Source organism: Primulina tabacum, chromosome 15 (genome assembly GCF_025594145.1).
Source record: "Primulina tabacum isolate GXHZ01 chromosome 15, ASM2559414v2, whole genome shotgun sequence".
Classification (NCBI taxonomy): Eukaryota; Viridiplantae; Streptophyta; class Magnoliopsida; order Lamiales; family Gesneriaceae; genus Primulina; species Primulina tabacum.
The window spans coordinates 8,246,924-8,319,012 of NC_134564.1; the positions used below are offsets into that span (position 1 = coordinate 8,246,924).

The following is a 72,089-nucleotide window of genomic DNA, read 5'->3' on the forward strand; positions in this document are numbered from 1 at the left end:
ATGATAATTAAAAAAAAGAAAAAATTTATCATGAAAATTATTACTTATCTCTACTATTTTACAAAGTTTCTGCAGAAACATATTTGGTCCGACTTGAGTATACCAATAATCATCAACATCAAATTACATATATAACCAAAAAAAAGTAGCTTTTCCATCCTATCGTTCTTGGGCGAAATGGTCAAAAACTACGTATATGTGCATGCAATCACGTTTCTGCTTCATCTAACGTCTTCCCTCCAACACAAAAGTTCTTTGTATTCCGATTTCGGGATGAGTAGCTAGGAAAGTAACACTTTTTCGTGTAATCTTTGTCTTTTCATTTCAATAATGTTATTCTTCCAATTATGTTCCGAATGACTTTTTTAAAATTACCGACATTTGTCACTCTATTTTACATCCTCACGATGTTGTGTTATGTCTAAAGGTAACATCATGTTTACTTGCTTATTTTATTCAGATGTTAGATTGTTAGGTGCAGCTAATAAAAAAATTTGATTACATAAGGCAATCGTAGTGTTAGATTTGATGTTTGGTGACTTGGAAAATGTTTGTTTCATCAAGTTTGTAATTTGAGTTTTGTTAAAATTTGATATTCAATAGAGTTTGATTCTCACTAAAAATTTAGTATTTTTTTAATGTATTATTGTTATTCCTTGAAAAAATTTATACTCATTCCGTAATTGGGTGTATGTGACGTGTGCGATTGACAAAAAAAAGGACGTGCGTCGATTAAAAATATAATAATAAATATTTCGAGAACAATCCTCCGACCATGTGGTTAAAATGAAAAAGAATAAGAGTGTCGAAATCAGACACGATCTACCATCTCGACATAGTTTAATACGAAAAAAATCAGATTTGGGTTTAGGTTTTTCGGGTTCGGGTCAGATCGAGTTGGACCCGATAGCTGACCCGAAAAAAATGATCGGGTTGGGGTTGACCCGAGTTGATCCGAAAATTTTAATTTTTTTTATAAAAAATATAATTAATAAATGTTGCCTACATTTTTATATATTTTATATCTGAAAACATATTTATTATATATTTATATCATAAATTTTCATAATTTAATATTTATTTTGAACAAATTTATTTTTTAAACAATATTTTATTTGATTTAGTAAATTTATTTTATTTTTTACAATTGTACTTTCAAATTTAAATCATATATGCGTGAAAGATTTTGTTATTATGTGTTTGAATTAAAATATTATTAAATTTTTTTTGAATTTTATTTAATTTTCTTAAAAAAAATTAGAATCGAGTTCATCGAGTTGATCAGGTTGATTCGAATTTAGGTTCGAGTTTAGAATTTTTGGATTATCTTGGATTCGGATTGAGTTCGAATTGAATAATTTTTAAATAATAATATTGTTCCACCCACCCAATCCAACCAAATTGACGGGCTTAAAAAGACGAGAAAAGCGAAGGGTAATACGGTCTCAAGAAACACCTGGTTTTCCCCGCCACTCGTAACGATACGAAGCTTAGATCAATCGCAGCGAGACCATCCGCCTGACTTCCACCTCAGTCTCGCGCAAAATGGCGTTGATACATGTTCAATCTACGTTTTCTTCTTGATATTCAAAAACCCATTACAGGAACTCGTTCATACTGAGCTCCCAATCGAGTTTTCTTAGTAATCACTGGCCGTGGGAAGCCAACGCCTTGAGGTGTTCAGGAAGGAGGAGAATCGGAAAAATGGTGAAAGCGTGCGTCACATTGGAAGAGAAGAATTTTCCGGAAACGGGGAGCGAATGGGGGAAGGTTTCGGCTGTGCTGTTTGATATGGACGGAGTGCTATGCAATAGTGAAGAGCTATCCAGATTGGCTTCGGTTGACGTTTTCGCAGAAATGGGAGTTCAAGTCACGGTTCAAGATTTCGTGCCTTTCATCGGCACAGGTAGATTTATCTTTTGACGCCAATGATTATTCTTAGTGTGCAATTTTGGTCAACATTGTCCTTAGCTTGACAGAATTTAGCTTCCCGTATTCTAAATTTTGGTTATGGTTCTTGCTACATTGTGGTGTTAGAATTTTTTCTTAAAATCATGTTTCTTTCACATATCTAAACATGATAATCAATATACGGAAATAAATCGAGTATTACCTCCGACCATTGAAAAATTTTGATTTCTCTACTTTTCTTTCCGGTTGAAGTCTTCGCACTTCATGCTCTCTGTAGATGGTGTATATTTCTTATGAGGTCTGTGCTTAAGGATGTCAATCGTCTCTATTTATAGGCGTCTCATACCATCGATGAGTTATTGCGGGAGCACGAGATTCAAAAGAAAAATTGTTTACGCATCTCAATTTTTCTAAAGTTGAGGTTGCGTACTCAAAATTTGTCAAAAGATGTGTACAATAGTCGTTGCCATTGTTGACACACGTTTTTTTTATTTTCCTTTTGAATGATATGAGTCATTTTTCTTACATTCTCCCACTTGACCCATATATCTCATTTACCATATGAGAAAACAAAACACATGAATCATGGCGATATGTCCTCTAAAACGAGTATTATCTTCCATGTATTACAATGCATTATGTATCTCAATCTGTATAACTTAATGAATAAACCTTATGTTTATTCGAGATCCAACTTTATTGATATATCTCAAATCAATGAATGTGTGCACAATAAATATGAGAAAATATCACATCATAGTTTCATTAACTTTGTTCTTACAACAAAATTACATAAAGGAACCAAGTCCCATTCTTTCTGTATTATTCCTAAATTTCAATGGTGGCATGCCTTTAGTCAAAGGATCCGCAATCATCAATTCAGTGTTAATGTGCTCGATAAGGAACTTCTTATCTTTAACACGTTCCCGTATGGCTAAATACTTAATGTCGATGTGCTTGCTTCGACTACCACTTTTGTTATTTTTAGCCATAAAAACAGCAGCTGAATTGTCACAATATATTCTTAATGGCCTAGATATCCATGATTCTAAGCCTCGAAATGAAACTCTTCAACCATACACCATGTGAGGTTGCCTCAAAACAGGATACGAACTCAGCTTCCATAGTGGAAGTAGCAGTCAATGTCTGCTTTGCACTTCTCCAAGATACAGCTCCACCAGCTAGCATGAAAATATATCATGAAGTGGATTTTCTTGAATCAATGCAGCCAACGTAGTCTGAATCAGAGTAGCCAATTACTTCCAAATTCTCAGTTCGTCTGAATATAAGCATATAATCTTTGGTCCCTTGAAGGTATCTCATTACTTTCTTTGCAGCTTTCCAATGGTCTAAACCTGGATTACTCTGATATCTTCCCAACATCCCAACAACAAATGCAAAGGTTTAGTGCAAACCTGAGCATACATTAAGCTTCCGACAGCAGAAGCATAAAGAATGTTTTTCATTTGTTCCCGCTCTAGATCATTCTTTGGGCATTGGCTCAAATTGAATTTATCACCTTTCACAACTGGAGCTATACTTGGTGAACAATCTTTCATCCGATATCTCTTTAAAACTTTGTTGATATAGGTTTCTTGAGACAGACCTAAAATACCTTTAATTCAATCTCTATGTATCTTAATGCCAATGACATAAGATGCATCGCCCATATCCTTCATATCAAAGTTTTTAGAGAGAAATTGTTTCACCTCATATAACAAACCCTTGTCGTTGGTTGCAAGTAATATATCATCCACATATAGAATAAGGAAACAAATCTTACTCCCACCGACCTTCTGGTATATACATTGATCCATGGGTTCTCAACAAATCCGAATGAAGAGATAACATCATGAAATTTTAAATACCATTGACGGGAAGCTTGTTTCAATCCATATATAGATTTCTTAAGCTTACAAACCAATTGCTCACCATTACTAGAGAAGAATCCTTCAGGTTATTTCATATAAACCTTTTCCTCTAGTTCTCCATTGAGAAAAGCTGTTTTCACATCCATTTGTTGCAAATCTAAGTCAAAATGTGCAACCAATGCTAGAATTATACGAAGAGAATCTTTTTTGAATACAGGAGAAAAATCTCCTTATAATCGATTCCTTCCTGCTGAGTGAATCCTTTAGCAACGAGTCTTGCTTTATACCTTTCAATGTTGCCTAATGAGTCTTTCTTTGTTTTGAATACCCATTTACTTCCAATGACTTTTACACCATCAGGCAAATGAACAAGATCCCAGACGTCATTAACTGCCATAGAATTCATCTCTTCTTTCATAGCATTAAACCATAATTTTGACTCATTACAACTCATGGCTTGTGAAAACGTTTCAGGATCATTTTCGACTCCGATGTTAAAATCCGATTCTTGTAAATACACAACATAATCACTAGATATTGCTGATCTTCTTATTCTAGTAGATCTTCTGTGGTTGCTTGGTTGATCAACAATTTCTTGTTGTTCTTCATTAACAACTTGATCTACTGGATTTTCACCAGCGATTTGTGGAACTTCAGTAACTGGTTTTCTAACACCCATTTGATCTTGAGGGGTGTGAATAACGACCAATCTGTCATTTGAATAAGAGGGTTGTGCATTAATATGATCATTCTCAAAAACTATGTCATGATCACTCCCACTAATCAAGTCATTTTCAAGAAATTTTGCATTTCTTGATTCCACAATTCTAGTGTTGTGAGATGCACTATAGAATCTGCGCCCTTTGGATTTTTCGGCATACCCAATGAAATATCCACTTATGGTTCTTGGGTCCAGTTTCTTTTCATGTGGGTTGTAAACTCTTATTTCTGAAGGACAACTCCAAACGCGTATATGTTGCAAACTCGGTTTCCAACCTTTTAATAACTCAAATGGCGTCTTTGGGACAGCCTTAGTTGGAACTCGGTTTAATATATACACAACTGTCTTAAGAGCTTCAGTCCACAAGGATTTAGGAAGTTTAGAGCTACTAAACATGCTCCTCACCATGTCCAATAATGTTCAGTTTCTCCTCTCAGCTACGCCATTTTGGTCCGGAGAACCAGGCATAGTATATTGGGCAACAATCCCATGTTCCTGGAGAAACTTCGCAAATGGACCAGGTGCTTGTCCATTCTCAGTGTATCTACCGTAATATTCTCCACCTCTATCTGTTCTCACAATCTTATTATGTTTTCCATATTGCTTCTCCACTTTAGCCTTAAAAACCTTAAAGGCTTCAAGTGCTTCGTTTTTGTTATGAAGTATGTAGATATACATGTATCGTGAATAATCATCAATGAAAGAGATGAAGTATTTCGGACTTTGCATGTCCATATCTGGACAACAAATATCTGAATGTATGATTTCTAATATTTCTGTACTCCTCTTGGCACCCTTTTTAGACTTATTGGTCTGCTTTCCCTTAATACAGTCCACACAAGTCTCAAAATCAGTAAAATCTAAAGTACTGAGTACTCCATCATTTACTAATCTTTTAATTCTCTCTATGGAGATGTGTCTCAATCTCATGTGCCACAATATAGAGGAATCTTCATTTATAACACATCTTTTAATACCTCCTTGAACATGCATAGTGGTGTTATTATTTTGCTAAAGAAATAGAGAAAAGACCATCAACCATTGTACCATTTCCAATAAGATTTGATTTATAAAACAAATTTATTGATTTATCCAAAAACTGAAATGAATAACCAAGGGGTACAAGTTTTGAAACTGAAATTAAATTCCTAGAAAAACTAGGAACATAAAAGGTCTTTTCCAATTTTAAAATATAACCACTATTCAACACTAGGCAGCAAGTCCCAATAGCCTCCACATGCGAAGACATCTTGTTTCCTGAATAGATGCTCCGTTCATTTTCTATTGACTTCCTTAGGTTTTGCATACCCTGCAAGGTATTTGCAACATGGATTGTAGAACCAGAATTAATCCATCATGTGTTATAAATCATATTAACCATATTATATTCATAACAGACAAATGAAGTAGGAATACCTTTCTTTTCAAGCCATTTCCTTAAATTTATTACAATCCTTCTTTATGTGTCCCGTCTTTTTACAGAAGAAACACTTGAATTCTTTCTTGATGTCAGGTTGGGGAGGGATTATTCTTTTCCCTTTTCCCTTGACTTTGGCTTGCTTCTTATACTTTCCTTGTGTAGTCATAAATACATTATCACTCGTTTCCATTAACAACCTTCCTTCCTCTTGAACACACATGGTCATTAATTCATTAATTGACCATTTATCCTTATGTGTGTTGTAGGAAATTTTGAACGGTCCATATTGCTGTGGAAGAGTGCATAAAATGTAGTGCACAAGAAAAGTCTCAGACATTCCCACTTCAAGTGTCTTGAGCCGAGCCGGTATGTCCCGCATTTTCATTATGTGCTCTCGCACACCTCTCACACTGGTGAGCCTTAATGAAGAGAATTCCATAATTAGGGTGCTTGCAAGTGCCTTATCTGAAGATTGAAACTGTTCATCAATAGCTTTAAGTAATTCTTTGACATTATTATGCTGGTCGACAGAACCACGCATACTAGCAGAGATTTTGGTCTTTATGAACATTACGCAGAGTCGATTAGATCGCTCCCATTTTTCATAAAGATCAGCATCATCCGGAATGCTGATTTCAGTAATAGCAGATGGTTCGTCTTTCCGTATAGCATAATCAATATCCATCCACCCTAATTGAAGAAGAATTCTTTCTTTCCATATTTTATAATTATCGCCCTTCAGTTCGGGAATGTCATATTTCATATCAGAAAAACTCGCAGGTTGCATAACTGCACAAAATATCATATGCTTAAAATTTTTGAGAAAATATCATGTTTTACCAATGTAATTCATGTTTTAAAAAATCTAGTGATATAAAATTTGCATGTGGGCTAAAATTTTAATTCAATAAGATTTTTCTGTAACTTTATGATAAAACTATCATAATGTATTTTCCTTAACTCCTGTGGGTAAATTAAGAAAATATAATTTGATATTTAACCTAATTAGTTATATAAATATAATAAAAATCCCCGTGGGGTAAAATTTATTATGTTTATATAATTAATTACAATTGATGTCCATTATGTGATCCAAATCCACTTAATGCATAAATTTTCATAATTAAGGATGCTGTGACTATTCCTCAATTATTTAAAATTATACGGTTCACTGGACAAAATTTTGGCTTTACTTTAATACTTTATATAATAATTATTTAGTAACATATTCAACATTTTCCAAGAGTGCTCCCAGGAAAGATAGGTAGTGCTAAGGCCCTTTAAATACCTAACTCCTAGTCAGAGCAACATTCCTCAAGGAGACCGGTGGCAAGTCAAGGCAGTTTAAACGGATCTATGAAAAACTCCCTCAGATCATGTTTTCTTACGTCACCTTATAATTATTATTTAACTTAATTATCCACATTTATGTGAATCTTTGTAAACCAAAATTTTTCATTAAATAACTTTATATTCACATTTTTACTTAATATGAACAAATATGTTCCCCATCAGTTTTTCTCTTCAATCAGAGTAGTGATAAAGTGAGGATCACATTTACGTGAAAATGTGGACTCCTTATCAGTTTTTCTCTTCTATCAGAGTAGTGATAAAGTGATGATTATTTGTTCATTTGTGAACATCTGAAATATTTTATTTTATAATACTATATTCACATTTTACTTGATACGTACATTTTAAATTATAAACAATTCAATATAATTTAATATGAACATAATGTGAATATTTACCAAAATATTTTTCAATATCATTTGCATTTAAATTTCAAGTAAATGCAAACATAATATTAAATTTGCATATGCACATCAAACATTTATCCATAATATTTGACATTATATCTAACATGCAAAAATAATTTCTAAACATGTATTAAAAACTACGTCGAACTTGGAATTATTTTAATGTGTACAAATTATTTAACCAAATGCTATATGTATACCGAATTATACATATAACTTAATAACACATTAATAATTATTTATTTATTTATTATTATTATTATTAAAATAATAATAATAAAATTTAATTGTTATCGTGGGTCCCGCATTAATTAATTAATTTTTTTTAAAAAAATAAATAAAATTAATGCATTACCGACACAATACATTATTGGTAGCAAATGAAAACAATTCATTCATTGTTTTAAATGTGTGGATGCATGTCAGTCAACGTGGGAGCCCATCCTCTTATTAATTTATCACAATGCATATACATGATTGTTTCAGAAAGGTTATCATGTTCTTCAAGCTTTCTTCTTCGGATAATTTTCTTTCAATTGCTCATTTCATTTCTCCTCAGAAAATTTATTTAAATTTCAAGACTTCAAAGTAGAACTTCAAGCATAACCGACAACAAAATTCTCCGAAGAAATTTTTCTGGTAAATTTATTATGTTTGAACTTCAAATTCAAATTTCTTACGTAAAACTTCCAAAAAATTATTGATATGAAAACAAATATTTTCAAGGCAGAGGTATCACTGCTCTGATACCAAATGTTAGAATTTTTTCTTAAAATCATGTTTCTTTACGTATATAAACATGATAATCAATATGCAGAAATAAATCGATTATTACCTCCGGCCATTGAAAAATTTTGATTTCTTTACTTTTCTTTCCGGTTGAAGTCTTCTAAGCACTTCACGCTCTCTGTAGATGGTGTATATTTCTTATGAGGTGTGTGCTTAGGGACCTCAATCGTCTTTATTTATAGGAGTCTCATACAATCGATGAGTTATTGCGGGAGCACGAGATTCAAAAGAAAAATTGTTTACGCATCTCAATTTTTCTAAAGTTGAGGTTGCGTACTCAAAATTTGTCAAAAGATGTGTGCAATAGCCGTCGCCATTGTTGACACACGTTTTTTTAATTTTCCTTTTGAATGATATGGGTCATTTTTCTTACATTTGACACTATCACTTTACACACGATAGAATATAGTTATAAATCTTAAGATGTTACGATTTGAATCGCAGAGGATATTGTTTGTTTCCTAATTTTTGTTAAGGAGGGTTGGTTTGGCAGGTTTTAATGTTGATGTTTTTTCAGAACGTATGAATGGGATATGAGATTGAATTTCTGGTTAACTTTACTGATTGAGCTTCCTTTTCTCTGTCGTTCATTGTCTCCTGCATTGACTTTGGGGGTGAACTTAGTTTGAGGGTGAACAGGGGGACCAGTTATGTGACTGGGGAATGGTGATGATTTAATTTGTATTTTCAGATTAAAACTATCAATTTTCAAATAATTACAAGCTAAAAATTGAAAATTGTATGATTTGAGTATCACTCGTGACTCGACTGCCACGCCCATGGGAGCTATAGCAATTTTGAGGCCGTAGTTCAAACTGTGTCAGGTTCTACCTGATCTGAATCTTCCATGAAATAATCAGAATTGATTATTGGGGGGTTATTGGTCTACCTTTACCTTTCCCTTTTTTTTTCTTACTTTTATTTTTCATCCTCTCACATATTCTTTATTTCTCTACTCCCCCTTCCTTGTATATTTCTGCATATATGATTGCATTATTTCTCAAATAACACTCAGGTGAAGCCAACTTCTTAGGAGGTGTTGCTTCTGTGAAGAGTGTGAAGGGATTTAATCCTGAGATGGCAAAGAAGAGATTTTTTTAGATATACCTGGATAAGGTATCAACCAATAACTTTGCATTATTCCTATTTATGTTTTTTGTAAAATCCAATATAGTTCATAATGTTGTTCTCTTTTTTACAGTATGCAAAGCCAAATTCTGGCATAGGTTTTCCGGCCGCCTATGAACTTCTAATACAGGTATTATGATCAACAAATACGTTGGTTGCTGTTTTCTTTGAATTTCTAAGTAATTGTATGATGAACAACAGTGTAAAGACCGTGGACTTAAAGTTGCTGTGGCATCTATTGCTGATCGTATAAAGGTCTATGCTAATTTAGCAGCTGCTGATTTGCAGTTGTCCATGTAAGTTTATTTGTATCCATCTCACCGTTATTATTAAGTCTTAGTTTTCAGTATGTCATCTATTTTTTTGAGGTTTCATTACTTGTTATGATTAGATACGCATATGTGCCCATATATTTTGTGAAACTGTATCATATAATTTAAAAGCATTCTCCAGCTTCTTTACTGCTTAGCAGACCTTGTGATGCTATGTGTAGTGATTATAATGAACAACTCACACAAGAAATCACAGGATAACACAATAACCTACATCCACTTTGACCATTAGATGGTTGCACTATCACCGATCCGAAGAGAAACTTATAGGTTGTTTTTCCCAAACCACCACACACACTCAAGAGTAAAAGATACAAGATTACACTGGAGATGTTCTACTCAATAATAGCTTCTAGACTGCTACTCTCACACAAGAAGGAATACACGAAGGATCAAAACTAATCTTCTTATCACCTGCCAACTATATATACTTATATGTGTGTAGGTGAATATGTCATTCATCCAAGTCTTCAGGTTCAAACCCATACTTCTGTTATGACTGGTAACTTGCGGTTGTTGAGTCTCGATCTCCTACACCAATCTATTTCCCTTGTACATTTATCTGATTGCGTTTAACCAACCTTGACTCTGTGGGCAGGTGTGAGCATAGTTAATCCACTAGGTACGTCTAATCCTAATTGTGATCACCTAGTGCATGGTTCCACCATTTTTGAAATGTCTTGAAAAAAAATGGGTACACGAAGGGTCAATCGGATCACACCTTATTCATTAGACACCTAGGAGAAGGAAAGATCTCAGTCCTCATTGTTTATGTTGATGATATTGTCCTTACGGGAAATTGCATTGAAGATGGCGCATATAAAGGCCTTACTCTCAAAGGAATTTGCAATGAAGGATCTTGGACTTCTTAAATACTTCTTGGGAATGGAAGTGGGAAGGTCATCTCTTGGGATTTCAATCTTTCAAAGGAAATACGTGCTAGACCTGTTAAAAAAAAACAGAAATGTTGGGAAGCAAACCGGTAGAAACACCGATGGATGCAGTATACCGAGTTCTAAGATATCTCAAAGGAAATCTAGGCAAAGGGTTGTTTTTCAAAAAGTCCGCAGTTCGAGACATCAAAATGTATAGTGATGCTGATTGGGCTAAATCCCACACAGATAGACACTCTACTTCAGGGTATTGTAAATTTTGTTGAGAAATCTAGTAACATGGAGAAGCAAGAAGCAATTTGTATATCAAGCTCTAGCTCATGGGATATGTGAAGGTATGTGGTTGAATTCGATTTCTCACGTAATTAAAGTTTGAATATGGACTAGCCGTGGAAGTAAGGTGTGACAATCAAGCAGTGATAAGCATAGCCAAAACTCCTATCCACTATGACCGAACAAAACATGTTGAAGTGGATCGACATTTTATAAGGGAGAAGATTGAGAATAAAGTCATTGAGCTCAGTATGTTCCTACTCAGATAGAAACAACAGACATATTGACTAAGGCACTTCACAAGCCTAGTGTTGAATAGTTGAGTTCCAAGCTGCAAATCATCAATATATACAACCCATCTTGAGGGAGACTGTTGAATATTGGATGAGATTTTTAACTAGTTGGAAAAGATAGATTAATATTTGTATTTTAAAGTTTGTTAGGTTAGATATTAGTAGGAGATAAAACACCTTCAACTAGGAAGACTGGACTCTATGAATGAGTGTTTTGTATCTTTTATTTCTTAACACCAACGAAATCAGTTTTTCAGCCTATATGTTTCCTTTCTTTAACTTTAAATAGAAAAACTTGCAATTTTCCAAAACCAACGGGGCGATTCCGATCCTTTTATGTTTTTTTTAATCCAACAGACAAGTTTATACAAGCAATTTAAACTTGTGCCATAACTATGTGCAAGTAAATCGGCTTCCCTGATTTTAGGTAATTGTAACAGTCGTAAGCATTTGATCTATTCCTCTGAATACCAATGATCATCTCCCTTGTAAAGGATACACTATGTAAAGACATTCAGGCTTATGAATGGATGTGTGCAAACGTACTTGGGTGATGGGCTACTTTCACTTACCATGGATTTACAACTCATATTATTAATTAGGATTGAAATTCACTACTATACAAAATTCTGTCAAACAATGGCATTGTATCGTGTAGTTTTTGTCTTTAGCCTTCTTTGAACTTTGATGATTGTACTATTTTTTCAGTTGTAAGCAGGATCCAATTCTTCAAAATCATTCTGTAATTTTAATAATTGCTATTTTTAATTTCTTTACCTTTTGGGAACTTCCATTATTTTTTTGAGACAGTTCTTGAAGCACTTCGTTTGCACAACCTTCTGGTATCTCGTTGGCACCGAGTATGCTGAATTAAAGAAGTTGAATATAATTTCTTACTTATCTTGTACAATGGAATTATTTCCTATTTATATGTTATATTTTTATGTTTACTTGAATAGATTTAAAGGAAGCATACATTGTTGATAGTGAGAGTAGCTCCATTCGAGCACTTGATCTACGAACAGGAGGATCAAGATTACTAGCTGGTGGTGATCCAATGTTCTCAGACAATTTATTCAAGGTACTTCTCTCATAAGGAACTTTTGCATCCTTTGAGCTCCTAGTAAATCCAACCTAGTTCTTAACATGAGTGTTGTGCATTTCCAGTTCGGGGACCATGATGGAGTACGATCCGAAGTACTTCTTCAACATCCGCTCGGTGTTTTTTGTGGAAATGGTCAAATTTATATAGCAGACTCTTACGACTCTTACAATCATAAGGTATTTCATAGTCCATACTGATAAGTCCAAGCTTGCCAACAAGAAATCCTTGAGTTTGTGTTGACAAACCTTTTGTGAGTAGGTCAGCTAGTTGATTGGATTTGGGTATACATTCAATGCTGATAATCTGTTCATCCAGCTTTCCTTCGAAATTGCCCATACTTCAACATACTTCGTTGTATCATGATGAATGGGATTGTGAGTTCAATTGACAGTTGATTTGTTGTCACAATATAGCTGCATAGGATCACTGCATTTTATTTTTAGTTCTTTCAACATTATCCTAATCCAGATAAGCTCACAAAATTCATGTGCCATGGCTCTATACTCACTTCCGCTTCTTGCGACAAAGGTTATTTCTTGTTGCTCCGAGCCACTAGATTCCCCCACACTACGATGCAGTACCCTTATGTTGACTTTCTATCAGTAACAGAACTAGCCCAATCTGGATATGTAAAAGTACTTGCTCTTGGATCATCAGTTTTTGGTGAAAAATAAACCTGTCCGAGTTGTTTGTTTCAAACATCTCAAGATCCAAATAGACTACATATAGATTACACATGGTGATTATATTGAATTACCAGGCTAGCTGGAAATGCAATGTGAGGTAGATGAGTTTCCAAAATTGATATCTTCTGCATCCATCGGTTTCCCTTCAAACATTTTCTTTTATTCCCCAACTCAATCAGTGTCTTACTTGACTTACACCCAAGTTTAGCAACAGGAATGAAGGTTTCAATGTAGTCAATACTTTGAGTGAATCCCTTGGCAATCAAACATGCTTTTTGCGCTTCAATTGAGTCATCTGCCCTGTACTTGACTGTAAATATCCATTTGCACCCCCGTTATGTTTTTCCCTCTTGATATTTCCACCAAGCTCCATGATTATTTTATTTCAAGGCACACTTTTTCTTGAGTACCACAACTCTCTGTTAAAGAACATCGATATCTTCTTGAATTGACCTGGGAATAGTTACACTATACAGTTTTGAGGTAAAGGCACAAAACGAAGAGGAAAGATTTGAAGGAGATGAAGGTTGCCAGTTGCCACCATAAATATTTGATACCTACCACTAAATTTTTCGTTTGAGATGGATATCAAATTTATTCTCATTCGTGTCTCGTATTCACTGTAGGACTACATATGCATAAGATAGCAGTAGCAGAGATGCGTATGTTAAGATGGATGAGTGACAAAATGCGAAAAGAGAATTAGGAATGGAGGATTATGAGCTATTTAGATACGGCCCCCATAGAAGACGTCTACATGGTTTGGTCATGTGAAGAGGAGACCAAACATGATCATAATCCTACATATCTTAGATTGGCAGGTTAATGGAAGGAGTAGAAGGAGATGTTAATGGAAGGAGTAGAAGGAGAGGTATGCCATTGAAAACTTGGATAAATGTGGTTAAAGATGATATCTTAGATCTTGGTTTAACAGATGACATGTGGAAAATCGCGTAGTTTGGAGAATTAATATCCATGTAACCGACTCCGCAACTAGCGAGGATGTGCTATGATGATTATGATGATTGTGTCTCATATTCACTCTTCCAAGGGTTTCTTGCTTTGTATTGAAAAATTTGAAGAGAATGTGTTCAAATCAAATGCAGTTAAATTTAGACATTTTTAAAATTATGAGATTGTAAACCATCTATGTTCAAAAAGCTTTGTATCGTTATTTTTAATGAACAGTGGTGGGTAACTCAAATTAGTGATTTATCGCTCTCATTCTTTTCTGGTCATGTTTTAAATTTGTATTGTCTTGGAATTAAGTTTTGTTGTACTTGTATTAGAATTGATTAATGTATTTGGATGGCAATATGCTCGGCCAAAATGGTGTTCCTTTTGGATATTTTGTCATCATGCAAGTGATTGTTCTTCATCTGCCACACATTTTTTTGGTTTTATAGTTATAATTGTAAATAGTTTCTGATTACGTTCATCATCTGCCGTTATTTTTTGTATCAGATTAAGAAGCTTGATTCAGCAAGCAGAAGAGTGAGTACATTAGCAGGTACAGGAAAGGCTGGGTTCAAGGATGGATCCGCCTTGGTGGCTCAGGTAGAAAATCATCCTTTCAATTTTCTCTCTTGGGCTGGTTCCATCTAGTTCCGTGACAATAAGTAGATAAAACGTGAATAGAAACTATTTACTCCATGATCATAGTTAGCATGGAAAATAACCAATTATAGTTATATGCGGTGGTGGTTCACATCATTGCTAACCAAAACCTTTTTTTATGTGAATTGATTATATACAACAAACGAGATAAAAACTTGATCTAGGAGTCCTGTTATGATAGTGTAGTGAAGTTTAAAACAGTAGAAAAGTTAGTGAAGAGAGCGGAATAGTAGAAAATATGATACCTCGGGGAGAAACCAGAACTTTGAGTGGCTAAGTTTTATGTTAAAAAACTTATTGATAAAAATTCAAGGGACGAGATATCCTTCTATGCTATATTATAGTCTCTTGGTGTTTGTGTTTTTTATTTCTTAAATACCAATCTCACTAATAATAATTCAAAAAACTAAAATTGATTATATGTTATCTAACAGAGAGCGATATATTATATTTTAGTATTTAGATTTTGTTTTAGAAACATTTGTATAAAAGATTAATTGAATAAATAAATTATTTTTCACTTTTTAAATAGGTTGAAAAGTTAGCTTGTTTATAATAGTTTCACAAGTGTGGTGTAATTATTTGAAATTTAATTTATGCCAATGTCACTATATGTTATCAAAAATAAATAATTGATTCATTACTCGGATCCTAAAGATTGAGATTTCATAACCCATATTAACATAGAACAGATAACTTAAATACATAACTCAACAAGGAAGTGGGCTAGCCTTGGCTGGCCCACTACTGTGGTCCATCTCTGTAGCTCATTGTGCATAGTTTGTTCGTGTGGACTGGGCCGAGGCATGACCCTATGCATGCTTCTACTGTTCATAAATCATTTATAACAAATAACACCCACCTTAATCATCCATGTTTTCCAGTGCTTTCTTTGCAGCAACTTTGAATCATTAATATTAGTTCCCACTAAATTACAGCTTCCTGAGCCTTCAGGACTTGTTGAAGCTGGATATGGTAGATTCTGTCACCATCCTTTAAACTTATTGTATTTATTGAATTGTTGCCTAATATATCATCAAAAGCTTATGTATGGACCACACATCAAATAAATCCATTTGTAGATGTTTATATTCAACAAGGACAAACTTCGACAAACTTTTAAGAAATTTAAATACTCTTTGAGTCGGATCTGCCCTAAAATTAAAAAATATCGAGATAACAACCTCTTTGACACGAATATTTAAGAGCTCTGATTTTAAATGTTAGAAACAAAATGTACGGCCCATGGTCGCTACCACTTTTGAGCCTGCAATCAGATCCCTTGTAACGTACCGTATTTTTAAAATACTTAAAATCTGCGAAAAATAAAATTTTTCTTAAATAAATAATAAACTTTCAAATTGCGATAAAAATAATTTTGCTCGTCTAAAATATTTGAAATAAAACTACAATCAAAGTTTGCAAAAGCACTAGTTTAAACATCGTAAAGTAATTCCGTGAAAATCAGAGTATTTGATACGTGCATAAAAATTTTTTAAAACGTAAGCGGTCCTCGGGTTTAGCCTCCGCGCAGTTCGAGCCAACTCACTGATCCCCACCTCTCGTCTCCTCGTACTCGTCCTCACCTGCATCGATCAAGTCTACTGAGTCTAAAGATTCAACATGTATAAACTGAGAATAACAAATAATACATAATAAAACCACGTGCATTTTAAAGTAGACAATACATACTTAAACTTGAACGTACATACATAAACATAGACGTGCCATCGTTTCATAAAATTTTTCATAAACATACTTGGATCATACATACTTGAGCATACATAAACATCATCATTTTGCGTAGAGATATGTTTCAAAGCAAGTGACTCATACATAAATGTGCCTGATCAGACTAAACCACAGTACTGGGCTGGCAGGGATGTCCACTACCAATTACATGAGATCCCCGGTCATGCTTTAATGGGTGGATTGGTCCCTGGTCATGCTTTACCACTTTCCAATCCTGATCTAAACCCGGTCATGCTTTACCGGGGTGAAGAGGTCCCCGGCCACGTTCACCGGCTTCCAAACCTGTTCATAAGTGGTCACAAGACATTTCGCATACCTAAAAAACGTAAACATTTTTTTTTGCATGTCGAACATACTTACATGGCGTTGAGGGATTCGTTGGATCTCACCTGGGGCCACTGCTGCACATACTAACACAATTTCAATCACTTAATTTCCATAACTTAGATGTAATAGCCGTGCTCACCACTGAATTAAACAATTGACTTATGACGTTCTAAATCACTCGGAACTTGACCTCGTTTAATCATCATACTAAATCATGTCATCGAACCCCGAACAATCTATATATGAAGTGTGAACATTTCCCCGAACATGGAAGACATGGACCTAGAATAGTGGGTTAAAAATCATGGACAAGCGCAAGGCACTAGCAGGGCCGCAGCTCTAGCTCTACGGCGCCACAATGCGTCTAGGCACTAGCAGGGCCGCAGCTCTAGCGCTACGGCGCCACAAGGGCAGTGCCGCGGCACTAGGCTTGCGAAAGCCGGGCGCTGCAGTGCTCCTATAGAGCGCTCAAAGAACAAAATTTGATTCTAACACTATGCCATGCCCAATCGACTCGAACCAACACCTCGAGACCCATCCTAGGACGTTATGACAATGATTCAAACTCACACAAATGCCACAAAAAAACAATGCACAACATGCTTTGCAACACAACCTATAAACACGAATTTCTGACGCAAAATGCTTCCTATGACTTCTAATGCAACCAAGTGCTTAACGACACGAAACGAAAAACCAAAATATATCTGAACAACATACACAATATACCTAAACACAGCAGTGATCACCCGACGGTTTCCAACGAAGCCTGCAACAAAGAATTCTCAAGGACACGTGAAGAACATATTTTAAAAACGTCACAGTTTGAGCAGTCCCACGAAAATGATCATAACTCACTCGTTTCTTGTCCAAAAATTACGAATTTACTGTCAAATTGAAGGTAACGAAAAGTACTACATTTTATACGTAGAAAACTTTTCCAGAAAATCGACCAAAAAGTACAGTACACGAAATGACAGCAACATCCGGTTTTGAGATCTAAAGACTTTCAAAAATTGTTTCCAAGGTTTTTGCTCAAACTTTTGCATAACAAACATGAATTTTACACGCAATAAACATCAAAACATATACTATGACAAGATCGATGCAAAAACGAAAGAATATACGTGCCTTTGATCTTTAAAACTCACGATAAGGCGTATAACAAAGCGACGCGCTATGGGAAGCGATCCAGGCGACTTGAGGCATGATTTTGCTGCTAAAATCAACGTGTGGATGCTGAAATAATTTGAAGAGGAAGGTGGCCGCTGGAAAAAGAACTAAAAACCCAAACAAATTCTCTCCAAAAAGAAATGAAAGGGTGCAAGAGATGTGTGTGTGTATAACCTGTGTGTGTGTGCAAAAGTGTGCGTGCGTGTTTTTTAGTTAATTAGGGGATTAAAATTTGCTTAATTAATAATTAACAAGCTATTTAAATGTTACTCCACAATAATTTACCAAAAATCCCCTAATTAAAATAAAATACACAATTGATAAACTTTAAAAGTTTAAATCTTAAAATCACTTAATAAATTAAATTAATATTTTTTAAAAAATATGCTAGAAACTTAATAAATCATTTAAAATGCTAGAAACTTAATAAATCATTTATGATTAAATATGCTACGATAGCACAACACACCTAATCTATCGTTACTCATGTATCAAGCGTTCATGACAATTACGGATAACTGAATTCATGGATAACAGTAAAAAATCCTATATTGAATTAAATTGTCAGATTAATCGATATACAATATTCATGTAATTAAATCATAAATCGACAAATACTTGGACGAACAAAAATATTAAATCTAAGCACAAATACCTCACAATGATAAATTAAACAGTAAAAACAACCCTTAAATTAGACTAGAAAATTAGCCAAGCATGGCTCGATTTACAATCTCCATAAAAAATAAATAAAGATAGGGAAAGTACTAGAATCTTGGAGAAAAATTGAGAAAAAATCATGCGCCCCTTTCTTTTCCTTCTCTCTGCATGAATTGTTGGAGAGGTTGGAGAAAATCTGATTCTGCTCCTCCCCTTGTTACGTGAATGGAGTAGGAAAAAAAAAAGAAATAATTTTTGGGTCCAAAAATATAAAAGCCCAATAAAATAAAATAAAACCTAATCACTTAAATCTAAAAGATATTAAGAAATATCCACTTAGAATATAGAGTTTTTTTATGGAAAAAACTCTATCTTCTATTTATTCCTTGATATGAAAATTCATCAACTCTCATTAGGCAGCCGATGAGTAATCACAAGGCATGATCACGTCTTGTCCAAAAACCACTTCTGAATTTTTCTGCTTCAAGTCTTCCACTAAGATCAAATCGGCAACTTTAATCGTGATATAAAATCACTCTTTTAGCCCAGATTTATCGCAAGAGCAGAAAACTTCTTGCCTACAATAAAATCACCAAAAAATGTGTCAATTAAGCACGTTAAGAGTGGTAACAACGAGAGATATGACAACAAAAATGCAAATTATTATGAGCCTATCAAATCTCCCACACCTAAACCATGCTTGTCTTCAAGCATAAAAGAGCTCAATTCATATCTCAACTCATTATCATCTTTCTGCTTCATTTACTTGTCCGTAAAATATTTTTTAATGCACCAAAGCAATTTAATTGTTAAGCATCTAACATATCAACATTGTGAACAACTGCTACTATCCGAATGTGTAGAAATAAAAATGCATAGGGTCCAAACACTCCTCACAGGATTCGCTCATTTCATCACTCGTAAGTGTCTAGGTATGTATCAAGGAGCTCTCATGTCAAAACACTGAAATTTTTTTACGGAATTGAAGAAATCATACGCATTTTTCACAAAGACAATTGCATCCGAATAATATCATCTTCAATCTCATTATAACATTCAAGAGCATTTTTTTTTCTTCGTTCCTTTTATTTTCCATCTCATTCCGCCTTTTCATTTTCTCTTAGTGATTTTTTTCTCTCTTTTTTTTATCTTTTTTTTTTCTATTTATTTTTTTATTTCTTTTGCATAAGAAGTTTTTTTTGAGACAAAGACTTCGAGCATTAATCACTCGATCACAACAATTTGCACTTTCTTGCCTCAAAGCGATGCTAAATGCGGAAAGTTTGTATGATTCTCCAATTCAGGGTTCAAATAGAGGAATAACCAACAAAAGGGATTTATCATGGCTTGTAATGTGGCTATTTTCCAAAGAATAGGCTCAGGCTCGAACTTGGCTCACTAAAGGGTAAATGAATCAGGGTAGGCTCAAAAGAATGACGCTGATAATGCGAAAGAAAACGGTTTGAACATAATCTCCTTTACTTTTGTTTGTGCACCTACTCCATCAAAAGGTGTCAACAAAGACATATATAACAATGCAAGTTCTAGAAAAATCAACAATGCATGACCAACACACAATCAAATAAAATGGAGCATGATATAATGTTTGCTCATAGGCTCAAAGCTCACCAAAGAAAACGGTATGTGTGCTAGACCCCATACACTTTTCATTTCAACACATCATCAAGAGCAACTTCCCATAAATGCAGCAGTAAAAATGCAAAATCAGTTGCACACAAAGAAAACATCAGTTTTTTTTATTTTTCATAGACTCGCATCAGAGGCATTCAAGATTCAAATGAGAGAGATAACGAATAAACACTAAATGTTTTATGGATCAAACAACTTCACTCTGCCGTACTCTCTCTTCCTCTTTTTATTTTCTTTTTTTTCCGAATAAACTAGCAAAAAAATGGAAGTCGAAACTAGAAATAAGGCTATATACCCCCTCCCACACCTTGACGTGGCAATGTCCTCAATGACACAAAAAGTAGATGCACAACGCAGACAGAAAAAACGCAAGTGAAATTAGAGGACTCCCCTGAAATTGTTGGGCATCGTAGAACAAGGCGTCCTATTGCTGTGGCGGGGGGAATTGTGCGTCGAATCCCATGTGTTTGTAAAACACCAACTGATTTTGTTCCATACGGTTTAAACGCTGCGTGATTTCATCAAGCTCCATGTCAAAACGTCGGCGAGGGGTTGTGGACGAAAAGGGTGGAGGCTCACGTGAATCCAAAGGCTCGGGCAAGTCATCCGATTCATAGTGGGCATGGTTGGAATGTGCCACTGCAGTACCTGGTGGACAAAAAGAGAAGACTCCATGGAATTGTTCTATTAGTCACATATTTTCTAAACAACGCAAATCCAAAGGCTCCATAGAACAAGCGACGTGAAGATCATTATTACAGAGATCAATCAAATTCAAGTTAACAGCAAGTGCAGTGATCAAAGAACCAAGAATCAGATGACGTTTATGCGCGACCAAACCAACGAATTGGGAAACTAACCAATAGCCAAGATTCACTTTAATTCGGTTTTGCATACACCACAGGAAAACAAATTAAGCTTTCTTCAACACATCCGCACAATACTTACGACCCGAAAAAGTGAAAGCAAAGAACCTGTGAATATATTTCCATGCTGGTTTATGTAGATGATAATCTTTGGATTTACTTGGGTCGTAGTCGTTTTGTGTGGAACAAGTGCGATAGAAAGCAATGGAATTAAATTGATCATGAAAATCACATGCACTAGTCAAATACTCGTCAGTGTGTGCAAAGTCCTCGGTGGTAAAACCAAAAGCAATATTAAGTTCAATGATCGAAAATTTGAAAGTGTTACCCATTAACCTAAATTGGACTACCCCTGGGCTGGAGAGCGTGAAGTTGTCAGGTTATATGAATAATCCGAACGTTGCATAAAACTCACGCATAAGTTCAATATAGGCAGGGCAAGTGATTGAAAAGTAAGGAGCACACCCAATATTGTTGATTAACTCAAACACCTCTGTTTGAATATTTAAAACCTCCAACGTCGGGTGATGAATATATTTGCTGGGGATAATTTGTTTTTGACATAATGATTTATACCTATCCTTTTCAGTTTTCCTATTGAAGGTTAAATGTCCGTGCAAATCCGAATCGGCAGGTGGTAGGACGTTCATCCTCTTTCCCATTCTAGCCCTTTTTTCACCCCGATGAAGGTGTGTTGGAATGATCGTGAGCTGATCACGACGAAGAACTTGGGGTGCCGACTTTCTTATGCGATTCTTGAGAACCCCGATCCATTCTATCAACAAATTATACTACTCCACACGATTATCCCACAACCAACAACAGATATGAGTCACAAACACAAATACAGCAAGTAATAATAGGCGCACACAACGATATCCAATTGCTAGTGGAAAGAATAATTGAACAAGGCACTGTATAAACACCAATAATCGAAATAGGAGAGGGGTAGGAAGGATATCACCTAGAGTGGTGTGGCGGCTGTGCGAGATGCGGCGGTGGGATGTTACTAGTGATTGAGCGAGAGGATGGCCGTTCAAAGGTGGGAGATGCGGTCGGTGTTCCGTGCAGTGTTGTGGAACGGAGCTGCGAGATGGTGTGGTGAAGAGATGGTGCTGTGCGAAGTGGGCTGGTGCGAAGATGAAAGTGTTGCGCCGTGTCCTGGTGTGCAGAACCGAGAGATGGAGGTTGATGGAGGAGAAGAGACCGCCCGCGAGAAATTGAGAAGGGGGAACAATAATAGGGTAAGGAAAGTGTCAACTCTCGTTCAATCACTAGTAACATCCCACCGCCGCATCTCGCACAGCCGCCACACCACTCTAGGTGATATCCTTCCTACCCCTCTCCTATTTCGATTATTGGTGTTTATACAGTGCCTTGTTCAATTATTCTTTCCACTAGCAATTGGATATCGTTGTGTGCGCCTATTATTACTTGCTGTATTTGTGTTTGTGACTCATATCTGTTGTTGGTTGTGGGATAATCGTGTGGAGTAGTATAATTTGTTGATAGAATGGATCGGGGTTCTCAAGAATCGCATAAGAAAGTCGGCACCCCAAGTTCTTCGTCGTGATCAGCTCACGATCATTCCAACACACCTTCATCGGGGTGAAAAAGGGCTAGAATGGGAAAGAGGATGAACGTCCTACCACCTGCCGATTCGGATTTGCACGGACATTTAACCTTCAATAGGAAAACTGAAAAGGATAGGTATAAATCACTATGTCAAAAACAAATTATCCCCAGCAAATATATTCATCACCCGACGTTGGAGGTTTTAAATATTCAAACAGAGGTGTTTGAGTTAATCAACAATATTGGGTGTGCTCCTTACTTTTCAATCACTTGCCCTGCCTATATTGAACTTATGCGTGAGTTTTATGCAACGTTCGGATTATTCATATAACCTGACAACTTCACGCTCTCCAGCCCAGGGGTAGTCCGATTTAGGTTAATGGGTAACAGTTTCAAATTCTCGATCACTGAACTTAATATTGCTTTTGGTTTTATCACCGAGGACTTTGCACACACTGACGAGTATTTGACTAGTGCATGTGATTTTCATGATCAATTTAATTCCATTGCTTTCTATCACGCTTGTTCCACACAAAACGACTACGACCCAAGTAAATCCAAAGATTATCATCTACATAATCCAGCATGGAAATATATTCACAGGTTCTTTGCTTTCACTTTTTCGGGTCGTAAGTATTGTGCGGGTGTGTTGACGAAAGCTTAATTTGTTTTCCTGTGGTGTATGCAAAACCGAATTAAAGTGAATCTTGGCTATTGGTTAGTTTCCCAATTCGTTGGTTTGGTCGCGCATAAACGTCATCTGATTCTTGGTTCTTTGATCACTGTACTTGCTGTTAACTTGAATTTGATTGATCTCTGTAATAATGATCTTCATGTCGCTTGTTCTATGGAGCCTTTGGATTTGCGTTGTTTAGAAAATATGGGACTAATAGAACAATTCCATGGAGTCTTCTCTTTTTGTCCACCAGGTACTGCAGTGGCACGTTCCAACCATACCCACTATGAATCGGATGACTCGCCCGAGCCTTTGGATTCACGTGAGCCTCCACCCTTTTCGTCCACAACCCCTCGCCGACGTTTTGACATGGAGCTTGATGAAATCACGCAGCGTTTAAACCGTATGGAACAAAATCAGTTGGCGTTTTACAAACACATGGGATTCGACCCACCATTCCCCCCGCACAGCAATAGGACGCCTTGCTCTACGATGCCCAACAATTTCAAGGGAGTCCTCTAATTTCACTTGCGTTTTTCTGTCTGCGTTGTGCATCAAATTTTTGTGTCATTGAGGACATTGCCACGTCTAGGTGTGGGAGGGGGTATATAGCCTTATTTCTAGTTTCGACTTCAGTTTTTTCCTTTTTTTGCATGTCTATTCGAAAAAAAAGAGGAAGAGAGAGTACGGCAGAATGAAGTTGTTTGATCCATAAAGCATTTAGCGTTTATTCGTTATCTCTCTCATTTGAATCTTAAATGCTTCTGATGCGAGTCTATGAAAAAAACTGATGTTTTCTTTGTGTGCAACTGATTTTGCATTCTTACTGCTACATTTATGGGAAGTTGCTCTTGATGATGTGTTGAAATGAAAAGTGTATGAGGTCTAGCAGACATACCGTTTTCTTTGGTGAGCTTTGAACCTATGAGCAAACATTATATCATGCTCCATTTTATTTGATTGTGTGTTGGTCATGCATTGTTGATTTTTCTAAAACTTGCATTCTTATACATGTCTTTGTTGACACCTTTTGATGGAGTAGGTGCACAAACAAAAATAAAGGGGATTAGGTTCAAACCGTTTTCTTTCGCATTATCAGCGCCGTTGTTTTGAGCCTACTCTGATTCATTTACCCTTTAGTGAGCCAAGTTCGAGTCTAAGCCTATTCTTTGGAAAATAGCCACATTACAAGCCATGATAAATCCCTTTTGTTGGTTATTCCTCTATTTGAACCCTGAATTGGAGAATCATACAAACTTTCCGCATTTAGCATCGCTTTGAGCCAAGAAAGTGCAAATTGTTGTGATCAAGTGATTAATTCTCGAAGTCGTCGTCTCAAAAAGAAACTTATTATGCAAAAGAATAAAAAAATAAATAGAAAAAAAAGATATAAAAAAAAGAGAGAAAAAAAATCACTAAGAGAATGAAAAGGCGGAATGAGAAGGAAAATAAGAGCAATGAAGAAAAAAATGCTCTTGAATGTTGTAATGAGATTGAAGATGTTATTATTCGGATGCAATTTTCTATGTGAAAAGTGCGTATGATTTCTTCAATTCCGTAAACCCATTGTGCCTTCTTTCCTACCTGACCTCTAGCCACGGTACAACCCATTTACAGCCCTTGTTTGTACATTTTAATTCATTCATTTGGTGGAGGATGTGATATATTTGCAAGCTTATGGGAAAAAAATTTCAGTGTTTTGACATGAGAGCTCCTTGATACATACCTAGACACTTACGAGTGATGAAATGAGCGAATCGTGTGAGGAGTGTTTGGACCCTATGCATTTTTATTTCTACACATTCGGATAGAAGCAGTTGTTCATAATGTTGATATGTTAGATGCTTAACAATTAAATTGCTTTAGTGCATTAAAAAATATTTTACGGACAAGTAAATGAGGCAGAAAGATGATAATGAGTTGAGATAATGAATTGAGCTCTTTTATGCTTGAAGACAAGCATGGTTTAGGTGTTGGAGATTTGATAGTCTCAAATAGTTTGCATTTTTGTTGTCATATCTACTCCCTATCTTTATTTATTTTTTATGGAGATTGTAAACCGAGCCATGCTTTGCTAATTTTCCTGATTTAAGGGTTGTTTTTACTGTTTAATTTATCATTGTGAGGTATTTGTGCTTAGATTTAATATTCTTGTTCGTTCAAGTATTTGTCGATTTATGATTTAATTACATGAATATTGTATATCGATTAATCTGACAATTTAATTCGATATAGGAATTTTCTACTGTTATCCATGAATTGAGTGATCCGTAATTGTCATGAACGGTTGGTACATGAGTAGCGATAGATTAGGTGTGTTGTGTTATCATAGCATACTTAATCTAAATAATTCAACAAAACTCGATCTATCAATTGCAGCTATCTCGGTTGTAAGATTTTATGATTAACTGTTTTCACAAAACCAAAATACTATTTTTAATTAATATGGAACGCTATTGTGCCAAGTTAGTTATTGATAAGTTTTGACGAGATGCTGGGTTCGGTCAATTAATTTAGGAAAACACAAGAATTTTAGCGGCTATCCCTATAATTCTAAGGTTAATACCTTCAATTGATTATACCCAGATCGTAGATCTATCTTAGAGGACACTGTAGCTCCCTGCAACTGATCGAACAAGTCCTCGATCCTTGGTAGTGGGTATTTGTTTTTGATTGTTACCTTGTTCAATTCTCGGTAATCGATACACAACCTCATGCTCTCATCTTTCTTCTTTACGAAGAGCACTGGTGCGCCCCATGGTGAGAAACTAGGGTGGATGAATTCTTTGTCTAGGAGTTCCTGGATTTGCTGCTTGAGCTCTAACATCTCTATTGGCCCTCGGTGCCTTAGAGATTGGCACAGTGCCTGGCACAAGGTCAATGACAAACTTCACCTCTCTCTCTGGTGTAAGGCCTGTGACGTTATCAGGGAAAACGTCAGGAAAATATCTGACTACTGGTACATCAGATATTGACGGAGTGGGTATGTTAGGTACGGAAATAATACTGGCCAAGAAAGCCTGACACCCCTTGTGAATTAGTCTTTGTGCCTGCATGCAAGAGATCATGTGAGGGAAACTTCTCCATCTGTCTGGCTAAAAAAAAAAACTGCTCCATGCCCAACGGTCTTACCAACACTGACCTTTTCTGAAAGTCAATCAGAACTCTGTTATTTGTCAGCTAGTCCATTCCCAAGATGATATCAAACTCTGGCATCGGCAACACAATCAAATGGGCATACACTAGGTGACCCTGCAGTTCAAAGTCAATGTCTCTTACCACGCTAGTAGCTGATAACTCTTCCCCTGATGGGAGTGTCACTGAATAGTTCACGTCGAGTCCAATGGACTTGACATCTAGATGATTAGCGAATGTCTCCGAGATAAAAGAGTGAGTGGCCCCGGAATCTATCAAGGCCTTCGTGGCGACTCTCTTTATGAAGATATTTTCTGAGAGGCATTAGCACAACACACAAAAACTTATATCCCAAATACAAATCTTAACCTCATGCATAATTGGAAATTTCTATCCCAAGTCACCAAAAATACAATACAACACACTAATAATCCCAAAACAAATTCGAAACATGCATAGCAAAAAAATAATACGGTGCTGAATTAAATAGGTTACCAGTCAGAAGAATCGTGTCTGGGTTCGCCTCCTCAGCCTGCGTGGTGAACACTCTCCCCTGGGTCGGCTGCCTCCACTGCGGGCAGTCCTTAACATATGATCACTGGCTCCACACTTGACGCATTTGCCCGATCTCCATAAACACGGTCCCGCATGCTGGCGGTTGCACATCGGACACACCGGGTACTCACCAGGCCTTTGAGGAGCCTTCTTCTGCGGAATAGGACTTTTGCCTTTTGGCGGTCCTTGAAACGGCCTCTTCCCCTGCTGCCCCTGGAAAGGGCTCTTAAACTGCTGCTGCTGAGGTGCCTAATAGGTCCTCTTGCCCTGGCTGTCATCTCAATGTCTTTCTGATCCTGCTCTACTGCCAAGGCTCTCGACACGGCGATAGCATAGGTGGTAGGACCAGCAACTCTCACATCACGGCGCAAGATCGATCACAAACCATCAATAAAATGCCTCAGCTTCTCCCGAGCATCATTACGAAGTGACACCTCCTCCCAAACTTCTTGACAAATTCTGCCACGCTGATGTCTCCCTGTCGCAACGTCATGAACTCCCTGGTCAGGCGGGAGCGTACTTCCTCAGTGAAGTACTTGGAGTAGATGACCTCCTTAAAACTATCCCAAGTCAGTGTTCGCAAATTCACTGACACAGATACGCTCTCCCACCACAGTCTGGCGTCTCCTGTCAGCAGGAAAGTGGAACACCTGACCCTGTCTGCATCCTGCAGCTCCATGAAAGAAAAAATTACCTCGATGGACTTAATCCATCCCTCAGCTATAATCGGGTCAGTAGTTCCCGAGAACTCCTTCGGGTCCATCGTCCTGAACCTCTCATACACAGCCTTTGGCCTGGGCCTAGCCCCTGCATCAACTGCAACATTGTTCCCCGCAAACTGTGCGAAGAACTGAGTCATTCCTGCAAGCATCTGGGCTTGCATATCTGGGGGTGGACGAGGAGGAGTGGCCCTTTCCCCATCCCGAGCCTCTCTATCCTCATCCCCTGCTCCACGCACAATCCTACGTCTAGGAGGCATACTATTCCAAAATTTACTCATGCGTAAACCAACATGCAATAACATAATATCAATATCATAATATGCACGTAATTTGAACTTAAAACATGTACATGCGGAAATCATGACTTGATGCTTACTACATGAAAGAATGTAAAACTTTAAAACTTACAGACTTGAGGTGTGACTTCGTGAGCTTCTCGCAACCGGCAGTAGGCATAACCCTTTACGAGAACACCGTTCTGATACCAACTGTAACGTACCGTACTTTTAAAGCTACTTAAAATTTGCGGAAAATAAAAATTTTTCTTAAATAAATAATAAACTTTCAAATTGCGATAAAAATAATCTGCTCGTCTAAAATATTTGAAATGAAACAACTACAACCAAAGTTTGCAAAAACGCTTGTTTAAACATCGTAAAGTAATCCCATGAAAATCAGAGTATTTGATACGTGCATAAAAATTTCTTAAAACGTAAGCGGTCCTCGGGTTTATCCTCCGCGCAGTCCGAGCCAACTCACTGATCCCCACCTCTCCTCTCCTCGTACTCATCCTCACCTGCATCGATCAAGTCTAGTGAGTCTAAAGACTCAACATGTATAAACTGAGAATAACAAGTAATACATAATAAAACCACATGCATTTTAAAGTAGACCATACATATTTAAACTTGAACGTACATACATATTCATAGACGTGCCATCGTTTCATAAAACTTTCATAAACATACTTGCATCATACATACTTGAACATACATAAATATCATCATTTTGCGTAGAGATATGTTTCAAAGCAAGTGACCCATACATAAATGCGCCTGATCAGACTAATCCACAGTACTGGGCTGGCAGAGATGTCCACTACCACATACATGAGATCCCCGGTCATGCTTTACCGGGTGGATTGGTCCCTGGTCATGCTTTACCGCTTTCCAATCCTGATCTAAACCCAGTCATGCTTTACCGGGGTGGAGAGGTTCCCGGCCACGTTCACCGGCTTCCAAACCCGTTCATAATTGGTCACAAGACATTTCGCATACCTCAAAAACGTAAACATTTTCTTTTTGCACGTCGAACATACTTACATGGCGTTGAGGGATTCGTTGGATCTCACCTGGGGCCACTGCTGCACATACTAACACAATTTCAATCACTTAATTTCCATAACTTAGATGTAATAGCCGTGCTCACCACCGAATTAAACAATTGACTTATGACGTTCTAAATCACTCGGAACTTGACCTCGTTTAATCATCATACTAAATCATGTCATCGAACCCCGAACAATCTATATATGAAGTGTGAACATTTCCCCGAACATGGAAGACATGGACCTAGAATAGTGGGTTAAAAATCATGGACAAGCGCCTAGGCGCTGGACATTGCTGCGCTGTGGCGCTGCCTAGCGCCGGCAGCGCTGCAGCTCTAGGCTTGCGAAAGCCGGGCGCTACGGCGCTCCCATAGAGCACTGCGGCGCTAACTCTGCGCAAACTCGGCCTCAAAGAACAAAATTTGATGCAAACACTATGCCATGCCCAATCGACTCGAGCCAACACCTCGAGAGCCATCCTAGGAGGCTATGGCAATGATTCAAACTCACACAAATGCCCCAAAACAACGACGCACAACATGCAATGCAACACAACCCATAAACACGAATTTCTGACGCAAAATGCTTCCTACGACTTCTAATACAACCAAATGCTTAACGAAACGAAACGAAAAACCAAAATATATCTGAACAACATACACAATATATCTAAACACAGCATTGATCACCCGGCGGTTCCCAACGAAGCCTGCAACAAAGAATTCTCAAGGACACGTGAAGAACATATTTTAAAAACGTCACAATTTGAGCAGTCCCACGAAAATGATCATAACTCACTCGTTTCTTGTCCAAAAATTACGAATTTACTGTCAAATCGAAGGAATCGAAAAGTACTACGTTTTATATGTTGAAAACTTTTCCAGAAAATCGACCAAAAAGTACAGTACACGAAATGACAGCAACATCCGGTTTTGAGATCTAAAGACTTTCAAGAATCGTTTCAAACGTTTTTGCTCAAACTTTTGTATAACAAACATGAATTTTTACGCACAATAAATCAAAACATATACTATGACAAGATCGATGCAAAAACGAAAGAATATACATGTCTTTGATCTTTAAACCTCACGATACGGCGAATAACGAAGCGACGCGGTGCGGGAAGCGATCCGGGCGACTTGAGGCACGATTTTGCTGCTAAAATCAACGTGTGGATGCTGAAATAGTTTGAAGGGGAGGGTGGCTGCTGGAAAAAGAACTAAGAACCCTAACAAATTCTCTCCAATTACTTAGAGTAACATTTGTTTAATTTTTGGTAAATTAGTGTGGAGTAACATTTTTGGTAAATTTTAGGGGAATAAAATTTGTTTAATTAATAATTAACAAGCTAATTAAATGTTACTCCACACTAATTTACCAAAAATCCCCTAATTAAAATAAAATACACAATTGATAAACTTTAAAATTTTAAAAACATAAATAATTTAAAATAATCTCAATTTATAAATCATGCAGCGTTAAAAATAATTCTAAACTTAAATAAATAATTTAACAATTTAAATAAATGCATGGATTATACGTGTACTGATTTTTGGGTTCTACATCCCTCGTGGTAGCCCATGGTGCCCTTACTCACAGAACTCTCCACCCCTGGCAGTGGAGTTCGTGTCTCCTCGAGTCTCGAATCCAAAACCTCCAGACTAAGTAATTGAATTAAAAGGACTTGGGACCAATTGAGGAATCACATATCTCATGGTAGCTCATAGCACACTTACTCACATAACTCTCCATCCCTGTAGTGGAGTTTGTGCCTCCCCAAGTCTCTACTATCCCAATTCGTAACAAGTCTCATTAATATAAGTACTTAGCATGGAGGTCTTGGGTTCGAGACTTGGGGAGATATGAACACTCCACTATCAGGGGTGGAGTGTTCTGTGAGTAAGTGTGTCATGGGCTACCACGAAAGATGTGATTGCAGGCCCAAAAAGAGGAGTGTCCTTGTCATGAGCCTTACACAAAACCTGATATTGCATTTGAAATCAAATAACTTCAGCATGTATCATTTATTGTATGACAAACCCGAGCATCGAATTAGATGATCCCATAACGAAAATGTTCTTTTTACATTGCTGCCTTTACTTTCAGAAAATTATCCATTTTATGCTTTTTTTACACCGTTCCAGAAAAAAAGGGTAATCTAATCAGTTACTGGCTTTGATCATGGACATGCTCAGGAAGATTATTCATAGCTGATACAAATAACAGCGTAATCAGATATGTAGACTTGAATGAAAAAGAACCAGTACTTCTTACGTCCAGCACCAAAATCAAAATTTGAAGCATCTAAGAAGGAGTTCTGAAGCTAACATAGAAACAGTCCCCATGGATGGAAGTTCAGCTACCGAGGGAAAACTATATCTGAAGATAATGGTTCCAGAAGTGTATCATTTGTCAAAGGTTCGATCGTGTGTTGGATTGCTAATTATGATTTTTCGGTGTTGTATGTTGTTTTGCTTATTACATGTTGATTCTTCTGCCCATGATGGCATTAAATTCATCATGCTTTCCATGGCATCACAGATGGGAAATATTTTGGCTAACATCGTGCACGCACTTCTTATGATCCCACGTTTTGCATTCATATGTTCATTAGCTGCACAAATCACATGTAGGAAGCACAAAGTAAATTTACCGTGGAAGCAGAACCGGAAAATGCAATCTCAGTTAACCCCTTGGATGGGAATATCAACAGGGAAGGATTTGCCATCATACAGTTCAAAAGATCCTCCCCTCTACCTTCCAAAAGTAAAATTTACTGCAAGGTATGCGTAACATTTTCTTTTTTCCCTTTTTTCATTGGTTTGCTCGATCGGATTCATTGTCTTTTCCTTCTGCAATGTTTCTATAATTGATAGGTGAGTGAAGATACTGAACTTTCAAATAGCATTTGGTTTTGTTAGTGGTTCTGTCATAAAAGCCTAGATTCAGCATATAATGGTGAATAAGGCTTTTATTAATTTAGAATAAAATTATCATCTTGTCTTATAGCTCAAAAATATCTTGGCATAAATATGAAATTTCTATTATAACTAAATTACAATAAAATCATTTCAAAAATGTATTATATTCTGCATAATATCGAATCGAATTTCAGAATATACTTATTTAGACCTCCTGCTTGCTATTCAGGTTTACTACTGCGAGGAAGATGAAGTTTGTCTGTACCAACCATTGATGTTTGAAGTATCATTTCAAGAGGCTCTTCGAGATGCTACCCCAGTCGAAATAACACTACCATACCTTGTAAAGCCTAAATCACCTACATTCGATTTGCCCAGCCTGCTTCCTTGATGAATCTATGAATGTACATCTATCTGCATTTTATTCCAGCAGACAGCAGCATATGTGATTCATTAAAAAATGGCATGTATAAACATATAAAACAGTAGCCAGTCAACAGTGTAAAGATCACAATGAGTTCTAGCATTGACCTTGTGTCTTATCATTTCTCACTCTCTTCCAAATTCTTGCTGGATTTTGAATGATCACTCCAACACATAATATGCTTTGTATTGGCTTACAACAGAAATCATTGGCTTCTTATTATCTAAATTCTAATACCAAGATTTAAGCATGTCGAGCGCAAATTTCAAGATGATAGAAAAAACTATGAGACTTGGATGTCTGTTATGGTCCCATGTTTGGATCATGTTATGAGATGATCATTAATGTATTTTGGATAGGGTTTTGAGGCGCATTTTGAGAGAACCTCGCGATCTCACGTTACTATTTAATTTTAGGATTCTGGATATTCTTATTCCATGCAACGATAGTCATTTAAATATAAAAAGACAATCGATTTGCCTAGCAAGAAATCTGCCGTAATTCATCTATCCATAGCTAGAATGCATGCAATATTAAAAAATGAAACTAAATAAAATCCTTCTAATTGATTCCTTATTTATGAATCTTCTACAACTTCATCCTTGATTTCAATGGATTGTCCTTAATTCTTACCCATTACAATGTCCTTTATGATTTTCAAAAGAAATTATAAGACAAATTACAATGCCTATTATGATTTTTTTGTCACTTATCAAACTTATCATCGATATAATTTTAATAGCTTGAATCCCATCATGGTTACTAAACTAGTTTTTATAAAACGATCAATGTTGTACATCATGGTTAGTAAACTCTTTTTTTCCCACAAAAATTAATCTTTACATCATATATAAAGTTCCTACCCCCATTCTAAAATCAATTATTCTGATTTTCATAATAGATGGAAGCATAAGTAAATTACTTGGATACTAATTTTGAGAATTTCAATTTCGATTGGATCACACCTTGAACTGATTTAAACTAAAAAGTATTTTTTAAAATCAAACTGTAAAAAAAATCGACACGACTAATGAGATAAAAAAAACTATGTACTTGAGTTTAAATATTTAGTAATTATATTATAAAATTTATTAATTTTTACTATTTAGTGAAAATAAATAAAAAAAATTGGGGTTAGATATACTAATTGTGTGAATTAAATTGCCATGTGAACTTTTAATTATCTCGAAATTTTCTTACCTGAAAAGCCACCAAATAGTCGCACTATTTTGGTTTTAGATTCCGAACAGAGGATTTTGTGTACCTCCAAGAACGCTCAAACGGACCCGAAGTGACTGGTTTCCATCGACTCTTCGAGGATTCTTCATTGCCCAAAACCTGCGTTCTCCCCTACACTAATTCTTCGGGTCCTTTTCTGTTATATGGAGAAATACAGCGGGAAATTGGATATGGTCGCTGGTCGAGAAGAAGCAGGAGCTATGGAAGAGGAAGCACAAGAAAAAGATATGAGTAATGGCAGCATTTTTTCTGAGTTGAAACACCACTGCATACAAGTCGTGGGCCTCTTTCAAATCCCCAGAAAAATCCCCACGCAGTTACTCAACTCCTTCACCTTCTCCAACGATTACCCTCTCCATCCATTCACCCATTCTTTGAGTATCTCTCTTTTCTTAACTTGTTGCATCATTGTTTAAACGAATTCTGTATGCCCTTTATTGCGAACTGTATTGTGAAACACGGATTCTTTTTTTTTTTTTTAACGGGCTGTTGTCGTTTCCTTGTTTGATACTAAACTTATGTTTGATATAAATAAATGTGAATCAAGGAGATTTACATTTTTGTTGCGGGAAAGTTATTCATTTGTTTACTGTATTTAGTTTCATGTTTTATCATGGTGTTGGGACTTGAATATCTAAAGCAATTTCGCAGTTTTGCTACAGCATGTTCAAAAAGTATGCACCTACGCAATTGGGTTTATCAGATTTTACTCTTTTATATGTCATTGTTTATTTTACTTAGATTGATTGAATCTGTTTGCTTATTAATATTATTTTGTTTTCCAGCTATATTTTGTTTCCGTTGCTGCTTCTATTCGACGCAGCAGTTAACTGTAGGTCTTCAATAAATTTTGAGTCCAAGGATAAATCCCTGGCGTTTAATGCCTTAGAAACGCCACATCAAGTGAGTGACTCAGTGGCGGAAGAGGTTGTTTTCTGTTTGGAGGAAATTCTGAAGAAGTGTCGTCTGGGATCTGTTGATCAGGTACTCAGAACTAATTGTGTCATTTAGCAGCTAGGGAGTTTGGGAGATGTGGCTGTTCATCAAAGGGATTGTCGCTTTTAAAGTCTTCTAGCATTAAGTCTGTATATCTAATGGCGTAATAGTGGGGCTCCCCCTTTTTAAGCGGATAGCTTTTTGTCCCTTGGATCGTTGGTGTATATTTTTTCATGTTGCTCATACTGCTAGTGTGTGATGTTCCAAAACGTATTTTTCAAATGGAACTACATGTACTTTTCTTTGCAGATGGTTGTAATTCTAAAGAAATTAGCTCACGGTGCATCTCTTTCTCCACTGGAAGGTTCAGAAGAATTTCGTGAAGGAGTAATTAGGTGTTTCAGAGCATTGATGCTTAATTTGTGTCCTTGTTCTGATGATGACTGCCCATGCAAACAAATTGGTGATTGGCCTATTTTTCCAGCTGAGAAAGAGTTACCATTTTTTCCAGCTTCAAGGCTCTCTATATATGATTCAGTTCCAAAAGAATGTTTATTAACATTTCTTCAGTCTGAACCTGCTTCTGCTGCTGTTGGACACTGGCTTTCTCTTCTTCTCAAGGCATGTATCTGTCCCACTTGATGATCTTTCTGTCTGTTTTTCCCTTTTGTTTATGTGCACAACCTTCTTTCTAAAGTCTAACTTGAGTATGTACTTGAAGGCTGCAGACGTTGAAGCTACAAGAGGGCATCAAGGCAGTTCGAGGCTTCGAGTTGAAGCCTTGATGACACTTCGAGTGCTTGTAGCCAAGGTATTCTCTACTGTTTTCAACTTATGGAGCTTTGTGTGAAGCCCGATGTATGTACACAAGTCATATTCGTAAATGGATCCTGCAGGTTGGTACTGCAGATGCATTGGCTTTTTATTTACCAGGTGTTGTCAGTCAAATTGGAAAAGTGTTGCATGTTTCAAGAACGATGATTAGTGGGGCAGCTGGAAGTACGGAAGCGCTTAATCAGGCGGTTAGAGGTCTGACTGAATATCTTGGTATAGTTCTTGAGGATGATAGCCTTGGTGTCCGCATGAATGATTCTTCTGGCCCTTGTTTGAGTAAAGATAAACCTCTTGCATCATTCCTTGAGGAACTCCGTCACCTGCCTGCTAAAAAGCAAGAGCGGGATGAGAAGGTAGCAGATTCGTTCGAGTCTCCTCAAGCAAGCACCACATTGTCTGGCCAGGAGACTCATCTCAAATCCAGCATTAAAAATGAATCATTGCGTGTGAAGCGTACGGCTGATTGGTTAAAAAATACCACTCTTCATGTGAACAAACTTTTGTCAGCAACCTTTCCTCATGTAAGTTTCATGGTTATCATTTATGATCCTGTATCTTAGTTTTTTTTTTTTGTTAATTTGTAACTTGAATCTTTGGAAATCTACTCCCTTCATCTTTCAGCTTTGTCTTCATCCAACTACAAAAGTGAGACTAGGACTTTTGGCTGCCATAAAGGTGCTCTTATGTAAGTGCAGCTACACACTGAAGGAAAGCAGGCAAATGCTTTTGGTGAGCTAAGATTCAGAATCAACCTTCAGTAATTTTTAATTTCCTTCCTTTCATGGGTTATGTGTTTGAAAATATATTGGTATCCACATCATTTTCTATGAATGTTTGTTGGACATCAGTATTTTGGTTTGAATTGAGTTATCTTCCAGAATCTTGTTTCCTGCTTCATTTATGGGGTCCATAAGGAATTTTAACCTCTGTAGGTAGGAAATATAAATATCTCCATACTGGCTGTACAACCAGGAAAGGCTGGCCGCATGAACACCATGTACATGCTACCTCACAAACTCAGTGATAAAGCTTGTTTGTAAATCCTGCTGTTCCTTCCATGACGAATATGCCAAATGGTCGTTATTTTGGTCCATCTAAGGACGTTTTAGTGGCTTTCCTGCTAAGAATCTGTTATTTATTTCCAAACTTTATTTTCTAGTTCATTTATTTCCCATTCCGGATTCTATGTTGCCGCCTTTTCGGGCGTTTTGAAGCCTCTGGTATGATGTTTTCTATAAGATGCCTCCAAATGCTGCAGTGTTTGGAAATAGTTGTTGATGAATTTAAACAAATGAAGCAATATTAGTATCATAAGTTAATATATCTGACTTGTTTGCTACTCCAGGAATGCTTGTTTGTCTTGATCTGCGATGATTCTGAAGAGGTGTCCTCTGATGCAAAGGCATTCTTTGGACTTGTGTTGTCATCCGGAGAAAATGATCAACTCGAGCATGATACCACAGAGATTTTTAGCAGGTCTTTTTGCTGCGTATGTTGTCACCTTATCTTGGAAAAGTTATAATATTGTGTCCATGCATTTCATTTGCAGGCTTGTTGAAAAGCTTCCTCAAGTAATGTTGAGTAATGAGGAGTCACTTTCTCTATTACATGCTCGGAAATTACTTGCAGTGACAAGCTTTTGCGGTCCACGTCTTATCTCAGACTACCTTCTTCTTTCTCCTGTATGATTACTTAATCATCTTTCTTCCATGTTTGTTCCAAATATTCATTTTACTGTTGTCATTTTAAATTTGATACCAATTGAGCTGCAGTTAACCTGTGGCTTGGGATAATGCGGCAGTATTCTGCAAAGTAACCTTGTCTTTTTCCTGTGTACGCATCTCATTACGATTCTTATTATGGATGGATAAAGAAGCTAGTGATAATTTCAGCTCAGCATTATTCATAGGAAGTTACCACTCAACACCTAATTTCATATTTGCTCTTAGTTTCCTGTTCTACCTCGAGGCCTTGGCTCTAAATGTTCCTTTTCCCCATAAGGTATAGCAACTTAGTTGATGAAAAAAAGGCGATAAAATGAGGAGTAAAAGAGTAGTGAAATTGTAACATAATTTAAGTTTGCTGTTGACATTGGTAGATGTAAGACCTGTTCAATTAATGAAATTTGTATGCTTACTAACTGCCGATATTTCTTATATTCGACATTTTCATTCCATGATATGGTAATATACTGCCAAATTCATGCTCTTTGCAATAATAACGTATCCATTATGTGTCTCCTATAGTGTCTCTCTGACCTTATCCCACTTTTGATGAAACGCTTATAACCTCAGCAACAAATTCATCTAAAATTCTAAAGTTTTATGGACCTTTAGGTGCTTGGGGCTCCCACTTTTGTACTCCTTTATTCTCTTTGTATCTCTAGCGTTGCTCATTTTTTGATCTAAGATGGAAAGTTTTTAGTATATAATGACTGAGTTAATCTAGAAAACAAAACTAAGAACTGTGTCAAAAAATTTATTCTGTCTCAGCATGCGATTTCCCTGAAGACAGCATTCTGAAGATATGTCATTTTGTACAACCAATAAGACTAACAACACACCAGTTTTTTTCTTTCTTGGAAGTGTCGTCACTTTACTGGTTTACCCTAGTTGAGCTCCACTCACTTTTTTACGCACTTTCTTGTACTGATGCCTTGTAGGTGAATACTGCTCGCTTCTTGGATGTTTTTGCCCTCTGTATGAGTCAGAAATCAGTCTTTTCTGGTTCACTCAATCAACTTGCATCAACAAAACCATCTTCACATGGATTCATACATTCTATAGCTGAGATCAAGGCTACAAGCAACGTCAACCATGGAAATTCTGAATATTTAGGTTTTCAAAACAGAAAACTTCTTCCCCCATTGGAAAATTTACAGAAGGAGTATGAGCTGCCTAAAATGCCACCCTGGTTTTCTCGTGTTGGCAGTCAGAAATTGTACGAAACTCTTGGCGGAATTCTTAGACTAGTCAGTCTGTACATGTTTGCAGGTTACTTTTATCTGATTTTTTGTTGAATAAATTCACTTCTTTTTAATTTGTAACTTTACACCAGATCATTTTCTTTTCTTTTTTAGATTCTAGAATTGAAGGGTCTTTTTCTATGTTAATTGACATCCTCCTGGGACACTTGCGTAATTTGATAGCGAAGTTGCGGACAAAAGAATACTGCAAGGAAAGCTGGCAGTCATGGTATAAGCGAACTGGTTCAGGGGATTTAGTTCGGCAGGCTAGTACTGCAACATGTATTTTAAATGAGATCGTGTTCGGTCTGTCTGATCAAGCTATTACATCTTTCAGCAGAATGTTTGAATCTAATCGACAACAAGATAACAAGGAATTCATTCAGAATAGCAGTAGATCATGTGAATATAAATATGTTGTGCCAGAACATTATGTTCAAAAGATTTCTAGAAATTGTGATGCTAGGAGTCACTTGATTGATATCATTGGCGTTATACTGCATGAATATCTATCGACTGAAGTATGGGATCTTCCACTCGGATACTCGGCTTCTCTTCAACAATCTGGAGAAGATGGAGAAATAAGTTTGCATTTTTTTCATGATAATGCAATGTTACACCAGGTTTTAGATAATAACGACGTTTGTTAGTTTTTCTTTGATAAATATTTTATTATTGTTCCCATGGACTGAAGATGCATAAATATGTAGTACTGATTTTAAACTTTCTTCACTCAATAGGTTATTATTGAGGGGATTGGCATATTTAGTATCTGCCTCGGCAAAGAATTTTCAACGTCTGGATTCCTTCACTCTTCGCTTTATAGGTTGCTTGAAAATGTTATTTGCTCAAATTTCCACGTCAGAAGAGCATCTGATGCTGTTTTACTGGCTATCTCTGCTGCTCATGGCTGCCCAACTGTGAGTACTGATGGCGCAGTTCTCATTTGGTGTAGGTGTTTTGATTAGTAAACGTTACTGTATAAAATGGTTTCAGGTGGGACACTTAGTATTAGCAAACTCAGACTATGTGATTGATTCAATATGTCAGCAACTACGCCACTTCGATCTCAACCCTCATGCATCGAATGTTCTTGCTTCCATGCTTTCATACATTGGCGTTGCTGATAAAATTTTGCCATTGTTGGACGAGCCGGTATGACTTCGTTGGTTTGGGGGAATTATTATTGCTATTTACATTTCGTAAATGGTGTTTTCTTCAAGAAATATGGTAATTTCCTTAATTGATTCTATCTGTAACTCCTGTGATCTGATGCAGTAGACTTGTGCAGATGCGCACCGTCTCTATGGAACTTGAAATTCTTGGTAGACATCAGCACCCAAATTTGACCATCTCCTTCTTGAAGGTCTCTCTGATAATCAAAATTTTATCTTAATTTGGATTTTGAGATAGTTCTCATTGATAATTGCCTGGTTGAGAAATTTTGACATTTTGGTGGTATGATTTTGCGATATATCCTTTTTTCAAGTATCATCCTGGAATGGTTGCCTTTTTTTATGTACCAGATGCTGTTTGTTGAAATGTTGTATAACTATCCGTTTTCATTTTTTTGTTTGCTTAGGTAGTTGCAGAAATAGCCAAGGCATCCAAACGCGAGGCCAGTACCCTACCCAATCAAGTGGAGTCATACAGGAAAGTTGTCGACTCTATTGTGTTGAATGAAGAGCAGAGTGCAGGAAAGTATGCTGACCATTGCATTTCATAGGATCATAGGATCTCGAACTTAGAAACATTGAGATCTGGAAAAATAATCTTTATTTCTCTTCGATCTTTGTAAAATATAGTATGCGTAATTTATTCATTATCTAGTTTATCGATAAATGTGGCAGGTGATACACCTTCTTACAAGTGTTTCGTCTCGTAGTTTATCTTCGAGTAACATAAAACGTTGGGCAACTGAGAGTCTTGAAGGCCAGCTTTACCTCACTCTTGTTACTTCTCTAATTTTGTGGATTAGAAAATATCTTATTAACTTGTGGAAAAGGGAAATAGTTCTGCATTTTGTTAGTTCTGCATATGAAGCATACATTTTTACTTAAGGTTTAACACAGTTCAATCTGTTTTGTTTGATGATAACATATTGTCAAGTGTTATCCATGTCATCTTGTCAAGATTAATAAGAATGCTAAAAGTATGGGGAAAAATATGAATCAATATGAAATGACATTCTACTTAGCAAGCTGAACGGATAAAAAGCATCAAATTCCTGGTGTTATTTGAAAAATTAGTGAAGAAATCAGTGCTTCTTGTTACGATAAAAAAGACATCCTCTTTCCAAAGCCCTGTATAGTTTGTGTCATGTACACGATTAAGCCTTGTAAAAAAACTGAATACTGATTAACAAAATTACGAAATGGTCTCTATTTATTATGATCCTGACAAATAGGTGAACTGCTTACTTTTCCGCAAATAAGAGTTAAGATGACATCAGTGTACAAAACACACAAGGGACAAAAAGAAGCAACTTCTCTCTACATAAATACCGCAACGACTACTGCAACTAGTTGTTTTGATCCTTATACTAGAGTATCAACAATGTTCTTAAGCAGGATGAATTAGTTGTTCACGAAAGATTATGTTAGGACACGCATGATTACCTGAAGACATGATGAGTTTATTGGAGTTGGGTTTTATATTAATATATTAACGGTGTCTTATTCTATCCAGAAACAGGCGGTCAAATTTGGTCCAGTGAGGCTGATAAACAAGTACACGAATGTGAATCAATTCTATTCAAGTTGAATGACTCCAGAAGATATCGACAAATAGTTGGATCTATTGCAGGGTCATGTCTAGTTGCTGTAACTCCATTAATTTCTTCTTCTGACCCAGCAGCATGCTTTATCGCTCTAGATGTAGTTGAGGTATAGTTCTGATTTCAAGAAAATTTGGACTTATCTATTGATGTACATCTTGGGACTATTTATTCGTCATATTGACCGGACTCCAAATGTTATGGTCCTACTTGATTATACTATCAGAATACAAATTAGTTAGGCTAAGAGATCTTCACCCACAAAACCCATTTCCCAAACTTGAGATGATAGACCCGAGTCACCATTTTCATCGTATAAGCTTTGGTCCCAAATATGAAGTGTCCATTTTTTTACCTAATAAATCTTATATGCATTAGATAGGATTATTTATTTTTCTATATTATCTTAAAATCCGTTGCAAATGTTATTTAATTATACCTGGCATCATGATGATGCGATCAAGTAATCTGTTTCATGACCTTTGTGTTTGATGTCAGAAGGTACTTCTTTGTGCCTGCATCTGCAAAATATTATCGAATCTGTTAAGATATTATTTGGATAGGATAATAATTAAATATTTAAGTTAGTTATTATTTTTAATTAGAGATGGTCTTTTGGATTAGATTAGTGAGAAAGCATGTGATTAATTTTTCTACAAGTGCGTGCACTCTATAATTATTTTTGCTTCCCAAAACTACATGTTATCAGAGCTAGGTTTCGATAGTCCTTTTCTTCATGGCTAAAACAGCATTGACAAGAAACCATAGTTCACCGAATAGCTAATCTGAAACATCTTCTGAAAGTACCAACTCAATGGCGTTAGGTTTTATCCGGTAAAATGTAGTCTACAGATTATTGTTCACAAACTCACTGGGAAGAGCTACCTCGAGTGGACAATCCATGAAGCTTGCGATTGGTGGAAGAGGAAAATTGGGGCATTTGACAGGGAGACAAAACGACCGGCAGATATGGGTCCAACACTAAAAATGGGCCTCTGAAAATTCCCCATCACCTCCTGGCTTATTAATTAGATGGAAAGAATGCCTTATTTGTTTCTACCCACAGACAGAGAAGTTTGGTAAGCTGTCCGAGATTTTTAGTATAAATTGGATAACTAGTTGCAGATTGTTCGTCAAAGCTCTTGCCGTGATACACTTCAACAAAATGGAGTTGCTGCAAAAAAACATCATTTGGACATGATGTGGGCATCATTCTTTTCCGCTAAGGTTCCTAATTCTCTTTAGGGTGAGGCTATCCTTTTTGCAACTGATCTCATAAATCGATTACCTCGTAAGATTTTGAACATTGAGTCTCCTTTAGATATTTCAATAAATATTATCCAACTAATAGGTTTTATTAAATATTACCCTTGAGATTTCTCGTTGTACAGCTTTTGTGCACATTCATAAACCTAGCCATGGAAACCTTGATCCCCAGGCTCCAAAGTGTGTATTTGTTGGCTATGCATTTAATCAAAAGGTTACAATTATTTGGACCTGCTGATAAAATGGTTGTCACCATGGATGTAACTTTTTTCGAAAACAAATTTTTTCCGATACTCATCTTCAAAGGGGGGAGAGAATTGAAGATTCCAGACAATTACACTTAGATTTGTAACTTATTTGTGTCTCCTTCAACCATGGTTATACCTGATCTAGAAAGTTAGAAACGAGCTGAAAGTGGAAACCTGGTGGCTGGTGGTAACAAACACAAGGGTGATACAATTTGACATTGTCTACTCACGACGGGATACAACTAAAAAAAGGGAAATCAGATTATCCGCCGATTATCATGACTCCAAGGACACTCCAAGTAATACTCACATCAATGCTGCGCAATCTGAGCTAGGTCCTAAGTCCAAAAGTCCTATATCCGATTTTAATGAATTTATTGAGAAGGTGTAAGATCATGTACCAAACACCCCTTGCTTTTTGAGAAGGTGTAAGATCATCTACCCATTGCTTTTTGATAAGGTGTAAGATCATGTACCAAACACCCCTTGTCCAACTATATGTGATACGATAACCTCTCACCCAACCTTTTTGTTTTTACCTCACAACTCTCTAGTTTGGAGATTCCTCATAGTGCACATGATGCTCCAACGGTTTCAGAGTGGAAAGTGGCTATCTCGAGGGGGGTGAGATCTCTTGAAAAAAACCTTGACATGGGAGATGGTTGACTTGCCCAGAGGAACGACAACTGTGGGATGTTATTGTGTTTTCACAACGAATTAGTTAGATGAGTCACTTGAGAGGTATAAGACGATGCTAGCTGCCAAAGGATTTACTCAAACCCACATAAACAATATTATATTGATTAATAAAATAATTGCAAAAAGCGAACCAGAGGTCCACATAGAAACGATATGAAATTCACAATCAAAATAAATTAAAATAGTGCTAAATCATAATCCCTATAAAAATTTGAGACGGAAAACGATTTGAACTCTACAATTTTTGAACTCCAACATGAAACCCTGAATTTAATTTGTCACATCACTCCTTAATTGAATCTTCTTGATCTTCAAAGATCCTACTATTCTTCTCCATCCACACTGACCAACTCAAACAGTGAACCACCATATTCTAAAAAATTATGCCCCTCCTCCCCAAATCCCATCCAAGGTCCGTCTCGAATAGATCTCAAGTTGATCTCGGAGATACCCAAATCAAACCAAACTCTGCCAAAGCTTTAAACCAAAGACAACTTGAAAAAGGACAATGCAGCACCTTGATTGGTCTTTATAACAATTGTATGTAAAAAAAACGTATTTCCAAATGGAGCTTTGGAAGAAGAAGTATACATGGATGCGCCTCCTAGATTCGAGGAAAGATTTGGTTCAAAAGTATGTAAACTAAAGAAGAATCAATCATCGAGGGCCTTGTTTTGGAGGTTTTCTCAATTTGCCAGAAATCAAGGGAACACTAAAGGGAAGCTGATCATACCATATTTATAAACATGCATGCGATGGCAAGAGGCGGTATTGATTTTTATGTGGCTAGAACATGACATAACAAAGAATTATAGGCTCGTGCTTTTAATTTTTGGGATTGAAAGCCCAATTAAAACCATGATTTGTTGGCTTGTGCTTGCCCTAATACGTCACTCTCATTTTCTTTTTCTATTTACTTCTGCACACGTAAGAAAATCGAACAAGACCCTAAAGGTAATTTTTTTCTTTATTTTGATTTATTTTGCGTTGCCTATTATTCTAATCCGCCTTAAGCAGGAGGAACGAACCAGGTGTCAGTTGGATTTGAACAAAGTTTAGGCTGAAATTTAGTTTAAGAACCATTACAAGTCTCTTGATACCGTGGAATCCGCCTAGCGACACCTAGTCCCTGCCTAGGGTGGCCTAGGCTCTAGCCGCTAGTCTGGCGCCCGACTAGCGCCTAGCGAATTTTAGAACCATGTGGATGATATAATCCTCACCGGATATTATCAGCGTGAGATGGACTGACTAAAACATCGCAAGCATCAAAATTTGAGATCAAAGATTTGGGGCATCTAAGATATTTTCTTGGGATAGAAGTGGCTTGATCAAGAAAGGGAATTGTTATTTCACAACAAAAGTGTGTCCTTGATCTGCTCAAAGAAACAGATATGAATGGATGTAGACAATCAGACACCCTAATTGATCCCAATTAGAAACTTGATGATGACAAAGGTCTCTTGGTTTCAGAAGTTGATAGGGAAATGATGTACTTGTCACATACACAATCGGATGTTGCATTTGCTGTGAATCTAGTAAGTCAGTTTATACGTTCACCCTGTGAGAAGCATCTTGATGTAATCTATCGAATCTTCAGATATTTGAGAAGTACCCTGGGGAAAGGTTTGTGATTTAAGAAAATTACACAAAAGAATATTAACGCGTACACTTATGCAGATTTGGCGTGTTCAATCATCAATTCGAGATCTACTTCAGGCTATTGTAGGTAAATGTTTGGGGCAACTTGGTAACATGGCAGAGTAAGAAACAAAATGTGGTCGCAAGAAGCAGAATATCATGCTATGGCTTATGGTGTCTGTGAGATGTTGTGGTTGCATCGAATCCTAGAAGAGCCGGAGATACTAATAGACATGCCACTGGAACTTTACTGGGATAGCAAGGCTGCCATTAGTATTACTTAGAACCTATTATAACATGATTTTACATGTGGATTGACATGTAGTTTATGAAGAAGAAGATTGACTGACAGCTATTTGTATGCCATTTGTTCCAAAAATGCAACAAATAGCTAACATTCTCTCCAAATGACTGTTCAGACCTAATTAGCAAGTTGGGTATGATTAACATCTGTGCTCCGATTTGAGGGGTGTCAAATATTAGCAAATCTAAGATATTATTTAGATAGGATGATATTTAAATATTTAAGTTGTGCATTATTTTAAATTTTAGAGATAGTGTTTTAGATTATATTAATTTGAAAGCTTGTGATTAATTTATCTTTTAGTGCATGTACTCTGCTATTAGTTTTTTCAAGCAATGATGATTATTTTTTCTTCCCAAAACTGCAGTAAGCTATACCTCACACATTCGCCAGAGTCCAAGAAAACTCGTGTTATATATGTAAACAAATGACAATGATACTTTCTTAAAGGGTATGAGATATTACATTCGTCAAGCTATGTTATCTTACTCTTCTGAGCCCTAAGAATTGTTTCTTCTTTTCTTTGTTTCCTAGGATGGCATCAAAGCACTTACCAAAGTGGAAGAAGCCTACAAGCATGAGAAAGAAATTAAAGAAGTGATTGAGCAATTCATTCAGTCCCATTCATTCCATGGACTTCAGGATAATTTGGATGCTGCTAAGGATGATACTGGGGAGAACAGATTGCTTCCTGCAGTGAATAAAATTTGGCCATTCTTTGTGTCTTGTTTCCAAAATAAGAATCTATTGGTGAGTGCTTGTACTAAGAATCGTTGATTTTATCTCATAATTATCAATTTTTATCTGCTGCATGATGATTTGTTTAAAAAATTTATGAAGCTTTAGCATGATGCAATAGTTTTATCTCAAGGTCTGATCCACTATTTTGAATGCAATAGTTTTTGAAACAAAGATTTCAAAAGTACTGTTAGTTTATAATGAACTTGAAACTCATGGTGATTTGTTCACAGTTTTTTTAAAAAAAATTGGAATTCCTGAATTTTTTTTGGAAAATGTGATGTATGTTTTGTTTGATTTCCGAGGAGTTATTATTTTAAACTAATGTTGTGTTGTAAGAAGGTGTTAATTTAGTGACATTTCTCGCTGCAGATATTACACTATTTAAGTCAGTATTGTGCTAATGTTGTGTTATAGTTGTATATAATTTCTATATATAATGTGAGGGTATTTTTGAAATTTTAGGATATGATTTATCAGATTAGAATATATAGGAGGATATAATAAATAAAGATGTCGGGGAGTGGTGAAAAATTAAACAAACATCGATATTTTGGAGATGGTAAACGGAACAGGATAATATGTTTTTTGAAAGAATTGTTCTCATGTCTTGGAATCTTGTCAAATTTATCATTTAACTGATTCCGCAGGCAATTCGAAGATGCTGTCAAGCAATCAGTACCACAGTTCAAATATGTGGAGGAGACTTCTTTTCTCGTCGATTTCATTCTGATGGGGCCTACTTTTGGAAACTTCTAAACATGTCGCCGTTACAGAAGAAGCCCATCTCAAAAAATGAAAGAAAACCAATGCAACTTCCATATAGGAGCGGTGCCATGTCATCCGAAGATCCTATGTCCGAGCTATCTAACCTGAAAGCCCAGATATCAATTCTTGATATGATTTCAGACTTAGCTAGTGACAAAAAAAGTGCTTCAGCCTTGGCTTCACACGCAGTACTGAAAAAGATCAGTGGTGTAGTTGTAGGGATAGCATGCAGTGGGGTTAAAGGTCTTCAAGATGCTTCTGTAAAAGCCCTTGCAGGACTAGCATGTGTCGACCCTGATCTGATATGGCTTCTTTTGGCTGATGTATACTACTCGACAAAGAAAGATTTGCCATCTCCGCCTTCGGAGTTCCCGGAAATTACTGAATTACTGCCTCCACCGTTGCGGAAAGAGTATCTTTACGTCTTGTATGGAGGTCAGAGTTACGGATTTGACATTGATTTCACCTCTGTTGAATGTGTTTTCAAAAAATTGTGTGCGCTAGTGTTTGCAGAGCAGATGTATTGTTAAGATTTTGATGGATTATATTTTTATGCATGTAATTTAGTATTAGCGTTCTAATTTCACACATTTACGACCGCTAACAAACAGATGCGATGTAAATTAAGTAACAGTACTGCAAACAATGTGTGCATGTTATTTTGTAACATTATTTTATTTATTTATATACTTATGAAAGTATGGATCATGGGTCATGTTTTCTAATTTTCAAAAAATAAAAATGAACTCCTTGTCAATACAAATTCAAAAATTTAATAAAGATATATGTATGTAAAATTTTAATTGTTATAGATAGTAATTTATATCATTTCAAGAATAGAATGTCTTGTATAATTTTCTCAAATAATCTATTTGTATATTATCTTTAAATGTTTTATTTTTTAAATTTTCTTTCTACATGTGATATTAAAATTTTAATAATTTTGTAATTATAATTTTAATGTAATTTTATAATTGAAATTTAAGTGTAGTTTTTAATTAAATAATAAATTTTTAATTAAATAATAAATTACAGTAAAACAATAAGATATATGAAAAATAATTATAAATAGTAGAATAATATGATAAATATATAATTATATAAATTTAATACTAACACATTTTATGGTTTATTAACTAAGAAAATCGAAAGTAAAGAGTTTAATAAATTACTTAGAGAAATTATATCAACAATTATGAATGTTAACATATTAATAATATCATAAAATATCAATCTCTTAGAAGAATTCGGAGAGTTTAATTATAATAAGAAATTTAAAGATTTTAGTAACATTTTTAAAAAATATATATATCAGACAAATTTATAAATTCAATAAAAAAATGGTAGTATTTGAACAAAGAATGTTTAAGACTTAAACATTAAGAGTCTAGAGGTAAACTCGACCATGATTTTCAAGAACAATTAAACCAAAATCAGAACTAAAATCTTTTCTTGTTTTCAGTTCCAAAATCGGTTATCATAATATATAAATTTAAGGTATAACTGTTAAACAATTAATTACAATGTCTCATATATTGTATGATTATTTTATTTGATATTTAAAATTATATCATATTAACTACTTTTAAAAATTTATATCCCAGAAAAATTTATAAATTCAATACTCAAAATTTGGTATTATGTAATTTTTTATTTATAATTTTTAATTTCTATATATGTTTTATAATATATAAAATTTAAGAAAATAAAAAAATCCAGTCAAGTAAGTGACATAAATATTGCATATAATTTAACTATGATCAACTCTAAATTTTAAAAGGAAACGATCTCAAATAAATACTACTATTTGATATTAAAAAATGGATATTATAAAACAAATAATTTGAAATGTTCAATATACATACATATATAAGCACTAAGCACATACAATACATAAAATATAACAATGATTCGTATTTTAAGCTTGATGAAAAATATAAATTATATACTTTTTAAAAAATTAATCATTAACTAATGTATATGAAAATTACTTGATTGCAAAAATAAAATTGTATTCACATCTTTTTTTCTTTCAAGTGAGATAATAATTATTCATATGAAAATTTTATAATGTAATACATATATAATTTTGATTTTGATTTTAAAATATAGTAAAAATTAAAAAAATTAAAATCCGAAGAAAAAAATTAATTATAACAAATGTATATGTTATAGGTATGATTGTTTTATTAAATTGTATAACTAAAAAGTACACAGACGTCTACTCGTCAAAATCAATCATCAATCAAAACTCTAAATATGTAATGATTGAAAAAGAGATATTAATGAACAATTAAAAGATACGAAAGTTATTTTCTATCGTAAAAAAAATATGACATAATCTTTATAATAATATAAATTATAATGGTCATTGATTAATATGTGTCAAAGTATTAGATATTTTACATATGATATATTAATATATTTATTTAATTATTTTGAAATCGAACTAACTAATTCAATAAATATAAAAAATATTATTTTTTATGAAAGTTTATTTCTTTGATTATATTTCAAATTTTTATGGTGAAAATCATATAAGTGGGTTAAAATTTATATTTAGTAATTATTTGATATTTATCATATAATCTTATTTAAATGTGTATTTCATTACTTATGTTGATTTATTTATTATTTTAAAATTGTATTTAGCAAGAAATTATTAGTAACTAATGTAATCTACAAAAGATCGATTATGATATAAAATCAATTATCTATAGTATATAATTCTAAAAACAAAAATTTAAAAAGTTCTGTAGGAGATTTGATATTATTTAAATTGAATATTGTAAGTTATATTTTACTATCAATGTTATAATTTCATTAGTTTTGATAAATGTTCTAAAAAACGTGAAGCGCCCCTAAGCGCGGATGTCGAGCTCCAAACTTTTCAAGTTTAAGCGAGATTAGCAGATGCTTAAGCGTGAAATAATGTTTTTTATTTTTAATGTAATTGTAATTATCTAAAACCAATAAATAGATAAAATAATACATAAATATGATAAATTTAAATCTTATGTATTAATTCTCATATTTATAAAAGCATAAAAATCTCAAAATTGCAATCTTTATTTGTTTTTGCAACTAGACCACATTAAAAAAATACTAAATATTTGTCAAATCATTATCAGACATGCTTAATCATAATTAAAATTAAAAAATAAACATCTAAATTATAAACATAATTTATTATTTTAAAATAAAAAAACACACCTTCAAAATAAAAAAATTAAAAATAAATAGATGTGATTAATTGTGCTTAAGCACACTTAATTAAACACCTTAATTACGCTTAATTCGGTCGAACTACAGTTTAACCGTTTTTTTCCGCTTTTCTCCGAAGCGGGGCGTTTTTGTCGAGCTTCAAGCTTAAGCGGGCTTTTTAGAACACTGGTTTTGATATTGTTTTGATGAGTTAGTCACGATTATTTTAAATTTATATTATTTTTCTTTAGTGCGTTTTATTTATGTAAAATATGGTTTATGCATTGATAAAATCCATAATTTAGTTGATTTTTATGTTATTATGTCTTATACGTGGTATTTGGATATATAATTTTTAAATTTATTTCAGTTAATTTTGTTCTATATATTATGTTCATTATAATTTATTATATAATATGTACATTGGTGCTATAGAAGAAACAACCAGAACTTTAGGATCAATAAGATTCTTATGTCGTTTTTTCGAAGCATGTGTATCCGCATCTTTCTATCCTTTATTTTCTTTCTTTTATCTTTCGAGGTAGAGACATAGTGAGTCACTTTATGTCTTGTCTTGCTTCAACATTTCTTGTTCTTGAACACAGTGTAAAATAAGCTCATTCAAAGATCAAGTCTCTTTCTGAGAGTCATAACTCATCATAAACTTGTTAAACTATGGTGAAAAAGATATCAAAACCAGATTCATCAGTAAGTCCTCAGAGAGGTCAAGCTTCAACGCTTACAGCCTTGAAGCAAGGTGAGACATCTTCATAATGTACTATCTTATGTTGCCTTTGCCCATGTACCTCATTGAAACGAGGCTTTCCAAGAGTATATCAATTTTAGACTTTTCACTCTAAATAAACCTTCTTTTAAGGCCCTTAAGAAATTCCTTAGTCTAGTAATGTCACTAGATATTATGCCCCTGAATGTTTTGAGAATGAACCTTTTCATTATCATCATACATATGTGATTCGATATATCCCAATTTTCAAAATTCATATTTTCATTAGAGGTACTCTTATCCGTAATGGAAGGGGGATAGTAAACACTTATCGTAAGATCTAAATCCATGAATGTGATAACTATCAGTAAATTCTCTTGCCACGATTTGAAACTCAAGTCATTTAACATATGAATATAATTAATGTTGGAATTAATATTTACAAGAGTCAAATCTGAACAGAGAACAAATCCACAATATACATGCTCAACAAATATCTATATAAAATAATCAATAAATTCAAATAATGTAAACTCATTAACAGGATACCGAACAATCAATTAATGTTTTTATATTTGAACAAAAGATTAACTTGTAAGTGATATCCTGACACAACAATCAAACATTGATAATAACTATCATGTCAAATAACAAATTTCCATTGGATCGATTTTTTTATTCACATGAATAACCAAACAACTATCACATATTTCCACCACAAATGTATATTAATTATAATAAATATCAAACTTCTTTTTTTGGCCGAACATTATCCATGCAGATTATATACACAGAAAAATCCTTTTATAATTTAAAATAAAACTTGCATCCACAAAATAGATCACTTTGACGATGTTTTTTTGAACATCTACTACTTTTAAACCTCAAAATCCTACTAATTTTTTTTTTCTTTATAAAATTCGAAACTTGCAAGTTTAAAATACTCAATATTTCCAAAATCCAAATTTAATTTAACATTTAAAATTGCAAGTGCATGAAATCGCTAAATCATCAATGAACAAAAATCATACGTCTACCATTAACATGATCAGTACTAACTTCAAAATAAAGCATAAAAATCTCTAATAAATCATTAACAAAATCTTTATTTCAAATTTTACTAGCAAACTAATGCGGAAAATAAATGTCCATCGGGAGTATACTGTCGGACTCAATCCACTCAAGCGTCAGCGCCTCCCTCAATCTCATCCTCATCTGCAATATTCAATCCTAATGAGTCTAATGACTCAACATGTTCTAAACATCAGTAACAAATAATACATATACAAGCACATGCATGAAAAATCATACTTTTATTCAAAATAAGCTAAGATAAATTTGTAAGCATAATAAATCGTCAAATCATCAAGCTTTCCATCATTTATCGTTTTGAGTGAAGTTTGATCCTTGAAAGTGACTAGTTGTATCATTTGGTCGACTGATCAGTCTTAGCTCACCATTGTGCATGGGGACGGACACTAGGCACCGACGTAAATGGAAATACGATTGTTGGGCTCCCCCAGGAGCCTTCTCCCGTAAATAGGCTCCCTCTAGGGCCTTCCCCCTCACGATATTTCCAATAATCATATATCATATATTTTTTGTCACAGTCAATTCACATCTTTCAAAATATTTTTCTTTCTCTTTTTAATCATAAAATATCGCGACCTTTCCAAATTCGTAAAGTAGCATTTTAACAGTGAAAATTATACAGCTTTATCATAAATCATAAAATCACGTATTCTCATCTTAAACGTTTTAAAATATCATTTAGCATGCGTAAAATATCATTTAGCATGAGTCACGATTCTTCGGGACACTTGCCAATCCTTTTTGTACTACTCAATTATAAAATGACCATTTTGTCCTTAGACCCTTAAAATTCTCGATTTTTACTTTTTCTCACTTTTATTAACTCGAGACTGTTCCAAATAATTATTTAAGCTTATATTTGACTTCTAATATGTTTTTTAACGTAAACTCGGGCTTTTTTTATTTAATTCCTTAATTACTAAACCGTGAAGCGTTTAAATCTCGAATTAATTCAAAACATATTTTAATCCCAAACTTTAAACATGAATTTTTCATATCTAAACTACCCCCGTGAACCATGAATTGACCCCGTGGACCATGGTTCGAACCATTTTTTCTTCCTAGCCTAAACTGAACCCTAACTCTCCCAAGTCAAGCCATGGCTCCCAAACACCGAGCCACCCTCGAGCCACCTATGACCAGACCCTCACCAGTACCTCCTGGACCCCTCCTGACCTATCCTAGCCCAGCGCACTAGCCCCTAGCCCATAGCTGAGCCGTGCGCTCCCTTTTTTCCCCTAGGTAGCGGCCCTCCCCAACCGAGCCACCATGGACCACGACTGCACCAGACCCAACCTCGACCCCAATCCATCTTCCCAAGACCCTATTGGACCAGCCTAGCCTGCCTTAAACGAGCCGTGCACCCCTCCTACAGAAATCGAGCCGTGCGCGTGTATGGGAAGAGTCTGAACCCTCCTTGCTGCCATCGCGTCCAGCAACCATCCAGCCCTCTAGCTCGCTTGGTTACAGCCCACACAGGACCTTGATCTGCCGAGCCCTGGTGCACCACCCCTTCTTGCCGTGACCCTTTTCCCATGAGAAAACCCATAAACCCTAGGTTTTTGCCCTTCACCATGCACGGCTCCTTTATCTCTTGTCCAGCCATCGTCTCGTGCCTAAACGACACTCTTTCCATCGCTTAAACATCCTATGTTGGCAGCTTGTCCCTTATAATTCATAGTGTTCTAAAACAAATCAGTAAAATCATCAAAACATGCATATTATGTTTTGAATGGTGTATCAAAAGAGTTTAGAAGTGTGCCTTTGCGTTTAAAGCGTTCAAATATTCGATCGTTGTCATGGGTTGCGAAGAGAGACAAATGAGCGACGAAGACTCCTTGTTTTTCCACCTCAAATTTTCGAAATATGGTGTGTGAAGTGTGTGTGAATTTTCGGCTGAATGAGCTCAAGAAAAACCCTAGGTTTCTATTTTATAGATTTAAAATTTGCATGTTAATGGGTTTAGGTTTTGGGCCTTGTTGTTTAGGGATAATTGAACCTTCTAATCTTAGGTAAATTAGATCCAATAATACATATTTAATTATAAAACAAAAGTTTACAAAATTTGTTCTCAAAAATAATAATTTTTGGGCTTTTAAAAGTCTCTCGTTTGCCCAGAATCGATTTCTCGAATAAAATCGAGCTCGTCTCGTAAAATAATTTGGACTTTGCCATTTTTAGAAAATTTTAATCATATTAACAAGCCTTAATATTTATTGAAAATATTTTGTTTTGATCGTCCCCAGTCTCATTTCCCCATCTTATTATCGAATATTCAGATAAAATCTTCAGTTCTCATGAAATAATCTAATCATTTAATCATGCAATTAGAACTTCAATCATATAATATACATCAAGTATTTAAAATAAATTAAATAAAACAATTAAGCAATTTAAATCGTTTGCATGCATGTCATTTACGTGAGTTGACTTTTTGGACGTTGCATTTATTTTAATAAAACAATTTTAAAATATACATAATCTTATCTTTATTTGAATAATTGAAAATTTTTACTTAACTGAAAAACTTGAACTGCAATTTTTTTCAGTTTTTTTTTTGAAATTTTCCGAAGGTCGCACATGGAGGCGCCCTGAATCCGCACCCTTGTGCTCTTGACTTTGTCGAGCCACCTAAGGTACGCAGATATGCGCTATGGTCTCTGCCTTGCCTGTTGGGGATGTGCCCCACCCTGATCGACACTCCTAAGGCGCACCCGCACCTGAACAGAAGTGCGTCCTAGATGATTTTGGCGATAATTTTACACTAATTTTTTATTTTCTCTACTTTTTATAAAAAAAAATTGGACGGTAATTCAAAATCGTCATATCAAATCCTTAAAATTTTCGACCAAAATCTCTTTACCGAAACATAATTGCAAAACCATGCATCAATCTTTAAAAAGTCTCAATGATTCAACATAATTTGGCTCTGGTACCACTTGTTGAAGAAATATATATAAATTCAGAATCCATTATGTTAAATCTTAAAGAATTAAACTAAAAATAATAGCGGAAGCGTATCCTGAAGTCATAATTCATACGCCTTAAGAACAAGTAATGATCTTTCATATCTACGCGTTATTTCTTCAAGAGAATCCTTTAGTTTTATCTTCAGATCTATTTTCTATAATGGAGTAGATAATAATATAATATAGAACATGATCATGCGCGATCTAGAAGTATAACTATTTATCTTCTGATATTCATATTTTAATCTACCATAAAAATAGAAATTACGATTTTGTTTGTGTACATTAAAACTTTTTGACATAAACCTTAACCAATCACTTTAAATTTTGGACTTTTAACTTAACGAAAAACTTACCTCATATGATCATTCACATATAAATTCATTAGATTGAAATTGACCAAACATACAAAACTTCAAAATCCTCATCAGCCCAGCATTTACATATAAGAACGACCTAAATACACCTGTCCCGCCAATTTTCCTGGCAGCTGTCGCCTGCACATTTCGTTTCATCTCCCATTGAACAATTTCTGAAGAAAATCGATCGAATTGGGCACCCATTTTCCATATGTCCAGCGACATCATATCCCGGTATTTCAAGAAAGGAGCTGAAATCGAGATCAGCAGCGACGACGTGGGATTTCGTGGTTCTTGGTACGCGGGCACTGTTGTGAGGCCGCCGCAAAATGACAAGAGCAAGAAAGTGCTGGTGGAGTACAAGACTTTGATGAAAAGCGAATCAACCTCGCAACGGCTGAGGGAGGAGGTGGGGCTGGTGCAGGTGAGGCCGGCGCCTCCACCGGAGAAACGCCTAAAATTCAAGTTCAGCGAAGAGGTGGATGCATGGTACAATGACGGGTGGTGGGAGGGGATTGTCACGGAATTGTTGGGGGATGACAAATATGCGGTGTTTTTCCGGAGCACGAAGGAGCAGTTGCATTTCAGGACGCGCGAACTGAGGCTGCACCGCGAATGGGTGTACGGGAAGTGGGTTCCGCCACTGGGACAAGCTAGTGATGATGAGCCACCACGACGTAATCAGGTACGTTGGTTTTAAATTTTCGATTTCTGCTTTAGTTTGCGATCATGATTTGATCCGATGTAGATTGAGTGCCAGAATCCAGAAATTTTTGAGAATTAGGGAAGGCTGGGAATCGGAAATCAGAAGAGAGGGGAGAAATGAAGTAGAAATTGAGAGGAGAGGAGAAACATGGGAAAAGAGAAGTGATCTGATATTCATTCCCTGAAATGCTACAATAATTTTTTGTTTTAATATATCCGAATCGATTCCACCCCCTTCGAGACCACTTTGTTCTCAAGGTTGAACGTGAAATAGGGACAATGGAATGTGCCAGAACACTCCTAATCAGTCCTTTCTCACGGACACCCTTGCCATTGTGTGCAAATTTTGATCTAACATTTGAAGTAAAACATTTCGCTGGCACTTTACCGGAGTCCAAGCATAGAAATGAAGTAAATAGTAGGAATCAGGCATAGTTTCTATCTCATCATGCAACTTAAAAGGTTTTCCGATCCACACCAATTGAATCCACATTGTTGTGATGTGAAACTCCATCTAGCTGCAATAGTCTTTGTATTCCCAATTCTACAGTTACCAGCAAGTGATCTTGCACGCCAATAGCCTAGCATACCGGAGAGTTTCAATGGTCCATTTAAACTCGAGCTTGTCTAGTGAAGGCTATGGTCAAATCAAGTTTCTCAACTAGAGTAGAGTTAACACAATTATGTGCAATGTGCTCTACCTCGATCAATAAAAAATTGAAAAAATTGGGCTCCAGACTCAAGATGACTTGTAAGGAGTGTTGATTATTATACTGCTCCATTTTGAAATTAGGTATTTCCACAGCCATTTTTCTCTCTTTGGTTTATTTATTTATTAGTGTATGCCCTTATCAACTGGTTTCCTAACCCATGTTTACAAAAAAGTACTTTTTGTTCTTGGGTTATTACCATTATCTCAATTTTTCTTGCATAAAAACCTGAGCAACAACTACGAAAATCCCTCACCAGCCAATATATCACCATCTGCCAGAGCTGCTTTCCAGCAAGGTCACATTTTGAGTTTTTCACCTTTTGAACTTCTGTCACATGGATATTTTGTTCTTTTGAGATTCTATCATGGACAATTTTTCTGTCTAGACTTTGCTTGGGGCCTTCAATTTAAGGTGAAAAGACAACAACTGTAATTTAAAGAAATGAATTTGAGTTAGTGGATGTATCTGTTATAAATTGAGAATAATAAAATGAGACATAAATAAAATAAGTCAACCAAGAATTATGAAGGATTCTATTCGTTCTCAGTTTGTATGCTTGTAAGGCACCTTAACTTGCATACACTATAGATAAAACAATCATCATCATGATCCTTGACAATGTTACTTTCACTTCCTTATCCTGATCTCAGTGTCTTCTCGACTTGAAAGGTCTCCTCTTAGGCACTGAATACTTTTTTTACAGGAACACCTTCTCCATCAATTGGACTTGTTTATGAGTAAACCCCGTTTTGTCCATCTTATATGACCGCTGTTGCATGAATCTATTAGGCCCAACATTTTCTAAGTTTGTCTAGCTTTGTCTCAAGTTCCTTGAGCTACAAGTCGAAGGATCTTTCTGCTATCATAAGACTGACAAATTTATTCACTCGGCCGGCATATATCTTGTGCTTGCAACATCCAGCACCTTGCAATTCGCATTGTCCAGTGCTGGAGATTATTAGAATTTCTATAGGTGGTCAACGTGTAGGTTGTTGCCGAACTCTCTTAGCCTTCCAATAGCTCAGGAATCACTTGTTTAGTTATGCTCAAATGTGAATACGTTTCATAAGTGATTTTATGAAATTGAATTATGAGCTCAAGTTTCTAGCAAAGCAGAGACATAATGAAAATAAACAAGGAGTAGATATAACTGTTATCCTCTTTCTCAGCAGTGGCTCAAGAATCACTTGTTTCGTATTTTATGAGAGTTATGATCGAATATCGAATGCGACGTTTCATGTTGCCTTTTACTAGTGGAATCTTGTGCTCAAATTTTCTCTGCGCAGAAATCAAACTTGCTGGATGACAACCTATATTAACGAGTCAACGTTTGTGCATTGTGTATTGGTATCACAAGGACTGTAAGTAAAACCGTCTATGTAAATGATCGAGGGCTTCTACGTAAGAATATCTTTTGCTCCAGCTTACAAACTCATTATTATTTGTCCATTACTTGTAAAAAATATCAAAATAGATGGTTGATCAGTAATTTTCAAAATTATAGTTTCAGGGCGCTTCCTATTATGTTTTTCCTTTTTCCATTTCAAGACTAGATTTCTTTGTTTCCCACTTGTTCTTACATTTCATAAAGTATAAACAAACTTGAAGCATTACAAGATCAAAATATAGATATGACTGCAAATATGCACAAGTTCAGAGCTCGTTGTGTATGTAATAAAGTTTTAGTCTTATATTCATTTTTTCGACAATTGTCCCTTCCCTACTAAAGCTTTCTTGAGAATTGGAGATTGCTCCAGTGGTGAGGCTTAAAGTGCTATAGCTTTTGACACTTATGTTCTATGTAATCAAAAAATGTTTGCTTTGCCCATTTCTTTTTAATCATGAAAAGAAGAATCGTTTTAGGACTTCATCCTCTTTGTTACTCTCAAAAGCAATGATTGTTCGGCTTTTTTCTAATGAGAGTGACCTGGTACTTAACTTTATGTCTCTACCTTTAGATGCAGAATGATTCAATGCCATCTGAAAATTTCGAACATAATTTTAGCCCCGGAACACTTATTGAAGTCCGTAGCAATGATGAAGGTTTTGAAGGTGCTTGGTTTACTGCAACAGTGGTCAAAGACTTGAACAATGAAAAGTATCTGATTGAGTATCAAAACATATATGATGATAAGGAAGATACGAAACTCCTAAGAGAAGAGGTGGATAGTCAGCAGTTAAGGCCATACCCACCCGATATCGGAATAGTTGACCGTTTTGAAGTTCGTGAACAAGTTGATGCTCTGTGTGATGATGTTTGGTGGGTAGGTGTGATTTCCAAAGTTCGTAAAAACGATAAATATTCTGTATTCTTTAAGGATGCTGATGAGATACTAAGTTTCGAGCACTCTGACCTGCGTGTGCATCAGGAATGGATCAATGGCAAATGGGTTATTCCTCCCAAGGTACAACTTTCTATCAAATATGGTTGACGTTTTTTAAGTCACACCACACCTATCTCCATGGCATCTGTGTTGGATGAAAATATTTCACAACAGTTGAATCAGGACCTATTATGTTCTCTCAGCGTAATCTGTGACCTTCTATGTGGACTATATGGATGTCGAATAATTGGGGCTAATCTTGAATTCTAGTTAAGATCGGGGGGACCCTATCTTGTAGTCTGAGTTCGTAATTTTTCGCTCTAATAAGTTCTGCATTCTCAATTTTTTTCCCATATGCATAGCATTTATGTTTCTTTGTTACTTAACTTTTTGCTGATGGTAGAGTAATTGGTTTTCTTGTAGGTTCTGGAGTTGTAGCATTGCTTTCTCCCCTTTCGAAATACAAACGACTCTTTGATGAAATTCTGTGTTTAGAATCATATGCGGTATTATTCCGGGCCGGAATTTTTGGCTTGAAGCTTCAAAACAAGGTTTCTCTTAACCATTTTGATTCTACTTGATGCCTTAAATCTATTTTGTAGCACTCAAAAAAGAAAAAAGTTTGTAGTTTTGAGAAATCATTTAAGATAACTGTGGCGGCATTGAAGGTGTGAGGTGAGCCAATAAAGTATTGAACTTGTACTTGTCTAGCCAGCTTAACTCGGGCCTTGGCTTTTCGAGCTTCAAGAGAGCTCAAAGTTTAACCGTTCCAAAGTGCGGAATGTTTTTTATTATATTTGTAACTATTAAGATCGGTGGAGATGTTTAGAATGATGATACACACCTCACAAATTTTTCTTTTAAAACTGAATAGTTGTGATCTCAACTAGTAGCAACTGAAATCGTATCTCAACCTTCAAAGTTCAGCAGACAACTTAATAACTGTGCGGAATGAGTCCAACAGAACTTCGTGAACCAAAGTGACAATCAGTAGACTTAAGATCAGTAGATTGATAAAGTAAATTGTAAGAAAAAGTGAATCACACAAGAATTGTTTCGGAACTTCGAAGGTTGAATATTTCTATGTCTCATCTTTTGTTTCTAAATTTTTTTTACTAAAAGAGTTCGATTTTACAATTTTTGTAAACACTTATTTCAATAGAATTTATACACTGTCTAGTGAAATTCTTAATAACTTTTAAAAGAACTTTACAAGATTTATGAGTAAAAATATTTTTTTCTATTAGTTATAGAACGTTATAAGATTTCTGAGTAAATTTTTTTTTCTATTCGTTACAAAACTCACATCAATATGTAAATTTGAAACAATTTTGAGTGTAAATTCGGCTCGATGATCTCTAAAAAGATATTATATATGTTTATGCATGTGCTTGAATATTTTCCATATAACTTTGAATCTCTGAAAGAATAATAGATTGTAAATCATCAACCCGAGACTTGGGGAGGTATAACTCCACCATCCTGGTGTTGAGAGTTCTATGAGTAATGACGCATGTGGAAAGCCCGTGAGGAAAAAGGCCCCAGAGGGAACCCAAGACGGGACAAGGCCCCCGAGGGAGCCCAAGATCGGGATAGCCCATGGTCGTTACAATAAAAGATGCCTTTTATTGTAACGACCCATTACAGGCCCAGTGGACCACCCATACGGCCCACTGCCCCGATCGACCCAAGGCTATCCCGATCTTGGGCTCCCTCAAAGGGGCCTTTTCCCTCACGGACTTTCCATAGACGTCGTACGGGTTACTAGCTCAATTGGTACCAGGACTCTTGATATCAATGTACTTATCCTATAGGTCATGGGTTCGAGTCCTGTGGAGGCGAAAGAAACCCCTTGGTAGGGAGGGAGAGATCCTATGAGTAACCCGTACGACGCCTATGGAAAGCCCGTGAGGGAAAAAGCCCCTTTGAGGGAGCCCAAGATCGGGATAGCCTTGGGTCGATCGGGGCAGTGGGCCGTATGGGCGGTCCACTGGGCCTTTAATGGGTCGTTACAGGAAGAGATCCGAGCAATGGCTGAACACAGAGAAAATGACCGATAGATGCCGCCTGAGGCTATATCAATCAGAGATCACTTCCGACCAGTGATCAACGCGCACTATTCTGGCATTGCTAGAGGAACCATCAACGCCAACAATTTCGAGCTTAAGCCCGCATTGATAAACATGGTTCAACAGAACCAGTTTGGGGGAGCCGCTACTGCAGATCCTCATCTACATCTCAGAACATTCTTGGAGATAACGGACACGGTAAAAATAAATGGTGTTTCTGATGATATTATTCGACTGCGCTTGTTTCCGTTTTCTCTCAGGGATCAAGCAAGAGGATGGCTCCAATCGCTTCCCTTGGGAAGTATTACGACATGGCAGGAGCTAGCGACGAAATTTCTGGCGAAATATTTTCCCCCTGCAAAGTCTGCACAGTTGAAGATTGAGATAAGTACTTTTAGGCAGACTGATTTTGAGCAGTTGTACGAAGCATGGGAAAGATATAAAGAGTTATTGAGGAAGTGCCCGAATCATGGCTTTGAAGACTGGGTGCAGATTGAGCTATTCTATAACAGGTTGAATGGTCAGACACGGACAACAGTAGATGCAGCGGCAGGTGGCACAATCTTTGCCAAGTCTCCTGCTCAAGCCTACGACTTACTTGAGCAGATGACTATTAACAGCTACCAATGGCCGTCTGAGAGGTCAGGAGTACAGAGGACAACTTGAGTTTATGCCGTGGATCCTATCACATCACTCACTGCGCAAGTCTCAGCGTTGACTACACAGATAGCAACCATGAATAAAGTGAGTACATCAAACACTGAGGGACCACCGCTTGTTGTTGAAGAACCACATTTTCTTGAAGAAGTCCAATACATCAACAACAAAAACTTTGGAGGCTATGGAGGATATCGAGGTAACCCTCCCCCTAACACTTAACATCCTGATTTGAGGAACCATGAGAATTTTTCATATGCAAACAATAAGAATGTATTGAATCCTACACCGGGGTTCAATACATCAAATGGGGAAGGGAAGCCGTCATTTGAGGATTTAGTTGGGACATTCGTTTCTGAATCTAGCAAGAGGATGGCTAAGACTGAGTCTAGACTCGACAACCTTGAGACACACATGACAAATATTGGAGCTTCGTTGAAAATCCTGGAGTCGCAAGTTGGGCAGATAACGAAGCAACTCACGTCTCAACCGTCAGGCGCAGTGCAAAAGACTGCAGACCCAAAGGGGCTAGCTCAATTGGTACCATGACTCTTGATATCAATGTACTTATCCTATAGGTCATGGGATCGAGTCCTGTGGAGGCGAAAGAAATCCCTTGGTAGGGAGGGAGAGATCCTATGAGTAACCCGTACGACGCCTATGGAAAGCCCGTGAGGGAAAAAGCCCCTTTGAGGGAGCCCAAGATCGGGATAGCCTTGGGTCGATCGGGGCAGTGGGCCGTATGGGCGGTCCACTGGGCCTTTAATGGGTCGTTACAGGAAGAGATCCGAGCAATGGCTGAACACAGAGAAAATGACCAACAGATGCCTCCTGAGGCTATATCAATCAGAGATCACTTCCGACCAGTGATCAACGCGCACTATTCTGGCATTGCTAGAGGAACCATCAACGCCAACAATTTCGAGCTTAAGCCCGCATTGATAAACATGGTTCAACAGAACCAGTTTGGGGGAGCCGCTACTGCAGATCCTCATCTACATCTCAGAACATTCTTGGAGATAACGGACACGGTAAAAATAAATGGTGTTTCTGATGATATTATTCGACTGCGCTTGTTTCCGTTTTCTCTCAGGGATCAAGCAAGAGGATGGCTCCAATCGCTTCCCTTGGGAAGTATTACGACATGGCAGGAGCTAGCGACGAAATTTCTGGCGAAATATTTTCCCCCTGCAAAGTCTGCACAGTTGAAGATTGAGATAAGTACTTTTAGGCAGACTGATTTTGAGCAGTTGTACGAAGCATGGGAAAGATATAAAGAGTTATTGAGGAAGTGCCCGAATCATGGCTTTGAAGACTGGGTGCAGATTGAGCTATTCTATAACAGGTTGAATGGTCAGACACGGACAACAGTAGATGCAGCGGCAGGTGGCACAATCTTTGCCAAGTCTCCTGCTCAAGCCTACGACTTACTTGAGCAGATGACTATTAACAGCTACCAATGGCCGTCTGAGAGGTCAGGAGTACAGAGGACAACTTGAGTTTATGCCGTGGATCCTATCACATCACTCACTGCGCAAGTCTCAGCGTTGACTACACAGATAGCAACCATGAATAAAGTGAGTACATCAAACACTGAGGGACCACCGCTTGTTGTTGAAGAACCACATTTTCTTGAAGAAGTCCAATACATCAACAACAAAAACTTTGGAGGCTATGGAGGATATCGAGGTAACCCTCCCCCTAACACTTAACATCCTGATTTGAGGAACCATGAGAATTTTTCATATGCAAACAATAAGAATGTATTGAATCCTACACCGGGGTTCAATACATCAAATGGGGAAGGGAAGCCGTCATTTGAGGATTTAGTTGGGACATTCGTTTCTGAATCTGGCAAGAGGATGACTAGGATTGAGTCTAGACTTGACAACCTTGAGACACACATGGCAAATATTGGAGCTTCGTTGAAAATCCTGGAGTCGCAAGTTGGGGAGATAACGAAGCAACTCACGTCTCAACCGTCAGGCGCAGTGCAAAAGACTGCAGACCCAAATTTGCGAGAGGTGAATGCCATTTTTATGCAGCATGAGGAGATTGGAGTGGTAAGCAGAGAAGAGGAAGTTTATCAGCCGACTCCAAGCGAAGGGAATCGAGGTAAGAAAGGTAAGAGTTATGATATTGATCAATGCATTGATATTTCTTTACTTCCCTAGCCCCAAGGATTTTTACAATTGAAGGCTGAGCTTCAAAAGAAAAAAGGTCTTGAAGATCTCGAGACCCTACACTCTAGTATCCAGTCTGCAGAGTAGGAAGAAGGTGGCATTTTCTGGAGGAGATGGTAAGGGCAGGCAAGGAAAGCTTCCTCAGAAGCTACAAGACCCCGGAGAATTTGTAGTACCATGTGAAATAGGGGGTAAATTGGTGGAAAAAGCTATCTGTGATTCAGGAGCAAGTGTGAATATAATGCCTAGTTCTCTTTACGAGAAATTTGGATTGAGTAGGATAAAGCCCACAGGACTAAGCTTGCAGATGGCAGATAAATCGGTCAGGACACCGCTGGGTATTGTGGAAGATGTTGAACTTAAGATTGATAAAATAGGGCTTCTAGCAGATTTTGTGGTGCTAGACATGGGGAACAGTCAGAATGTTCGTGCTATTTTAGGACGACCATTTTTGGCTACTGCTGGAGCCGTCATTGATTTGAGAAAAGGAAAACTGACCATGGAGATTGATGGTCAAAACGTAGAACTCAAGGCTTCCAAGATATCATACGATCCACCATGAACGGGATTGGTATAGTCGGGCTGATGACGTTAAACCAAGCGCTTGCCTGGGAGGCAACCCAAAATTTTTATTTTTTAGCATTCATTTTGTTTTTATTATTTTATTTTACTCCCTTAATTGTTAATTTTACCCACCACCAGATCTATCACCGCCGCAGTCCATAGACGATGATGCTGAAGATGCTGCGAACGATGACTCGAGCCCCGAGTTCTGACACTAGGGAGCGAGGTATGTGTTGTCACGTTCTTTATTTCGAGACATTGAGGACAATGCATACTTTAAGTTTGGGGGTGTAAAATTGCTTGTTAGAATTTTTTGGAATTTTTCTGCAATTTTTTTTATTGCTCAGTAGTTATTTTGATTTTATTTATTGCATACTAGATTTGTTAGGTAGAGTCATGGATAAGTAAAATGTGTGACCGATGATGAAAACTGAATTGCGATCTTGAAATATATATGTGTTCATGATAACTTAGGAGTCACAATTATTTTGCAGTGTCATGTTTGTTGATACTATCGTTGCTTAGAGACAAGTTGCATGCCTATGATGCTAAATAGATGAGGGAGATCTGATTCTTGGTAATTCTTGCATGACATTGATTGACACTTTTGCAATCATAGGAATGAGTTAGGCAATTTTTCACAATATCCTTGGGCCTGTGTTCTTTGCTTACTGTCAATTGTTGCTCTTTGAGCTTCAAGTTAATTGAGATGCTTAAATTTTCTTCGTGCACCTATTTCATATATCATTTTTATTGAAAATTGCATGTGACTGGTTTGTATGAGTTGACTAATGGATTGACGGAAGTCTAGAACTTGTTTGAACACTTTTCGAGGCAAAATACGGATAATATGTGACATAGGAATGATTTAGGCGATCTTTGGAGCCGTTTTGAGCCTTCGAGCCTACCAAACGAAAATGAAATATCCCTAGTGTCCCATTTTGAGCCTACTAAAAATCAAGTGATGTATGTCAATGACATACAATTAGGCCCCACTTGTTTTTATTCTACTTCCCACAACGACTACCTAATGAAACTTATACACTTATTGTCTTACCTAATTTTGAGAGAAATAAGTGTATGGGTGTTGTAATGATTCAAATACTCCTTGAAAAAAAAAGAAAAAGTTAAAGGTGCTAAAAGGAGTTGAAAAAAAAAAATGAATCAAAAGTGGTTAAAAAGAAAATATATGGGAGATGAAGGATATGAATGAGAAGAAAAGAATAAGTGATGGTGAATGAAATGATAAGTGAAAATGATGACAATTTGATTATTTCTCTCGAATTTTGATTTCAATACCATTTATTGTAGCCGTGAACCGTGGCCTAACGTTACAAGCTTACAAGACCTATTAACCTTGTCACATTTATCCAATATATTAGTGGAGAAAAGTTGTTCAAATCAAGCCTATGGATACCTGAAAAACATTGTCAACGAGTATAGACTTTAATCACTTGCTTGCAAGCATTTCATTTTGTGATTTCATCTTTGGCATACTTGTGTTGACCATTTTTCGAGCCAAATAATCACCGATAAAGTCCTATGTGATCTGTGAATGCAAATTTATATTTTGATGAAGTGTGAGTTGAACTGAACTGAAGATTTCTTGATTCTGTAAGGCGAATGGGCATTACAACTCTATTTGAGCAATCGATGAGGTAAACGAACATTGACATATCACACACACACGTGACTCTTGGGAATTCGTGAATTACATGAAATTAGATGAGTCGGAGGTCAATATCACTTTTCGCATATCCATGACTTTAGTAGTTGCGTAAATCTTTTCCTTAATTATTAGCTTTTATTCTATTTTGCTCGGGACTAGCAAAAGTTCAAGTTTGTGGAGTTTGATAAGTGCAAGATTTGCACTTAATTTACATTAAAATCCATTTTGAATTATGCTTGTTTCGAACAGAATTATGCGTTTTTGGTTTGTTTTTGTTGTCATTCCAGGAATGGAGAAAATAGTGGAAACGAAACCAAGTGGACTAGGAAAACAGAGTAGTGCGCAGCCGAGAGAACACCCACAGACAGAGGTGTGCGCGCGGCCGCGCCACTTCACAGCGCAACCGCGCGCACATACACGCAAATCATCAACCCGAGAGGCGCGCGCGGCAGCGCCACTTCTCGCGCAACCGCGCGCGGAGGAGCATAGGCGAGGACCAGCTGCTTGCGCGCCACCGCGCAACATCATGCGCGACCGCGCGCGCATAGACGAACATGAAGTCCCGAGAGGCGCGCGCGGCAGCACCACAACTCGCGCGACCGCGCGAGCGCACACACAAGCAGATGAGCAGCAGCGCACACGCAACCGCGCGATCACGCGCAGCCGCGCGCACCGCGTTCCAGAAATTTATAAAAGCCTGAAGCGTAGGTCAAAAGGGGATAGAGCCGTCATTTGGAGAAACACACGAGAAAACAGCCGCCTAGGGAGAGGAAACGCACAAGCAAACACGAGACGAAGATTCGGAGCACGAAGAAAAATCACAAATACGAAGAACGATGGATCTGGGGACGGAGACGACCCTTCGAATTTGTTATCTTTTCCTTCGCTTCTTTATTTTATAGTGTAGCGATGTCTAGAACTATGAATATGTCTTGTGTTCTAGTGGATTTCGTGATGAACTAAATTTCCATTCTAGAGGTTGACGTAGCTTTGTCTATACGATGATTTGACGTGGATATTTTTATGATTGAATTCCGTTTTGTTTAATTGTGTTCTCTATATATTATTTCATTGCAATTTACTGGCCATAAATTGTATGTAGTCTGATTAATTCTACAACTCGGGAGAGGGACTAGGATTATAGATCATTAGAGACGCATCGTTGAATGTTTATATCGTTCGGAAGGCGTATAACTTTAGCGAGGCTTAGATAAGAATATTGTTTGCCTTTACCAATTAAACGTAGATTTTATTAGGAATAATTGAATCGAAGTTTGATTGGTACAATTTATTCGTCACTTGGGAAAGGGGGAATAAAATACGCAAGTGTTCTTGGTCATTAAATAATAGGAATTTAGGAATTTAAATACAACCAGGAAGAATTATTGTAGAAACTTAGTGAAATCATTCATCTAGATATTTTCTCTCATTGATATTTCTCTATTCGGTGATTAGTTTAATTACTTTCTTGCAATCAAGTCATTTACATAAACCAAACATTCTTTCTGAATTTTCTAGATAAAGTCGAGACATTATAATTACAAGCATTGATATATATTTTATTTACACTCCTCGTGGGATCGACACTTGCACTCAAAAATACATTTTACTATAACTTGATGTCGTGCGCTTGCGAGCAATCAAGAAAACACGCAACAAAAATCAAAACAACATCTAACTGTTTCAGAAAACAGCCACATCTCTCTTGTACAACAGGAACGCTTCAACCGCTTGGATCTCAACCGCTTGCAGCATCTCAGTAGCTTGAAGAGTTTCAACCGTTAGATGTTTTCCAACCGACTATTTAAAGATTTTAACCGTTTCAATTAATGAGCTATTTATTGAACACTTAATGAAGAACATTCTCTGACCGGCTCAGAACAGTCAATGATAATCACCGCTACTAGTCAATCGTGTCTTGTCCCAGTCCCAATAAAGATTTTTATCCTTACTATCCCAAAAATGGAAAGATTATTCAAATATGCTACCAGTTCTGATAGAGCTAACAGTTACCATAAACATGACATCTAGCAACAACTTTTCAGGGGGACAAGACTCAAAGTTGCACAAGCAAAGAGAACATTAAATGTTTGCACAGCAGCTGATAGTGACATATCATTTTAACGTTACAAGTTTACGTTACATGTCCTCTATCGACCGTTTGTATGATAGGCTCTATAAATGAAGAGTTGAAGAATGGACGAGGAGAGCTCGCTGATTTTACACTATCCGACATACAAGCTGTTCAACCGCTATATTTCTATATCATTATGCTTGCATACCTGTAGATCTTGAACGCACTTAAAGTTTCATCTTCATCGCTCATTCAAGCACACACTCATCAGAAATTTATCTGATCATTCAAAGATCAACCTCGTACTGCCCAAGCCTATTGTTTCTTTATTTCAGTGACCTTTGGGTTGTTAGATTTACTGTGTGGTCGGGTGAGCCTAGGGTTCTTAAATATCCAGAAGTATAAAGTGATCACTAAGAGTTCCAACGCAGGTAGTATGTGTAACGACCCATTACAGGCCCAGTGGACCGCCTATACGGCCCACTGCCCCGATCAACCCAAAGCTATCCCGATCTTTGGCTCTCTCAAAGGGGCCTTTTTCCTCACGGGCTTTCCATAGGCGTCGTACGGGTTACTCATAGGACTCTCCACACCAGGTTGGTGGAGTGTTACCTCCCCAAGTCTCGAACCCATGACCTCCTGGCATAAGTACATAGTTCAAAGAGACTTGGTACCAGTTGGGCTTTTATTGTAACGACCCATTACAGGCCCAGTGGATCGCCCATACGGCCCACTGTCCCGATCGACCCAAGGCTATCCCGATCTTGGGCTCCCTCAAAGGTGCCTTTTCTCTCACGGGCTTTCCATAGGCATCGTACGGGTTACTCATAGGATCTCCCCCTCCCTACCAAGGGGTTTCTTTCGCCTCCCCAGGATTCGATCCCATGACCTATAGGATAAGTGCATCCCATGACCTATAGGATAAGTACATTGATATCAAGAATCCTGGGGAGGCGAAAGAAACCCCTTGGTAGGGAGGGGAAGATCCTATGAGTAACCCGTACGACGCCTATGGAAAGCCCGTGAGAGAAAAAGCCCCTTTGAGGGAGCCCAAGATCGGGATAGCCTTGGGTCGATCGGGGCAGTGGGCCGTATGGGCGGTCCACTGGGCCTGTAATGGGTCGTTACAATAAAAGATGTCTTTTATTGTAACGACCATGGGCTATCCCGATCTTGGGCTCCCTCGGGGGCCTTGTCCCATCTTGGGTTCCCTCTGGGCCTTTTTCCTCACGGGCTTTTCACATGCGTCATTACTCATAGGACTCTCCACACCAGGTTGGTGGAGTGTTACCTCCCCTAGTCTCGAACCCATGACCTCCTGGCATAAGTACATAGTTCAAAGAGACTTGGTACCAGTTGAGCTAGTCTCGAATCCATGACCTCCTGGCATAAGTACATAGTCCAAAGAGACTTGGTACCAGTTGGACTAGTCCAACTGGTACCAAGTCTCTTTGGACTATGTACTTATGCCAGGAGGTCATGGGTTCGAGACTTGGGGAGGTAACACTCCACCAACCTGGTGTGGAGAGTCCTATGAGTAATGACGCATGTGGAAAGCCCGTGAGGGAAAAGGCCCCAGAGGGAACCCAAGATGGGACAAGGCCCCCGAGGGAGCCCAAGATCGGGATAGCCCATGATCGTTACAGTATGATAAGTTCTGGTTGGAGTGGGCTGTTGCAAAAATTTGTAAAGCCAAAGTCTTTTGGTGGAATCCTTTATGAAGAATAAGAAGGGGTGACGTAGGATTTATATCTCCGAACATCCATAAAATCTTGTGTTTTTACATTCTGAAGTTTCTTACATTTTGAACTGTTTCTTATTAACCATCTAGCCAACCTATTGTAGCTATCATTAGAAATTATGAATTTGTCTTCCGCATTTTTTAAGTGTTTCATATTTTTGTAACCGTTCGAGAAAAGTTTCAACCGCCTAAAAAATGCTTGAAAACAAATTTAAAAACGTTCAATTTTTTAAAACAGTTTATTCACCCCCTGTTGGAACATTTCATGTTAGAAATTTTGCTTGATTTTGATGTTAACAAAACTTATTATTTTGTTACTAATGAACTTACCTAAGTGTGCAGTTAGCTGAACGTAACAGAAGCTATCGAAGAATGCAAACTGAAAGTACAAACTGATTAATCGAACTGAACCAGCTCAATTGATGAATTGTAAACCAGTTCAACTGATTGTCCAGCTGATAGGTTGTAAAGGCCCTAAAAATCCGTACTTGGAAATTTGCGGAAAATTTAAAATTTTTCTTTTTAAATAATTAAAATTGCCTTCTTCATAAATGAACTTATAAATAAAGTTTGATGTTCAATGTGGCAGCGGAAGAATTAACATTTTTGAAATAACAGTAAAAAGTTTTTCCAACAATAATTAAAACGTTTGAGCCATCAATTAAAAATAAATGCTGAACTGAGGTCCTCGGGTCCTACTACTGCCGACTCGAGCCTGCTCACTGGTCCCCGCCCTCGGCCCCGGCATCATCTGAACCTACAACAATCAAGTCTAGTGAGTCTAAAGACTCAACATGCATATATCGTAAATAACGAGTAAATACTATAGTAAAATTTCATGGAATAAAAATGTCATGTCATGAGGCATATCGTAAAAGTGTCGTGTCATGATTAATTATAATACGTGCATAACTGAACTGAAAATATCATGGTAAAAATGTTTGCTCCTTGGAGCCCTGAACTGAAATAGCCTGTAATAATTTTCCTGGTGAGATTATGGTATACGCAAGTGGCCCCTGCACTGAAACTGACCGGTAACTGGCGACCGGATAATAAAATGCTCCCATGACCGGTAACTGGCGACCGGATAAAATAGTAAACGTCTGATCAGACTGTAGCCACAGTATACTGGGTGAAAAAAACTCAACTGACCGGTAACTGGCGACCAGACCAGTAACTGGCGACTGGATTTAGCAATAATCCCATGATAGTGAAATGGCCACAAGCAATATCACATAATCTCAAAAAAATGAACATTTTATATATTTATGCACGTAATATAATTAAATGGCACAATTAAATATCCTGTAATAATTTACTGCATGGATTGGATCGCTCTCAGGCTCGCTGCAACATAAATATGTCATGAAAAATATGCAATAGATTTATGGGACCAAACTATGCAATAACATTCTAAAATGTGACAATTACGCCTACCGACTTCGTATTTAATCATGACTCCGAACCAACCCGAACCAACACTGAACCGTCATGTAGTCATGATTAAAATACGCCTAAAATGATAAAATAATGCTCCTAAAATGGTGAGGGCCGAAATCTAGGTGAATGGAGGCCAAAACAAGAAACGCTATTTCGAGAGTCAATTTGGCACATCGCACCGTAAATTCTCGTACGAGCTCAAAAATGATCCGAATGACAAACGGTCGAAAACATGACCTTTCTAACTCAATGAGGCACTGTCCAGTCCAAGGCCATAGGCTACAAGTCGACCGAGAACTCGAACGATCCACTGAACCGTCACAGCAAGTTGCTGTCAAAAAATACAGCAGCTGTGCTTGGTTTGCTTACGTCATTTGCGAGGCTAATGGCCATTGGGGCTTGAACCACCGACCATAACCTCTTACCAACATCCCAAGGAATGATTCGAACCATGGCTAAGGGCTTTAAACCAGCCACAATTCGGAATATTCCAGCAACAATCGAAAAGATTCACCCGAGAGCACCTTTGCATGCGCGTGTGGTGTTTAGCTTTGCTTGCTGTCTCGTGTCGTTCCAGTGGCCATTTGATTGACCATGACACAACCTAGACATCTAGGAGTATGGTATGA

At 36.7% G+C, this 72,089-nt stretch overlaps 2 protein-coding genes and 1 pseudogene across 3 annotated transcripts; all 3 read left to right on the top strand.

Annotated features, from left to right (window-relative positions):
• The first annotated feature begins 1,428 nt into the window (after positions 1-1,428).
• Positions 1,429-32,755, top strand: LOC142525852 (protein SUPPRESSOR OF QUENCHING 1, chloroplastic-like; annotated as a pseudogene).
• A 995-nt stretch (positions 32,756-33,750) lies between these two features.
• LOC142527261 (uncharacterized) lies at positions 33,751-47,660 on the top strand. The gene is given in 18 exon segments (XM_075632005.1): positions 33,751-34,086; positions 34,089-34,179; positions 34,587-34,785; positions 35,047-35,358; positions 35,459-35,548; positions 35,634-36,092; positions 36,193-36,300; positions 36,917-37,047; positions 37,121-37,253; positions 38,234-38,564; positions 38,651-39,159; positions 39,277-39,456; positions 39,533-39,691; positions 39,828-39,902; positions 40,119-40,227; positions 41,225-41,421; positions 46,002-46,217; positions 46,856-47,660. Coding segments are annotated over 18 exon segments (4,089 nt in total). The 5' UTR covers positions 33,751-33,944; the 3' UTR covers positions 47,504-47,660.
• Positions 47,661-55,359: 7,699 nt separating this feature from the next.
• LOC142527520 (protein AGENET DOMAIN (AGD)-CONTAINING P1-like) lies at positions 55,360-59,918 on the top strand. Of its 2 annotated transcripts, none has more exons than XM_075632348.1 (3): positions 55,360-56,006; positions 58,704-59,144; positions 59,487-59,918. In XM_075632348.1, exons 1-3 carry the CDS (start codon positions 55,533-55,535, stop codon positions 59,499-59,501), a joined length of 930 nt encoding a protein of 309 aa, XP_075488463.1. In that variant the 5' UTR covers positions 55,360-55,532; the 3' UTR covers positions 59,502-59,918. The 2 variants fall into 2 exon arrangements, with proteins under 2 accessions (XP_075488463.1, XP_075488462.1); XM_075632347.1 differs by having other exon boundaries at positions 55,361-56,006; positions 58,698-59,144; positions 59,487-59,917.
• Positions 59,919-72,089: the final 12,171 nt, after the last annotated feature.

Coding starts and splice junctions, on each gene's coding strand:
- LOC142527520 (XM_075632347.1), top strand. CDS start 55,533: ATGTCCAGCGACATCATATCCCGGTATTTCAAGAAAGGAGCTGAAATC. Junction 56,007..58,697: donor AGCCACCACGACGTAATCAG/GTACGTTGGTTT, acceptor CTCTACCTTTAG/ATGCAGAATGATTCAATGCC.